Genomic DNA, 72,089 nt, shown 5'->3' with positions numbered 1-72,089 from the left:
AGTGAGGGTGGAGTCAAAGACAGGGGGTCTCACTAACATTTTGTCTAGCTCCGTGCAGGAATGCCAGGTGGTTGAAGACATGGAAAGGCCACTGGCAAGATGGCAAGCATCTGCACAGGCACCAACCTTGGAGCCAGGTAAAGGCAAGATGGAGGGCAACAGCCCGCAATTGGTATCCACAGGTGTGGATGCTGGTTGCTATGTGGAGGGGCTGGGAGAGCATTTGTCTAGAGGTAAGTATGTGGCAGACATTGGTGTGGGGACGAACAAGGCACCAGTGGTGATGCCTGAGGCAGCAGATACAGGGGCGGTAGGGAGGGAGGACAGTGGATTTGACACCACAGGGAAAGATGGGAGAGGCAGGGAGCAGGCAGCGAACAGGGACAGCAGCAAGAAGGAAGGGCCTGAAAGCAAAGCACTGAATATAAAAAGTCTAACATACATGGGGATGACTAAACCTTTGTGGGTACATGTGATGCTGGCTACTAAAAAAGGGATATGCAAAGGAGAACATGTGGAGATGCTTAAACTTCTACATAGGGAAGTGAGAGCGAAGGAAGGTTAAAAGGAGGAGGAGTATGAGCTAGCAAAGAGGCTTAAGGTTTCCCTGACTATAAAAAACTGGATGGCGGCGTTTTTAATATACGGCACTGTCTATTGAGAGAAATTTCCAGAAAGCAGTGTGGCACTGTTCAAAAACATAGATGTTATTCATTGTTTCGGACTCCTGGTGGTTTCCAGGGACAGCCTTCATGACCTTGGCAATCCAATGTGAGTGGGCAAGGGTCTATCCAGCCTCAGCAGCAGGGGGTAGAAGGGCACTGGGACCTGCAGGAAAAGGCTCCTACACCAGTTAAATTCCATAGCCTGGAGTATTGACTGGGCTTCTATGACCTCCGGTGGAAGCCGGGTTACTGAGAGATTGTTTCTGATGGGGAGTTTTGACTGGGTTACAAGGGTCCCAGGTTTTGCAGGTGGGCTGATAACCTGCTCTGCAAAATAACACAAAGGGGTTGTACCAGAGAAACTTCAAAAAGAAATGGCAGAAGGGAGAATAGCAGGTCTTTTCGAGGATTAGCCAAGGGAGAACTTGATTGTGTCACTTGTCAATGTGGTGCTGAAAAGGGACATTGCTGCCTCATCCAGCACTTGTTGTGGCTAAAGAGTGGGTCTGTGAATGACTTTATTCCTGAAGAGTTGGTCTCACTATCATACTCGTCAGTGGATGTGTATATGTCTTTGGTGGAGGATGTGGGAAAAAGGGCAATAGTGAAAAAAAATGATGTAAAGTCAACGTTCAGGCTGCTTCCGGTACACTCGACGACTTTCAGCTGCTGGGCGTGTACTTTGAGGGAAAATGGTACGTGGACAAGGCGTTACCAATCGGATGTTCTGTAAGATGTGCCCTTATCGAATGCTTTAGTTTCTTTCTACAGTGACTCTTCAGCTGGCACATGGGTCACTGGCTGGTGATGCATTACCTGGATGATTTCTTTTTTGCTTGTACATCTGGTTCAGCAGACTGCCAGCTTGCACTGGCTATGTTCCAGGAGCTCATGGTTGACTTGGGGGTCCCCCTTGCACCTGGAAAAAATGGAAGGACCCAGTACAGTTTTTTCCTTTTTAGGAATTGAACAGGACACAAATCACAAGGAGTCGGGGCTCCCAAAGGACAAAAACATGACAATGCTAGCACTAGTGGAAAACATGCTAAGGAGACAGAAGGTGAAAGTAAAGGAGGTCCAAATACTGCTGGGGCATCTCACTTTTGCTTGTAGAGGTGTCATGGTGGTTAGGACATTCTGCAGGCGGTTGGGCTGTGGTCTTGTGGGGGAGGGGTAGACTTTGCCACACCATGAGGTGAGGCTGTTGGTGGGAGTCAAGGAGGATCTCAGGACGTGGTCTTTCTTCTTGAGTTCATTCAACAGCATTCCCATAGCTGGACTGGTTGACTTGGAGTGGGATGTGCAAATATTTTCTGACGCTGCAGGTGGACTGGGTTTTGGTCTATTCTGGTGAGGTCAGTGCTGCGCAGAGGAGTGGCCTGTACATTGGAAGGCAGGAGGGAGAAGCATTGCCTTTTTGGAATTTATTCCTCTTGTAGTGGCCATGACGCTATGGGGGGAGGAATTGGCAGACTGGAAGATTTTGCTTTGAGTGGATAACATGGCTGTGGTGCAGGTGGTGAACAGGCAGTCAGCCAGGGACAAAGTTAGTGAGAGTCTTTGTGTTGGGTTGCCTGCGCCACGACATCGCTTTTAGAGCACAGCATGTTCGGGGGCTGAAAATGACAGTGTGGATGCTTTGTCTTGTTTTCAGTGGGAACGATTCTGTGGGCTGACTGAGGACGCAGACAGCTACAAGTCACACATTCCAGCGGAGCTATGTTCAGTAGGCAACAAAGTGTGGTACAATTGGTGGTAGAGTCCCTGGTGGAGACAACAAGAAGAGCATACAGGTAGGCATGGGCAGAGTTCATTGCATGTGGGGCTCAATACAGGTGAGAGGTTGGAAGCAGGTCTAAGGATGTCATTCATTTCATGTTAGATTTCATGGATAGGGGCATGTCTTGGGTGACAATTGCCAGAAAACTAGCGGGTATCTCCTTTATTGGGAAATTGATGTGGGGGTATGCCCCGGCGGCAGGGGAACTGGGACAAAGAATGTTGGAAGGCTGAGCGAGAGAGCCAGGCCATTCTCGGAGAATATGGAGACCCCTGTCTTTGGACATGTTCAGGAGGTTCCTGAGGTTGTTGCCCCAGTTATGCAGAAGTAAAGAAGAGGTTTGCATATTTTCAGCACTCATGTTGTGGATGCTTTTTGGGGCGTTCAGAGTATCTGAGCTGTTGGGTAACAAATACAGATGGGAGTCTTGTGGGAGGAGGTGTCATTGTGTGAGGGCAGAGTAATAGTGCGGCTGCAAAGCTAAAAAACTGACCAAAGGATGAAAGGGAAGACTGTGGTTCTGAAAAGGTTGCCAGAGACAGAGATTTGTCCGGTGGCTTGGGGAAACAAATGGGCTACAATGTGCGGCGAGTGGGTAGGGGTGGTTTTCAGGTGGAAGTCTGAGGACAAGGTAATTGCTTTTCAATTGCTCTTCATCTTATGGAAGTTTCTTGCACTTCTGGGGCTCCCTCCTTCAGCTTTTGGAACCCATTCCATTAGGATTAGCACGGCAACTGAAGCTGGCATCTGCTGGTGGAAGTGGGAGGACATTATGATATTGGGTCGATGGTCTTCAGATTGTTTGAGAAGATATGTGCACACTGGCAGGGAGAGAAGCAGCGTTCCTTCCTCTTCTGTATGAGTGTTCCCCCTTTTTTTGTTGCAGGTTCTGTCACGAGGCCATAGGTGGAGGAGATATCCATTTAGGTAGTTGGACACTCCTTAGTCAAGTGGGTAGAACAGCAGATGGCACAGAGAGGAGTGGGGTTCAACCTGGGATTTCAAAGGCATGGGATATCAGTGACTTGGAGGGGGTAAGGAGGCATGCCGTGGTGGAATTGATTGGAGGTTTGAATGGCATGTTTGTGAGGGAACGATGCCCTGATGTTTTGATAATACATTTGGGAGAAAATTATATGGTGCAAGAGAAGGGTGTGGTTTTGATGAGGGCCATGAAACAAGATTAAACACAATTGAAGGTGCGTTGGTCATGTTGCTTCGTAATCTGGACTTAGTTCATGCCGTGCCGACAGTGGGGGGGGCGGGAGTTGTGAAGCCAGCAGCCTTGGATAGGGCTTACAGAAAACTGAATAGGGAGATGAGCCGGTTTTGTAGAAACATAGGTTTTGGCAGGATTTAGCATTCAGATATCCAGCATGATACCACTGAATGTTTTCGCAGCAACGGGGTACATCTTTCCAGGTTGAAGATAGAGATGTATTTGCTGGAATTGAAAGAAGTAGTAGCACGAATGTTGAATTTGCAAAGTTGAAGGGGGAGGGGGCAGAAAAAAGCCAGGGTCCGCCTTTTTCTGGGTGGCGGTGTCATGAAAGCTTTTTCAGAAGGTTGTAGAATGTGAAGTTGATTTTACAGGGGCAAAACACAAGGAATGGGAGGGTAGGCATGGGCAGGAAGTTTAAGGTTAAGAGTTAGTTGATTACAGAATAGTTGTTTAGAGTTAAGATTTTACAGTTACAGGAGGAGGATTATGTGAAAAGTTGCACTTGGTGATTTAATGAGGTGAGAATTATCGGGGAGGGTCTTGTGTGGGAGGAATAGTTGAGGTGGGGGGTAGGCTTTGGTCGGCAATTTAACTGTTAGTTTGGAGTTAGTTTTGTAAGGCCCATTGGCCTAGGTTTGCGTTTGTTAACGTACAGCTGTTTCAATAAAAGCGGCCTTTTCCACACTTAACTGAGGGTCAGTTTTTTTGTCCGCACCTTATTTCCCAATCCTTCTAGAGTTGAAGTGAAAGTGCAGGGAATTATTTACCCTGAGATAATTTTACAGCACAGTACTTGTTCTGAACCCCATTCTAAGAGCCCAGGTTGGTAGAATAGTAATATCTATTCTTATTAAAGCAACAAGTTAATGCAGTTTGTGGAGTGTGATATATTATTGGCAAATATTTGTGCAGGTAAAAATAACCTGTTATAAAAAAATATGGACGATAGCTCAGTGATTCGAATGCTTTCCATTCATAAAATACATAAAATGGAGTGTTCTTGGGTCATGAGTTCCTCTGTAGGCAGACTCAGCTCATGTAAGTTATTTCTGGGCATCTAAGGCTGTAATGGGACAGTAAAGCAGGCGTCTTGACATGTGATACTGCAGTTTTACAGTGCTACGTGTGTGTGTGTATGTATATCTTGGTTCTCCCTGGTTATTTGAGCAGGTGCCCAGGCATTCTATGATGCACCTAGGTATCTGAATTCAGTACTGTAATTCTGCAACAGTAGCGTCATTAGGCTATGATGGGTTTGGCCGTTTGTGGTAGCTAGTTCCGGGATTCCCTAGGCAATTAGAAGTTATTGGGCTCCATTGTGGAGTCTTTTCCATCTGGTGTTCTGGTGCTGCTTTACTATCGGACTCAAAATCAAGAGCATCCTTCAGCACCTGATCTGCAAGATACCTATCTACTATCTAGTGTAACGGAAATACTTAGCAGTTATTACATAAATCTATTAATTGATAAATTGTTGGTTTATTTATTTAACTATAATTTGTGGCTTTGGAATGTTTATTTTTCAAAGTTTAATTAGTAATTTAGGGTTTAGTAGAGAAAATGAATTAAATAATGTATTTTTGTAATGCTAATCAATTTATTAATGTAATTTAAATATTTATTTGGATATTCATTATGTAAATGTAATAACTGAATAATTTCATTTGAATTATTTGAGAGTTAATTGTGATTTTTAATGTCATTTTTTTAAGTTTAATTAGTAATTTATAACTTAGTTGTGGGCTATGTTATGTTACCAGACTTGTAAAGCGTGGCAAGTACCTTGAAATGTGTCATGGCGCTAAATAAACACAGAAAAAAAAAGCATCGGACTCAAAGTACAGAGACAAAGTTGTCAACCAACCAGGGGTCAGCTGGGCAGGGCTAGATATTAAAAAAACAGTTCTTCAATGCCTTTCTGAACCTCAGTAAGGAACGGGCGAGTTGTAAGGTAACTGGTGGCTTATTGTAAAGATTTGCCGCCCTCACTGAAAAGGCTTTGCCGCCTGAGTGAGCACGTTTAAATCTGGTTGCAACCAGCAGGGGTCCTCCAGCAGAACACAGACAGCGTGATGTGTATAATCGCGAAATTTATGGATCAATTACTGTGATGAACTACTTTAAATACAAGGCAAAACTTAAAGATCACCCTCTTTTTCACTGGTAGCGAATGCAGGGATTTTCTAGCCACTGTGGTTGAAGAGAAACAAGAAAACCCCAAGGCCAATGTGGAACCTGCATTTTCTATTCTTTGGGGTTTCTTAAGAATACAACTACCCAGCTCAAGGAATAAGGAATTGAAGTAGTCCAGGTGACTTAATATGGTTGCTTGGATCACTACGCAGTGAGTTGATTTGGAAAGAAAGGGTGGGATCTTCCAGAACATTTTAAGGAGAAATAAACACATTGATGCAACATATTTTATTTGGCTCACCAGGGAAAGTTCAAATTCCAAATAAATCCCTAGATGTTTGACTTTTAGCAGGAGTTTCAACAGCAGCCCATCTATTGGGCCACAAATCAAATGGCATTGGAGCAGTGCTATTCTCGCAGCATCTTTATACGTTACAGAAGTATCATGACAGTGTAATTTACATCATATACTCTGTGTTCCTTAACCTTATTAATGTAAAGTGAAGCATCAAACTGTATTATTGAGGGTGCATTTACTGGAGAAACTAGAGTTTTCACATGTATGTGTGTGTTCTTATGTTTAGCTATAAAATGCTAATTGTAGTTCTCATCCATATTTACACTTGTATTTCGAAGTGTTGTCTTTATTGAAAGGCCCATTGCATATGCGGTTCTAAATTCATTGCTTATGTTTTGCATTTATTCTATTATGCTTACAATTATAATTGAGTGTTTAAAGGTGCATATTAACCGTGGTTTGCAAAGTTAGCATGAGTAGGCCTTCATTTTAACGTGTGAAGTATATTTTACGTGCTTTGCATGTTTTTCTTTGCAGGTGCACATCCTTGATTTCTTAACTAGTGAAAGGAGTATTGTGTATTAGAGATAGAAAGTTCCAGAAAAAGAAGATCTTAGAATGGACTGGATGATTTAACAAGCTGAGAAAGCTCCATATCATTTTCCTATCTGAAGAGGAGAACCTCAAGACTAGCCTGGTCCTTAGTTTTCCTTGGGATGGGAAATCATTCCATACTGCTAGTGCACTCCATGAGAAAGAGAAATAATTGTGTTTCTGATGACGTATTCAGGAGATACAGATGCTCCTAGAATATTCCACTTTAAATTAATGTTAACTTGTTAGACTTGTGGCAGATTCTTTTAGACTTTCAGAGGTACAGACAGCTTAGAACTCTTTGCTCTTACAGTGCATAGTTTCATACTAAAATTGCAGTAATCTTTTCCTGAAGACTTCTGCTGGAGTCTTTGCAATGCTGACACCTACCTTGCTCTACCCCTAAAGTCTTAAGACATTATACTATTCAGCTTAGACCTAAGTAGATGTCTTTATTTCTGTTCTTGCTGGAGAGAAGTCCACATTTCTTAGAGAAATATCAATTTCTATTTCTCAGTTTCAGTATTGCTTTGATTGTAATTTCTATGGGAAATTTCACGGAAGCACCGCCAACAGGCTGGCGGTGCTTCCCTGCCCATTCTGTCTGGGCTGAATCTCCATGGCCCGCCACCCTGTTTCTGGCGGTTTTTACCGCCAGGAACAGGATGGCGGGAACGGGTGTCGTGGGGCCCCTGCACTGCCCATGCCACTGGCATGGGCAGTGCAGGGGCCCCCTAAGAGGGCCCCAGCATGATTTTCACTGTCTGCATAGCAGACAGTGAAAATCGCGACGGGTGCAATAGCACCCGTCGCACCCCTGCAACACCGCCGGCTCCATTCGGAGCCGGCTTCTATGTTGCAGGGCCTTTCCCACTGGGCCGGCGGGTGCTCCTTTGGCGGGCGCCCGCCGGCCCAGCGGGAAAGCCAGAATGGCCTCCGCGGTCTTTTGACCGCAGAGCGGCCAAATGGCGGTGACCACATGGCGGGCGGCTACCGTCGCCCGCCGCGGTCAGAATGATCGCCTATATGTCATATGCTAAAGAGACTGAATTTATTCCTTTGTTTCAGATTGTTGGTTCTGATTCTGTAACTTTATTATTGATTTTGATATGCACATATATTGGAGTGATTACTAAGTTGAAATAAATTGGCTCCACGGTTAAAAATGTAGGGGCTTATTTAAAAAAAGACACACCGGCGGTGCAAGGGGCTTGTAAATAAGCCCCGTAAAGCTGTTGCTAATTCCTTTGCCTTCCAGGACTCTAAAAGATTCATGGTATGGAGACCATCAATCACTTCCCTATGCGCCCTCTCAGCAGTGACTCCAGTACATAGGACTGTTTCATCTACCGTACCTCAGTCTTGTCTGAGTGAATTTGAGCAAATTGGACTTCAGCCAGTCAGACACCACTGCCATACAACAATGAAATGGTTCATTAGGATTAGGATTTGACCCATTCGGTGAGCTGATAAGCTGAGTGCCATCTGCATAATTCATACACTAGAGACTAAAGGATTTTATGAGTCTCAACAGTGGATGAATGTTGTTAATGTAGAAAGTGGGGCTAAGTGCTGAACCCTGAGGAATTCCTTGGCTCAAGGTAAAAAATTTAGACATATATGGTGGTAAGAAAACTGTCTGGGGCCTCTCGGTCAGGTAGGATCTGCACCACTCCAGTGCTTTTCCTCCAGTGTCAATTTCCTGTATCCTAGTCAGAAGAATAAAAAAAAATACTGTATTGAATGCTGCAGACAGGTCTAATATCACCAAGGTCGAACATTCTGTCTCATTTGTGAGCATTTGAAGGTCATCTATCATAGCTAATGGGCCGTCTCGGTGCTGTGCTATGTCATGGGTGAAACTCTTATTGAACCAAATCAAATATTTGTTCACTTGCAGGGATGGTTGAAGTAAGTGTTGCTTCACTATTTTCCCAGCAAACCGCAAAAGAGAGATCACTCGATAATTTTGTAAGAACAGCAGGATCCACATGTACCTTTTTTAATGGGAGCACTACCATATTGTTTTCCATTCACCTGGAACACGTCCACTCGGCAGTGAGTCATCGCAGATTTCCAGAAATAAGAGACCATGGGCTTCAGCCACTGCTTTCTATTGAAAGGGGGCAGAGGTTCCAGTGAAGACCCTCATTTTAGGACAGCCATGATTGAAGTGTAGATATCAGGTATTAAAGGCTCCCATTTGTCCAGCCGGGTATTCCTATCATTTCCAGATGTCCTCTGCCTACCATTCTGCTCACCCCATTAGGGCATAGACCTGCTTCTCCAATCCTTGGGTCACAATCAGCCCCACAAGGTGATAAGGATTTTAGAATATTAGACACCTGTCCCTTGAAAAAATTAAACAGTCTATATGCCACCTCCTGGAAGTTAGCAATTAGGTTTCATGCATACTTAGGGTTGGAAATGTTATGAAAAATCGCTGTCAATTTCTTTGCTGAGGTCTCATCCTTTAGGGCTTTATTAGTAAGGAAGGCTGATTTGACAGAGAACACCTGCCTCTTGTAAACCTTCAAGGCACTTTTTAGTGGGTTTCTCACTCTGTAAATGTAGTCTACATGCCAAATTCTTGTTAGCTTTTGCAACTCAGCTTTGCCTCACTCAAAGTGGAAGAGTTCCTCCGTGCAGTAGGTCTAGATCTTTTATTTTTCATGATCCTATGATGCAGCTTTTTGTCCATCCAGTCTGTCAAGCACATATAGCCTTCCATCCCTTCCATCCAGATTCTGATGGCTTGGAATCCCTCCAGTGCTGCACTAGATCTGTGACTGATAGCTTAGTCCATGGCTGTTTCTTCTACAACTTAACTTTAGGTATTTCTACAACTGTCTGTGTTAGATGACACTTGCACAGGAAAGGTTTTAACAGATGCTCAGACCAAATAAGAGGCATAGCTTCCGTACATTCTAGAAGTCACCTGATCCAGGTCTAGCATGTGGCCTTTATTTTGGGTGGGGCCATTCACTTTCAGGACTAACCCCAGCGTCGTCATACCTGAAATGTATTTGTCTGCCAGTGGGCTAATGGGTGGCTCAGCCCATGTGTTAAAATCTCATAGTACTAAAAAGTTAGAAAACTTTAATGAAAATGGGAGCACAAGATCCAGGAAAGGTTCAACAAATGCCTCTCCAAATCCATATGGACGATAACATAATAGGTCACTGAATAATGTGGCAGTTCGTGAAGACATCTTGAAGCCCATGATTTCTGGCATTTCCTTCACAAAATTCTCTTGCAGAATGATTACCAAAATGCGACATGCAATGCACAATTTTGAAGCCATTGGGTTTGCAGGATAACAGAGTGAGAAATTAGTTAAATAAAATTTTGATGAATTAATTTTATGCTAAACTAATAATAAAATGAGAATGAATTACACTAAATAATTATTATTTTGAACCATTTATGGAGTATAACACACTAACTTCGGCAAAGCAATTATATTTAACATTTAGATTTGGGATCCTCCGAATTAATGTTTTTTTGCATAAAATGGCAAAATTAGTATACAGAAACCTATCTTTGTCCAGTCTGCCAAACAGGATAGGGGAAACAATAGCACACTTACTGTTTTTTTGGGACACGTCTTGACCTCGAGCCATAGTATCTTATGGGGCTGGATCACCTCAGAGAACTTCAAGTATTGGATAAAAGGTTCTATATATGGAGCAAATGCTCCATATATATGGGACGGGAGAGAGGGTACCCCTGCCTGATCCCCCGAGAGATGGCTATGAATTCAGAAGAGGAATCGGAGCAACAAAACCTTAATTTCAGTTCAACGTAGAGATATTGAATTCTCGTGATAAAGCCTGGGCCAAGTCCAGCGGTCTCCATAACTCCCCAGAGGAAGGGGCATGAGACCTAGTCAAAGGCCTTCTCAGCATCCCAGAAGATCATGCCAACTGGCCTCCCACCAGAGGAGGCCGTCTCCAGGGCCATGATTGCCGTATTGACATGGGACGTTGTATTGCGCCCCAGAATAAAGCCATGGTTGTTAGGGTCTACCAGGCGTGAAATACCTGCAGATAGTCAATTAGCAAGAATGTGTGTGTAAATCTTTCAGTCTGCATTGATTAAGGAAATAGGGTGATACAACCCACAGAGAATGGGATCTTTCCCTTTTTTTAGGAAAAATAACAATATTAGTCTCTCCCTTAGATTTTGCTACCCGACTGGTTACATCAAAATAATTAAAGAGATGACTTAGGATAGGAGCCAAGATATGCTTAAAGGTGGCATAGAATTCTAAGGGGATCTGATCAGGGCTGGAGACCTTACCTTGAGCTTAAAAACAATAAGGGGCATATTTAAGAGCCCCTAGCGCCACCCGATCGTCACTTTTTGTGATGCTCCAGTGGCGCTATGCCCTGAGCTGTATTTACAAGGAGGAGTTGAGCCACTTTTTGTGGCTTAATGCCACCTTGCAAATACGGCCCCTTCACACACAGCACTTTGCTTGGAAGGGGCATGCAATGGGTGTTGCTGTGGGAATACCCCAGCAACACCCATTGCATTTTGACGTTGCCTCAGATTTACAAGTTTTTGTAAACCTGAGGCAGCGCCAAAATCTACCACCACCCCAGGGGTGGCATTAGTGTGGCATAACGAGGAGGAATGGTTTAATTTCTCCTTGTTTTTACACTTTCTATGTGTGCTTTCCCTTCCTGCACAAAAAAAATGTCCCTCTCAATGCAGTCTTCCTTGCACTATGGTGCAAGGGTGGTTGCATTGGCTCACGGCAGCAAATTTAGCACCGGTGCAGGGGGAAACACAGGTGTGCTCCGTATTCTAGTAAATACAAAGCATCCCTGCATTTTAAATACCGCTGCCAAATTTGGCGCAACGCCGCACACTGTCATTTTCTATTAAATCTGGCCCTCAATGTTTCCATTTTAGAAAGAATAATGGGTGCTTAAACCTCAAATCTTCGGTCATACTCCGTTTGTGCTGAAAATATTTTCCCTAAAATGAAGAATTCCATCAGTGGTTGAAATACAATCGTCAAGATCGAGAGCTTTATAAAACAGTCAAAAGGCACCTCTAATAGCAGCTGGGTCAGCCACAAACATGTCTTTCCCATCCCTAATCTTATGAATAGCATTAGAATTATCCATTATTCTAAAAGAGAGGATCCACCCCATGTCTCCGCTGTTTTCGAAGCTGAACATCTGCTGAACATGGCTGTTTTTAACTGCTAGATCCCAGATGTGCTGCTTAAGCGATGCCCGAAGAGCGATGGACTGCCTTTGACCGGGGCCCATTCCCTGAGACAATACTTCATCCCAAGTTGCACTCTAACACACCAAGAGTGAGGCGTGCCTCCATCTCAGCTGCCAAAGCTGCCTTGCATGTGAAGAAAGGGGTCTACCGTATTAACCCTACTATACCTGAGTAAACTAAGACATGGTACGATAGTAGGAAAACATTTAATCATTACTGTAATAATGAAACTGTGAATAAATTAGTGCGGAAACAATTCATTTGTACATTTTTTTCTTCATATTATTTTAATTAAGCAATAAAATAGCCTAAATTAAACATATCACAATACTTTAAACACAAATTACATACCATACAAAGACGTAATATATACATAAATCAACACAAATAGATAATATCAATACACTTCAACAAAAGATGTACTCCAGACATCCTTTCATTTTCCGGAAATGTGGTGATTAGCAATGTTTTAAATATCAATCCACATGGGAGATGGTTGCATCATGTTCACATCTCTGAAAAACGACTTCTGTTGTTTGTATTTAAAGAAAGATGTGTCTCATAAGCATTGCTTAACAAGGTCGACGTGTTTCGGCCCTTTCTAATTGTGGGTCTCTTCAGGACTATAGGAGATCCAAGTACCTATTAAAAGACAAAAGACTAATTACACCAAAAAAAACGAAACCATAATTCCTTATGTTAGAAAAAAACTTGTTTTGTGTCTCTACACACCGATCATAATAATTTCAAAGTGAAGCACATGCAGAAAAGAGAAGAAATCACTAAATCCAAATAACCCCTTTGTGCATAAACCAATAAACATTAATTGCATTTAAAGTGGAGATAACATTGCAATCTACTTACGTGTTGCCATCGCCAGGTCAAAGACCAAAAATCCCAGATATGAATCAAAAACACTTAGGGGGTCATTCTGACCCCGGCGGTCTAAGACCGCCGGGGCCAGGGTCGGCGGGAGCACCGCCGACAGGCCGGCGGTGCCCCGCAGGGCATTCTGACCGCGGCGGTTCGGCCGCGGTCAGAAGAGGCAAACCGGCGGTCTCCCGCCGGTTTACCGCTGCCCTTAGAATCCCCCATGGCGGCGCAGCTTGCTGCGCCGCCATGGGGGATTCTGACACCCCCTACCGCCATCCTATTCCTGGCGGTTCGCCCGCCAGGAACAGGATGGCGGTAGGGGGTGCCGCGGGGCCCCTGGGGGCCCCTGCCGTGCCCATGCCACTGGCATGGGCACGGCAGGGGCCCCCGTAAGAGGGCCCCACAAAGTATTTCAGTGTCTGCCTAGCAGACACTGAAATACGCGACGGGTGCAACTGCACCCGTCGCACCTTCCCACTCCGCCGGCTCAATTCTGAGCCGGCATCCTAGTGGGAAGGTTGATTTGCCCTGGGCTGGCGGGTGGCCTTTTGGCGGCCGCCCGCCAGCCCAGGGCAAATCTCAGAATCACCGCCGCGGTCTTTCGACCGCGGTGCGGTGTTCTGACGGCGGAACCTTGGCGGACGGCCTCCGCCGTCCGCCAAGGTTAGAATCAGCCCCTTACTGCCTACTTTAGACAAAAATTGTAAAAAATGCCAAATATATTGATGAAATTCAATTGGGAACACCTAGAGGGAGAAGAGAAAGTGAATGGCTATCGTATTACTCTAATCCTAGACATACATGAACATTCCCTAGTGGTATCTACCTTCTCCCAATAGAGCTTTAACAACATACTTGATAAGACCCAAATGTATCCAAAACGAATAGTAACGTGTTGTGGCTTGGGTACAGCTTTTAAGCTATTTTTGTATAATTATCACTGTTCGGAAATCGAGTGCTTTGGCAGAGGTGGGAGAATAATGTATGATTGTACCACTCCCCGGTGTATCAAACCTCCGATGTGCCCGCACATATCGAATCCCGCATCACTTTACGCTTTTCAATGAGGAAGGGGGCGAAATTCATCAGCTGTGTCCTCCATCACAAAATATACCCGTACTGGGAAGCCTTCCATGGCAGCCATCTTAGAACGGGGTTATATCTCTCTTGAATTCCCTATGGTAGCCCTATTTTGAGTGTTGTAACAACCAAGGCGGCCATCGTAAAACGGTCTCTGTCTGAGTGTATCTACATATGGAGGTGACTTCCGTGCCTGCCATCTTAGAACAGAGTTATGCCTATCTTACATTCTCCGGGGCGGGCATCCTTAAGTGTATAACATCAATGGTAGCCATCTTAGGATGGACCAATACTCAATATCCTAATCCTGTATTGAGCACCAGAACGGAATTCGTTCCACTTCATCATGGAGTTATTATCAATAAATAAGCATCTATAAGGCAGGTACATACGGTGCTTCAATTACAAATCTCACTAAAGACAAAGAACCACGGTCAAAGAACCATTGAATGATTAATGCCACAGTGTGTTCAGTGTAAGCTATTACATAACCAAATTAGAATAAAATCCTGAGTCTGCCTGCCATAATAAACAATCAATGCATCACCAGATCAAATTGGAGAGTTGGCAACCTTTCACTTTAAAGTTAGAAACATTATATTAAGTTCAGCTATACCACCTTTAATAAACAATAAGTGCATCACCAAATCAAATTGGAAAGTTGGCACCTCCCCCCATTGAAGTTAGATTTTTTTTTAAATCATTTATCATGGTATATTGCAGCACACAAAAATTAAATTAAAGCCCACATTTCATCCAAGTCATTGATGCCATGTCGAGCTGTTCCATATTTCTCGATAAACCTTGCTTCCATTTTGTCCAAAATAGTTGATACTGAATGTCCACTTGAATATACACGGGCTACATAAAGTACTGTCCACCAAAGATCATCTGGCTTGTGGTTCAATTCACAATAGTGCTCCACTAAAGGTGCTCCTCTTGTTTCGCATCTGATTCTTGATCTGTGTTGGAGAATTCTTGCTTTAACTGGCTGTGTCGTTTGTCCTACATACATTAACTCACAAGGACATTTTATGCAATAAATCACATTTTTACTATTAGGATTAGAAAAGCATGACTGGATATGTGTTCTTCCATTTACTAACACTTCTTTAGTCTCACTAATAAACTGACAAGCCACTCAATTTTTACATTTGTAATGGCCACTCAAAGAGGGGAGCTGAAGCATCGTTCTAGGATCGTTCTTCTTTTTTATCTGAAATCCAGCTTTAACCCAGTACTCTCGTAGGCTTTTTTCTCAATGAAAAAACTAACATTATTCGCTTAGGGATTGTATGTGATTACACAAGTCACAGGCGAGTCTTTCGTCTGTTGTCTAAGAACCAATAAAGTCTCTCTGGGTGTGAACCATGCTCTTTTAGATGCTGCTTTTACCAATTTTTTCGGATAACCCCATATTTACTAGTTTTTTCACCATTTCGTTAACATTTTCAAAGTAGTCATCTCTCTGGGTACAATTCCTCCTGATATGAAGTAATTGACCATCCAGTAGATTTTCTTTCAAAGTTCTAGGGTGCCCACTAGAAAAATGCAACAAAGTATTGCAGTCCGTTAGTTTCTTGTGTAAACTAACTTCTAGGGAACCCTCATTGGACACAATCCAGAGGTCCAGAAAGTTGATTTTAGTGACATCACTATGCATCGTAAATTTGAAATCTGCAGTGCGTTGATTCAACCATTCTTGGAAGGCTGCCAGAGTGGTCATATTGCCTTCCCAAATCATCAAAATATCAGCAATGTACCTAAACCATGGTGCGATATTATTTCTGAAGGGTTTTGAGGTGTCATACACCCATTTCCTTTTTAAAAAATCCATAACCAAATTGGCTATCTGAGGTGCCCCTTTAATTTGAAAATATATATTATCTTTATACATAAAGCAATTATTTTTCAAACAAAGGGTGGGTAGGGCAATTTCAAATTCTATAGGGGTGGTCACTGGGGCTGGTCTGGTGTACAAGACCATTCTAATAACTTCAATAGCCTCATCTTGTGGGATATCTGTGTAAAGTGCTTTAAAGTCACCAGATACTGATTATCCACATTGAATGGTAAACCTTCAATTTTATTGATAATGTCTATGGAATCATGCACATATGCTTGTGTTTGGACAACACATGTTTTAATGAAGGTATCAAGATATTGGGCTAGTGGTTCTAAAATAGAGCACATGCAGAGATAATAGGTCTCCCAGGAGGATTTTCCAAGTCCTTGTGGATTTTTGGAAGTATATATAAATATAAGAGGCATTCTGCCTTTGCTTGTATTAATAAATTCAAATTATTTTTTACATATCCATCCATTATCAAGGGCCTCATTAGTAATGGCACATTATTTTTATTGAAGATCTCGAAAGGGGTTATCATTAATCAATCGATAGTGATTACAGTTAGATAACTGTATCATAATTTCTTGATCATATTTATCCTTATCCTAAACCACTACCCCCCCTCCTTTATCTGCAGGCTTTATGATAATAGATTGGTTGTTAGCTAAATTCTGGATGCCTTCCAATTCAGCTTTTGTACAATTCTGTCTGAAAAATAGTTTTTGCTGTTAAGATTATCAATTTTTCTCAAAACTATATCTCGCATGTCGGCTATTTCTTGGGGTAAATAATTCCTCTCTGGGCAAAAGGTAGATGTAGGCCTAAGACCACTATGATTTGTCTCTATTTCATCAAGAGAATCAGAAAAAAGGCTTTAAGTCTGACTTTCAATAGTAGTAAGGGAATAGGTGGACAAAAGGAATGGGATAATTAGATTCAGGCATAGTTTTATTCAGCGCCTGTAACTCCTTCTCCTGGTGCGAAATATACCCTGCTCTTGAAATTGCCTTCTCGGGCCACCACCTCCTGTCCCTCGTCCATTGCCTCTGCCACAAAATGGTTGAACCCCGGTATATTGTAAATTGGGGAGGGGCTGTCCTTGAGCCTCTTGTTCAGCATCTGATTATGTATCAGAACATGTAATAAATATTTTCCGGGATCTTGTCTGATATTGAAGGTTTAAAGTACTAGGGTTGTTATTTTTGTAAAAGTCTTAATTTAAATGAGGATATATGTTCTCTATGTTGAAATTTCTGATGTCTCTCACTACTTTAGTGGTCTTCTGATTAACCGTGTGGCTTTTGAACTCTTTCAACTCTGCTTCGCTGACACGTAGTGCTGTTTCAACCGACAGTGCCAAACAATCCCTCGAACATTTGGTACCCACCCCACTAAATTAGGTAGATTTTGTCAAAAATAAAAATGACTGGTACATTTTTAACCTGTAGGCCTAATGGAATCGTATTGTTCTTAAGGTGTTCCAATAACACCTGGGAATGTAGCTGGGTCCTTATATTTTTATTTTTAAGTTGTTTTAATCTCTCAATCTTATCTAATTTTAATGGTTCTCAAAGACACTGTTCTCCGCTGAGCAGTGACGGATGTTCTAATAGTTTAGCGATTTGAGCCTCTGTGTAACTGACCATATGGGGTTCGGATATGCTGCTACTAGACATACTAATGATAGTAAACGCGATACTTATCGCTGAACTTATTTATGCTTTATTAAATATCCACTTATTCATGTGAAATCAAAAGACCAAGAGTGCGGCGTGCCTCCATCTCATCCTCCATAGCCGCCTTGAATGTCAAGCACCAATCTGGAGTGTTTGTCCCTGACAAGAAGCCTTATATGCATCCCAAACTATGGAGAGTGATGCTGAGCCAATGTTAAGCTTCAGGAAGTCACCTAGGTGGGAGACCATAGTCAGCTTCTGAAAGAAGTTTGCGTTCGAATGTCCAACGGCAGGGCCCTGATACCTGAATCGGCCCAGTAGACTGTATGAACAAAGATAGAGAATTATGATCCAATATGACCCTAGGATTAAGAGACAGCTTAGAAGATGAAACCAATGTATTAATAACAACTAATAAATTCAGGTGCGGCAAAGAATAATGTGGGGCTGAATAAAACTTAAAACCCGGCTCTTTAGCTTGCTCAACACACATGAGGAGATAAGTTGGTATACTGCCCCCTAACTTGATGCTTTCCCCTGGGAACACTGCTAGGCTCAACCATTTCCGAAGCCAAAGTCTGAGACAAAGAATACCTTTTGGGGTATAGCGTCACATTGAAGTCACAGCAGACAATAAAAGGGGGTGTGCGAAGATGGAGCTCTGACAACAGAAAATCAAACTTCTGCGGATCATTTGTGTTTGGACCATCGACTACACTAATGGTATGGAAAACGCTATCACATTAGCCCCTCCGTATCCACCTTCTGGCATTACACTCCCACTTACAGTTGTGAGCCGATAATGCAACACCCCTCTGTGCAGAAGTAAAACATGAAACTGACAATACCCTTTAGCTGAGATCATTTAACAGAGAGTCTTCAGCCTGGGCTAAGTGCCTCTCCTGAATAGCAAACGATTTGTGGTTTGAGGGTATTCAACTCTTCCCGTACCAGCTTCCGCTTGCACAGCAGCTTCACCCCATTGATGTTCCACAACAGAGTATGCAGTTGCTAGCCAGGACATCTACTGTCACAAACTACCAACATTAGGTATCTGACACCACAGGCTACCCCTCAAGACTAAAGTTTGCAGCAGACGCATCTTTTAAAAAAAACTGTAAAGTAAGGATACAAAAAAATACCATTGTTCCCCACACGCCAGATTTCTCAGCCAAAAATTAACAAAGCTTTTCCCCCCTACATCAAGTGTCTTCATTAAACAACCCATACCAGCACCACTGAACCCTCCCAACCCCGCCCTACCTACAACCCTGGCTCCCTTATTGCAAACCAACCCAAACCCCCAAGCAATGCCCTAGAGTAAACAGGGCCCCTAACCCCCCAAAAAGGGTTGCCATCTCCCCAGGCTCCAACCAGCTTTGGCCCCTAGTCTGATCTCTCTGGCAAATACTAATATATGATCACTGAGCAAAAAAACTGAAAGAAGAAAAAATCAAGAGAGAAAAGAAAAATAAAAGATAAAATATAAAAATGAAGAAGTAAGAGAATAGAGAAACCCCTGTGAGACTCAAACACTAGAAGAAAACAACCTAAGCACAAAATTGGATAGGGACGGGGGAAAGGAAGAATACTTCTTTGCCCACTTACACCTCCCTCACCCCCCCTCCAAACAACAAAAAAAGGGAAATAAAACATGAATATGGACAACCACGAAACAGACTCAAACAGCTGGCTGCCACTTTGCTAACAATTCCTGGACCTTTGAACCTTCATAACAGTAAAAAGTCTGACCCGCTATACAGATTCGCAAAAGTGCAGGCTCCATGAAAGATGCTCTTGGAGCTGCCAGTGCCACACTGCCATTTGGTGGCAAAAATTAGAGCAGGGTAAAAAGTCTACCCCACAGGCTTTGGCAGGACCCTTAGGAGTAGCAGTGCAGTAGAACTCTTGTCAAAAGGTGAAGTTCCCAGTGCAGCTAAGGATGGGCTGAGGAACACTGGTGGGCTTGTTCGGAGGTTTAAATGAAAAGCGGTGTGCTCTCTGGATCACGGAGTTGAGAGCTGAGTTCCCTTAAAGACCACAAACCCCCTGGGGTCGTCACCCTCCATACCTCTGGGACCCCCAGGACACTCAACTTATTTCTGAATTACCTGTTTTCCAGATCTGCCAGCCTAGATGAATGAGGAGTCAGCTGGGTATCATGTTGGATGATCACTGAACTATTTTACTCCACCTACGTATGGAGAGCCTTCTGCGATTCCTCCACTGCCCCTAGCTGAGATTGTACTATAGCCATATTTTTTGATATTGTACGTAAAACAGATTGCGTTTTCCTGTGGGTGGTCTTTAATGCAGACAAATCTCTCTGAAAATCTTCCCTGTGCTGCAGAAAAAGTTTGTGAATTGTGCCCAGAGTGTGGACGTCATGGGCGACATGATGTGAAACCACTGGTGGAAATCCTAGGGTAGAGGTGCCCAAACCTACAGTGTTTTTGCTGTGGAGAGGCCGGTCATCAGTTGGTAGAGTGATAGAACACAGTTAGACAAGAGGAGGGTGATTGGTCGGTGTCTGTTCTGTCCCATTAGAGTCCCAAGATAGACCTTCTATTTTGTCCTGTGAGGGAATAGGGTTGATTTTTCTCGAGGAGTAGCAGCTAGAGCTGAGTCCTCAGCTTGAGCTATGGGCAACCCTACGGGCCCCTTCGCCCTATTTATGCTTCTTAAAGGGGGCAATGCAGAAGTAGCAACGTCCGAGTTTAATTCGGACTGGTTTGGAAGCATGATACACCTAATGGCAGTCTCTAATATTCTTTACACCCTTGACTGATTTATTCATTAGATTCCCGTCCTCCTTCTCATCACTATAGGGCCAGTCTGAGTTGGAAAAGAAAGCCTCCTGGGTATCACCCAGCAAACCAACCAGACCCCCCCCCTCAGCTACACATGTCAGTTGAGAGTGAAAAGGAGGCTGTATTGGCTGTATCCCATAATCCTGACCTGATTCAGCCGATGGTTGGCTGGTAGACCCGACCAAATTGTCCTGCCTAGTCCAATCCTGATGGCCCGGGTGGGGGTTCTCCATCGGGGCAGTAGACTCCTTGGTGCCAAAGGTCAATACCGTTAGAGGAAGAGGAGTGGAGGCTAGAATTAATGGCCCAGAACATCTGTCCTTATCCTTGCTTTTAAGGCTAGAAGCATCACATGGAACCACCGAAGCAACAGGAGGGAGTGAAGAGACAAAAGAGTCTAGAGTTTGCAGAGAACCTGACAGCATGCCCTACCCACCCTTCTCCAGAGGGACCAGAAGCAGAGACTGAGATTGTTGACTCAGCTGTCTTCTCCGAAATTTCCGATGCCCGGGCAGGCAGAGAAGAGCTACACCTCACTTGCTCAAGGTTATGATCGTCTGCTGCCAATGGCTGCCCTGAAGGTTTAGTCACCCTAAGTCCACTGCGGCTAGCATGGGACACAGAGGGTCTGCTGGGGAAAGGTGACTTTCTCTCTATCTTTGGTGAAGAGCGGGTGCTCATAGAGTCTAATTTTCCTCCCTTCTTTGATCCCCCTGTGATTGACCTGTTGGCTAGGGGGAAATCACAACTGTGCACAGTATCCTGTAAGTTAACCAAAACACCTCAATCAGTCCTGCGGGCACGACCCTCATCCCCTGATGCGAAGAGATCCTGTTGAAGGCAATAAAGTGGATTGTGATAACATATTCAACAGAGTAAGCAGAGTACTCAACCATGGACCAGGCCTGCCACCACCTGATCTGAGTCAACACTGCAACAATGCAGCAACAGCAGAGAAACAAATTTCGACAGTTTTGCCAGCTTACATTTTTCATGCAGGTCCCATTATGCTGATTGCTGCTTCTCAGTCGGTGGACACGTTGAGGTGTGTGTGTGCAGCCTTTGGCCGTTGTTCACTGAAGAAATGCAGGAAGAAGTACGGGTCTCGGGGCCCACCCTCGCTGCAAAACTCTCCCACTGCACCAAAACATTCTAGCCACCCAGGACCTGCCACCACTGCTGCACCAGAGACCACACGTGCTGCTGACTGTGCAGAGGCCTGGGAAGCATTGATAGAAGTGGCTGGATGTCCGCATCAGCAACCCAGAGCCAGCTTTCACAGAGATGCCACTGACTGCAGTGTCCTGTTTCCCGTCTGCAGCACTGCCAGACCCCAGCATGGGGGATGGTGCTCCTGCAGTCCACAGAACATCAGGAGGGTCTTAGGTGGCCACAAAGGGTTGAAAAGCAGCTTCAAGCAAAGGCCAGAACAATAGGGAGGAGAGAGGTCAGTCCATACAGGCAGTCCCCGGAGGAGCCAGAGGAGCTAGACCTCCAGTCGAGTGCGTTCAGCCCCTAGCTGCCATGCTTCTGACTCCCATTTGAGAGAAGTGAAGTAATTGGTATTTAACATTTTTAAAAGTTTTTTAAAATGGTTTTATAATTGAAATATTTATTACAATTGATCATTTAAATATGTATTACTTTTTGATAGGTTTGAAAAATTGTTCTAAAAAAGTGATTAAGTATCTAAATGGTGTATGTAAACCCTTCGAAGTCAACACTTTCCTTACAGTTGCTTAAATTAGAAGATAATAGTAAACGTAATCCCTTTGAAGTTCAACATCTTCCCTAGTGTTGCTTAGAATGGAGTGAGAATAGTAAATGTAACCCCTCTTAAGTCCAAAACACTCATATTATTGCTTAGAGTGGAATGGTAATAGTAATTTTAACCCATCTGAAGCCTAACACTTTCCCAACAGCTGTTTACACTGGATTGGGAACACTAAATGTAAACCCTCCAAAGTTCAATACCTTCCCTACAGTTGTTTAGATTGAAGTGGAAAGAGTAAAATTACCACCCAAAAATCCCTACTGTTGCTGAGATCTGAGTGGGACTAGTGGATTTAACCCCATTGAAGTCCAGCTCTTTTCCTGTTGTTGATTAGATTGTAGTGAGAATGGAAAATGTAATTTGTGGAAGGTGAAACTTGTTTCCGATTTTTTCAAAAATTTAATTCAAAATATTTATTGTGCTTTGCTCAAAATAGTTTTTTTGTTTAAATATGTTTTTAATGTTTATAGTATTATTAAAATGTGTTTTTATTTAAAATTATATTTTGATAATAGTTTAATTTAGTTAAATTATTGTTATTTTTTGTCAATATGTGTTTTTACTTTTTATTTTTTAGTTATTGGTAATATTAATGTATTTTTGTTTAAATGTTTTATACATATACATATATAGTATACATATATATATATATATATATATATATATATATATATATATATATATACATATATATATATATACATATATAGTATGTAGATATATTTACATTATTATTATATATATATGTAAATATAGGTCTATATCTTTAGATATTCTGTTTAAAGTTTTCAATATAAATATTTTATATGTGAATTTTATTATTTTTTCATGTGCTATATATTATAGGAGATATAGTTTTTTGTTACTTTTTACTTTTACTGTATTGTTAATTTTTTACATTCATTATGTTAAAATATTTCTAATTATTCGTTTTTTAAAACAAATATATTTAAATAGCTTTATCGATAAAAGCTTTTATTGTAAGTTATAAAATGATTTACTAGTATATTATTTTACATTTATTACACATAATTCAATAAGAATTAGCAAAACGATATTTTCCCTTTTTTAGTTAATTCTTTTACACAATATATTTGACACTAATTTTTTGTCATTTACATTGTAAGTATATAAACAGGATATTTTGGTAAACAATATTTTTGACATGATATTTTTGGTCCCAATATTCTGTCAAACAGCCACCTGCAGAGCCACACCATGTCTTTTACCAGTCATCAAAAATTGGGCAGTAGCATATGCTCACCACAGCCTGTCAGAGCACATTTCCATCACAGCACCATGTTATATTATGATTGGTACCCCAACATATCATTGGCACAGCCAAGTTAATATTAGAGTGTTATTTTAGAGTTTTATATGCTACGCTATATTGTCTGTTATTTTTTTGATCATGCTCTTACTGGAAGTCTTTAACGATCAGTGATTTTGTTTTCTGTAATGATACCAGGCTCTAAAGTCAAACATCACTTTTTGTGATATCATTAGAGTCAAAGGTCAAGTGATCTTGATGTTTTGCCAGAACTTATGAATGTTTTCTGGAGTTTAGTTCTATGATCAGGGACTTCTAGATCCTAGAGCCTGATCTGCTCTTACAGCGATAGGAAAAGTTTTTCTAAGGGGCAAATCCGTGGACACTACTCTGTTAAGATCTTAAACATATTCTTTCCTCTTAAGTAAAGCCTGTGCAGAGGGATTTATAATGAAGCAGGTTTCCCATATGAACATTTAGGGCCTTATTACGACCTTGAGGGAGGAGTTTCCTCCATCACGAATGTGGCGGATATCCCATCTGCCGTATTACGATCTCGATTGAATATAATGGGATCATAATACGACGGACAGGATATCCGTCACATTTGTGATGGAGGAAACCCCTCCGTCAACATCATAATAAGGCCCTTAGTCCTTCCTGAAGATGCACAATATGAAGGGCAGAGATTCAGGCCTTTGGATCATAGTCCAGTGGTGAACAGATATGTGCTCTTGCCTCTGTTGTTCAGTTAACTCTAGAAACAAAGTAAACAATATAAAGTAAAAGTTAATTTGCTCCTGATTTTGAAGCCTGATTTAAGAATTCTCCACTGGCTACAATTGTAAGTGGGCTATATCTAACCTGTCTCCCTAAAGTAACATTCAGGGGAAACCTTGGTCACTGGATCTGAATGTGTGATATTCTAGGTTATCTGCGAAACAACTTTACCATGGTAATCTATTTAAATTTCACTCCCATCAAGCACAAACTAGCCAGGACATTCTAAAGTGAACACTATTAAAAAATAAGGTTGCACATACTCATTGTTATGTATAGCAATATTACAAAGTGGTACCTTGGAAAGGAGTACAATAGGTATGAGAGGCCTTTATGAATGGATATGTGGGGTGCTTCCAAAGTAAACGCTATTATAATCCAAAGTGTTAACAAAGTCACCATCAAAAGGAGGCTTTGAGTCCCCAGACATGAGACTGTATTATCAAGCTTTTAATGTATCTCAAGCTAGAAATTAATTCAGTAATGGTGGCATGGAAATATAGAAGTAGCTATTGATAAAGAAAACTAGAGATTAGGGAAACTAGCAATTAAGGAAACAAGACAATGTACTCAGACTAATTGAGTGCATACAGTGGAGCCAATTCACAAAGGCATTCATGAGTGTGTGAAGCAGTACTTGTCTAGCCCTACTTTACATACTTTTAAATGCCAGATTATTTTTAGCACTGCTAATTTCTCATCATGGGTTAATGATTAGAGAAGTGCAACACATTGTCTCTGTATGCCTAAGAAATCTTGTTGTATGTTACCATCTCAGTAGCGATACTGCAGTCCAAAGTCCTTGAGCATGTTGGAGATTTACAGTCTCTCTAAATCTTAGGACCTTTCAGCTAAAATGATATTATTGGCACAGTACCTGTTCATATTTCAGACTCTATTGGTTCTGAACATGGGGTTGTATTGACGATGGTTCAAGCCTGCTGTTCATTCCTTTTATATTGGCTCAGGATGTTTAAAGCATTATTTACCACATCCTGTCCAGGACACAAGAGGAATGGGGAATTCATTTAACTGACTGAAAACTGTCTTATGTGGTGTCTCTGTTGCATGATTTGTTTTGCCGGTTCTCTGGTCTACCTGGACTCCAAAACTAAAAATGAAAAGTACCTTAGCTACTCCCACAGTACTGCAGCTTTTGCCATTAGAACACACATTACATCCTTTAACAACAAAGCTGATTTCTGTCAGATAAAAACCAAGACACTACCACCTAATTCCATTTGTATTCAGATTACTCCTCAGAAACTCCCCTGGTTACCTTGTTGTCATTCTGACTCGATAGTTTCTGCTAAAATTCTTCAATCTGCTTACCTCAACTCTCTAGAGAGACCGAAACCTCCTTGTTCAGCAATCATACTCCAATCTCTTTATCTTCTATATTCGCTCCACTAGAACTCCCTGCCTCTTAACAACCAATGGTGAACTTCAAGGAATGAATTTAAAATTACCCCGAAGAGTCACCTCGTGCATTCTGAAAAAATGAATAACCTACTCCACAACTGTGTTCAATTTGCTAATGTCATTTAAATGAATAAATATTTCATAAGTATATAAAATGTGGCATAAAAACTATTATGGTCATCTTCTCTCATTTTTTTGTACTTGTTTACTCTTGGACATCCAACAGCTCCTTCACACATCTCTATTTCCTGCTCTGGTTTATGTTTGTCATCCAATCCGACCCTTATGCCATGCCCCATTATTGCTTTCATGTACATCATTACCGATCAAAACACTTCATGATGCTTCATAAATAGATAAATACAATAAATAGTTTGAACCTAGGCTACGCTGCATTTGTCACCGTTATAGTCTAGAGCAGGCAAGGGACTCTATGTTGGGCATGAATATGATAATCTTGGAAAAATCAAAATCCTATTTTACATAATCTAGAGGCAGGGTTGAGGGTAATGAGGTGCAAATGGATTACCATCAGGCCGATGTAGACTTTCAAAGTTCTTGATCAAATCACCTCACAAATGAAACCAAAAAAGGAAAAAAACAGGTAAACAGTGAATTGTTAGGAAGGTGTGTAAAATGGTGCTGGTAATGTTAACCCCAGGAACAACAGATTGTTGCAAATAATGACACCAGTTGGGCTAAATAAATGTATAGGAAAAACTGTTACCTGATGCATATAGTCAAAAGCTAGAGATGCAAACACACTGGGGAGAGTATGTGAGAAGACATATAAAAAGGTCCAAAAATGAGACTAAGAAAGAAAATGTAGATTTTCCTAGTAAGTTATGACGGAAAGTCTTAATTTTATTAAAGACACGGAGGCGAATATAATGCATTCTTTTCTTACTTTATTTTCAATAGCAGCAGTCAAGAACAACAGCTCCCAAAAGGACTAGCAACAGGCTAGCCAATGGGAGCAAAACAGAAACCAACACTAAACCAATCAGCAAGACCCATTAACCATAGAGACTACCCTTGACTGCAAGCAGCCCTCTTTTCTTGAACGAGCAAGTCAAATAGAGTCATAAAACAAAGGGTAAATAAGTCCAACAATTGCTAGAGCGAGGGAAGCAGAGCAAAGGTCCTGAACACCGGCAATAAACCAAGAGGACGTTGATGAAGGAAGTTGATCCTGAGGAGATTGGAAGGCAGAATCCAGGGGTTTCCCTTTGAAAAAGGAAGAGATGGAGCCAACGGCGTTATCCCGAAGCTGGAGGCAATGCAGGAGTCGCTGGGTGGGAGAAATAAAAATACATTTTAATAGAAATACTGCGGTGGGATAATATTCGCCTCTGTGTCTTTAATAAAATTAAGACTTTCCGTCATAAATTACTAGGAAAATCTACATTTTATGTCAAGACCGGAGGCTCTATTATGCAAGTTTAAAGCTTGTCAAAACCAATGAAGAAGCAGTTCTAACAGGTTTACAATAGAAGGTTTTGAAAACATTGTGATTAGACCAATCTGCTGACCTGAGAATGTCCTCCAAACTAGACCCCAGAGAGAAAGCCTTGGAGGCCATAGCTCCCCTAGAAGAATGGGCTCCAAAAACGGAAATATCAATACCTGCTAGGGACATAATCCATTTAACCCATCGGGCCAAAGTTGCAGAAGCCACCGGATTGTGGGGTTTGCGAAAGGAAATCAAAAGTTGATTGGAAGAGGACTTTCTCAGGTTACAGGTTCTTTTTTCATACTCTTTTAAACAGAGACCCACACACAGCTTTGGTTTGTCAGGAAAGAAAGGATAGAAGAAAGAATGTAGACTGGTTTTGGTGCGTTTGGAAATATGGAATAGAACACCCGAGGGTAAGAACTGCCGGGCGGACACGTCTAGGGATTTAACATCCGATACTCGTTTGATTGAAATTAAACATAACAACATAGTTTGTTTGGCAGAAAGCATTTTAACAGAAAGACTTGAATTGTCTGGCCAAGACCGAAGAAAATTCAAGACTAGGGAAACGTCCTCGACATGGGAATATTTGGCGGTTGGAGGTCTCGACAGTTTCACACCTTTTAAAAGTCAACAAATCAAGGGATGAACTCCGATTGGTTTGCCGTCAATATTTGAATGGTTCATAGATATAGCAGATCTGTAAAGGTTTATTGTCCGATAAGATTTACCCGTACCCGCCTGGGCAGCTAGAAAATTGATAATTAAATTTAAATCTGTTGAAAAGGGATTGCCACATTTTCCCACACACCAGCCTGACCAAAGAGACCAAGCTGATCTGTAGGCTCGCCTTGTGCCAGGTGCCCATGCATTATTAATGAACTCCGAAGCTTCTGACGAAATAGGGAACGACTGTTGGGAAGGCCTGAGATGTTCCAAGCTGAAAGGGTTAGAGAGTTGTTGAGAATTAGATTGTGGGGACAACCGAAAGGGTCTAGGAGAAGGGACGGAAACACCGGAAGCAAAACCGGAAAGTCTACTGCTAACTCGAGTAGAGGAGGAAACCAAACCTGGGATTGCCAGAAGGGAACTATCAGGACAAGAGACGCTTTTTGACGTCTGACCTGGTTCAAGACTCTGTTGATTAGAATGAAAGGAGGAAAGGCATAATTGAATGCCAGGGACCAATCTTGGAGAAAAGCGTCCGTAGCGATGGCCAGAGGATCCGGGCGCCAACTGAAGAAATGTGGAGGCTGAGTATTGAGTCTGGACGCAAAGAGATCCACATGAAAAGGACCCCATTTCCTTACAATTTGAAGGAAAACTGAGTGGTGCAGTTTCCAATCGCTGGAGTCCGTGAGATGGCGAGAATGCCAATCTGCAGTGGAATTCAAGGATCCTGGGAGATACACGGCTAGAAGGGAAAATTTGTGGGTAAGACAGAATTCCCAGAGGCTCTTGGCCAGAAGAGCGAGAGGCCTGGCCCTGGTGCCTCCTAGGTGGTTGATGTATCGCACCGCGAATATGTTGTCCATACGTAGTACAATGGAGCATCGTACCCTGTTTTTTGTAAAACTTTTGATCGCAAAGGAGCCTGCAAGAAGCTCTAAACAGTTTATGTGCAATTTGGACTCCTCTGCGGACCATATACCGCCAGTCGATATCGAACCACAGCGGGCGCCCCAGCCCGTAAGACTTGCATCTGATTCTAACACAAGATCGGGCACAGAGGGGAAGATGGAGCTGCCGTTCGAGGCCTCTGAATGGGATATCCACCATTGTATTTCCAGTTGAGATTCTTGATCCAAAGACACAAGGTCGGAAAAGGCCAACCCTTGTCGAAGATGAAGAATTTTGAGATGCTGTAATGCGCGGTAATGTAGAGGCCCTGGGAAAATGGCCTGGATCGAAGAGGAGAGAAGACCTACGACCCTTGCGAGAGACCTGAGGGAAATAGCGTCTTTTTGAAGCGTTAGGTCCAATTCTCTTTTGATTGCGGCAACCTTGGAAACGGAAGGAGAAGAGTGGCCGAGACAGAATCTATCTGGAAGCCTAAAAATTCTATTTGTTGGGAAGAAACCACCATGGATTTTTCGTGATTTATAAGGAAACCTAGTTCCGAAAAGAGTGTGGTTGTTGAATGAAGGTGAGACAGAAGGGAAGATCTGCTTTGGTGCATGATAAGGATGTCGTCGAGATAAATAATAAGCCTGATGCCCAGAGATCGAAGATAGGCCACAACGGGTTTCAGCAGTTTCGTGAAGCACCAGGGTGCCGAAGATAGGCCGAAAGGAAGGGAGGAAAAGTGATAAGTTTTTGAATTCCAATGGAATTGTAAGAATTTTTTGTGAGAAGGATGAATAGGAATGGTGCATCCTACAAATCTAATCTGACCAACCAATCGAATTGAAGCAAAATATCCCTGAGATGGATGATGGTTTCCATTTTGAAGTGTCGATAGACGACAAATTGATTGAATGATTTTAGGTTGATTACTGGTCTTAGTTTCTTGTTCTTTTTGTGAACGAGGAAGAGAGAGCTGATGAAGCCGGAAGGGTCCGGGGTGCAAGGATGAATGGCATTTTTGTCTAAAAGGGATTGAATTTCTGAAGAAATGAGAGAGAACATTTCGAGAGAAAATCTTGGAAAGGAGGCAGATGGGACTGGAAAGGAGGAGAGAGGAGTTCGATACAGTATCCCTGAACAGTGCTTAGAACCCATGGGTCTGAGGAAATCGACTTCCATTTTTGAAGGAAAAAACGTAGCCGACCTCCTACTGGAAGGTCAGAAAGTTGGCTTACCTTGGTTATTGGATGACCTGGAGTAGCGTTGTCCACGATTGCGGAAGCCCCTTGATCTTTGGGGATAGAATTGGGGTTTAAATTCCTGGATGTGGGTACCGAAAGAGTTGGAATAGCCTCTTGAGCCTTGATTTCGATATGTGCGGCCGGTAAAGCAGCTCCTACCTCTACCGGCCCGGGCAAAAACCCGTTGGTTAAAGACCTTCTTTAATGACTGTTGGGCCTTATCGAATGAAGAGAAAGTAGAAACGAAATGGCTAAGGTCTTTGATGAAAGAATCACCGAAAAGTTTGCCATCGGCCTGGATGCCGGGATCCAAAGTAGCCAAGTTAGCCAGCTTAGGTTCCATCCATCTCTCATGAATGATTGCCAAATTCGCATTTCCCAAGAAGCAGAAGGCTCTTTGTGTCCAAAGGGAAAGATCCGAGGGATCGATTGGAGAATCTTCCAATCTGGCTGATTCGGCTAAGTCAAAAATTCTTGCGAGGGGACCAACTACGTCCCGGAGTTTATCCTATCACGTCGTCCAGGCCTTGTCCACCCCCTTATGGGGATCCTTACCGAATTTGGTAAAGAACGTTATGAGTGACTGGTCGATAGCCGGAGTTACTGTTGTGTTGGAATCCAACAAAGGTCTAGGACACTCTGATTTTAGTTTCGATCGTGTCTGTTTGTCCAAAGGGAGACACAAGCGAGAAGATATATATTTGCCCACGTGATCCAAAGGGAGCCACTCAGTGGAGTTAGGATGTTGTATCAGAGACGGATCGAACAGGGGGACACCCTCTGAATCGACAACACTGGAAGAAGGATCACTGGAAGAAAGTTTAACACGTTTTGGGGGAGCAGAGGATGGGGAAAACACATCATCAGGATTATCAGATTGTGATAAATCGTCCATGTCCCCATCATCTGTGTCCAATATTTTTGAATTAACAATCTTTTTTGGCGCGGAGATATGTTTCGTTTTTGATTTACATTTTAATTGAGACACCGTTTTTTTAGAGATATTCCCCTCCTTCGTAGGAGGCCTAGGAGGAATCAAGTCCTCAGTCTGATGTGAGGCAAGCTCACTTTCCATTTGCGCGCCTTTACTGGATTTAGTTATAGTTATTTTTCGTTTTCTGCCTTCCCCCGCAGAATGGGCTATAGAATTGGACACCATGGACATTACAGAAGTTTCAATGTTTTTTGACATTTTGTCCATAGATGCTTTTAAAGCATGTTTCACAGTAGATTGGATAAACATATTTAAATCCTGTTTAAAGGATTCCTCATCCTCACTGAAATCAGGCATCAAAGGCGAACTGTCAGGATCCATAATAATAACAATAATAATAATCCCCAAAACAAGAAAGAGAAGGAAATTGGAGTGGTGAAAAATTGCTGGGCAGGCAGGGGTTAACTGAGAGCAGCACGCTCTCTGAAATACAATATAACTCCTCCCTGAGGGCGGGGACGCAGAGGAAAGCCGGGCCGACAAGGCTCGCTCCTCAGAGGCTCGCTTCCGGCAGAAGGAAGCAGCGTGCCAAGAGGGACGGAGTCGGAAGGCTCTCCGACTGAAAGCGGTGTCCCAGTGAGCCGCTTCGACGAAAGAAAAGCAGCGTGAAGTGCAGCAAAGGCCAGGGGAGTTCTCCCGTAGGTCAGATGCGCGAAGGTATGAAGCGCGCTGACAGAAAAAAGGCGAAGGCAGAGAAATGGAACGCGCAACGGTTAGTGCGCGTGCTGGCCCCTAACGTAGAAACGAAAGTGGGAGGGGGAGGGGCAAAAAAAAAGAACACGAAAAGCATCTGGGGAACAGCCGATATATATAAAATGAGAAATAAATAAGCACTAATACGTAGTATAATAACACAATAAGCACGGAGAAACCAAGAAAGAGTACTTAACTTGACTGCGAGCAGCAAGAAAAGAGGGCTGCTTGCAGTCAACGGTAGTCTCTATGGTTAATGGGTCTTGCTGATTGGTTTAGTGTTGGTTTCTGTTTTGCTCCCATTGGCTAGCCTGTTGCTAGTCCTTTTGGGAGCTGTAGTTCTTGACTGCTGCTATTGAAAATAAAGTAAGAAAAGAATGCATAATAGAGCCTCCGGTCTTGACATAAAATAGATCTTTTCCTCAGACTTCTTGTATCTTTCAGTTTGTTGAAAATAAATAAGGAGCAGAAATGTCCAGAAGGTCTGTAAATCCAAATTGGTGACTGAGGGGAATACAGTGCGGGGAGTGAGTTCCATATGGCAAGTACTCACAACAAAGGATAATACAAAGGAAAGGTCAGAGCACAAACCTTGTCTTTACCAAGGCAGCAGCGAATTGGGCATTTATACAGAAATGTAAATGCAAGCTGGCTCAGGAAGTTAGAAGGGTGATGTGGATTGGAGAACAGGATCAGATATATCTGTTCAGTAAACATTGAGGAGCACTAATGCATCATAGGTATAATTCACATATTGCCAGCCCTAAAATGACTGTTTGGCCATGAGTTTCAAACGGTAGCTTAGACATATAGGGGGTCATTCCTACCCTGGCGGTCCGAGACCGCCAGGGTAGGGGACGGAGGAAGCACCGCCAACAGGCGGTAAAGCCGCGGTCAGAAAAGGGAAGCCGGCGGTTTCCCGCCGGCTTCCCGCTGCCCCTGTGAATCCTCCACGGCGGCGCTGCAAGCAGCGCCGCCATGGGGATTCCGACCCCCTTCCCGCCAGCCTGGTTCTGGCGGTTTTCACCGCCAGAACCTGGCTGGCAGAAACGGGTGTCGTGGGGCCCCTGGGGGCCCCTGCAGTGCCCATGCCACTGGCATGGGCACTGCAGGGGCCCCCTAACAGGGCCCCACATTGATTTTCAGTGCCTGCTTGGCAGACACTGAAAATCGCGACGGGTGCAACTGCACCCGTCGCACACCAGCAACTCCGCCGGCTCCATTCGGAGCCGGCTTCCTCGTTGCTGGTGCTTTCCCGCTGGGCGGGTGGGCGGCCTTTTGGCGGTCGCCCGCCAGCCCAGTGGGAAAGACAGAATGACCGCCGCAGTCTTTTGACCGCGGTACGGTCTTCTGGCGGTTCCCGCCAGGCAGGCGGCGACCGCCGCCCGCCAAAGTAGGAATGACCGCCATAGTCTTAGCTGCATTTTTGTGCATGTGCAAGGATGTTACAGCTTTTCACTGTGAGGTTTCCATATGTCTGCGTGCACCCTCATGGAGTGCTGCAAGTGGATTCCTTCAGCAGGCACCAATGTGAACAGAAGTTTGGGTGCATTGACAACTACCAAGCCGTGTAAGTCAAGCAATGAGCATCCACACACAGACATAAAGATAATAGTGATTGATAAGCATTGGAATGTAACTATTTCATCTATGATAAGTAGGGCTATGTCTTTCTTTTAGTTTTGTTTTTTGTTACTGTGGGTCCTAATAAAAATGTAATAAATAAAATGGGTAATAGAGACTAAAGCAGGCAGCCCAGGTAAATTTGCCTCAAACGATAACACAAATCCCTGCTCAATATAAGAGACATCTGGCAGGCACGATGAGGATGAATCCTGACAGTTTCCACACTGCCACACCTTAGTCATAGTAACTACAAATTCAAAAGTGTGCGTACAGAGAAGTGGTCAATATTCCCATCAAAACTTGCCACTGGAGTTAGAGATCTTCTTTCTTCAATTTATGATCTACTTGTGATCTGATGCAACTTTTCACAGTCACAAGATACCATGCCTTGAAGGAAGGAGGTATTTTTGAGGAAGGTCACAGTGGTGAAAACTGATGGCAAATCATGGGCCATAGCTAGTTCCCCCAGGAACTATGGTGCCAATTCACAAAGGTCGTTATGAGTAAGTGAAGTTGACCTCTCTGTTTTTAATAAAACAAGACCTACATTAGGGTACTACACTCTAAATACATTGATCAGCTGAAACAACAGGAAAAACTTGTTTCTCATCTCTCGCAATATGGATTGGAGTAAAGTGTCCGTGTGAGTTATGCTGCTCCATACAACCTATGCCTCCTGTGATAGTGTAGGAGCCCCCCAAGGTATAGCTTGTCCTGTTTCTTAGGTGACTGAACTTTGCAGTAGGTCCAATGGGGTAGATATTTCTTCTACCGTAATAGTGTCCGTGTTTGCTAGAGGGGTAGACATACTCTGTTGAGTTAGGGGGTTGATATACTTCTGTACCTTAAAAAAGGACCTAAGCGAGGGAGTGACTTTCATTCTCTTAGTAGTGAGTTTCACTACATCTCATGTTTCAATAATATTTTTAGTTAATAGGGCTTTATTATTTTGAGCAGGTGCCCCCCCCTCGTAAAATGTTGGTGGTGCTGGTAATAAATTGGGGGGATCACCTTTAATAGCTCGCTTGTTCTTTGACCCAGTATCTGCTGGTGGGTTGGATGTAGCTGGTGGGGAGCCCAAATAGTCCAAACTGGGCCTGGAAAGGAGTAATTTCTGCCCCTGCTGCCGTGTCCTGGCCCCTGTCCTCGATGGATGCCTGATCATACAGAATTGTTCCACCAGGGCAGCCTGGTGAATAAACAAACAATCCTGACTGATACTGGTGAGGTCACTGAATAAAGGGGGCTCTGAGGACAGCCTTCCACCCAGCTCCTGTTCCAGCCGGGAAAATGCCAGAGGAGAGTCTGTGCTGACTCTGCTCCAGCCACCCTGGTAGTACAGCATAGCCGCCGCGGGAACATGGCAGTCAGCTAGTTGCACTGACCGTGAGTCCCCGACCTCCGACCACCCACTCTCGGACGGCTCTCCTAGCTCCTCTGACGGTTCTGCATGGCTCCGCATTGCACCTGAGAGCTCCTGTGCCGGTTTGGCACCCCATGGCAGGGGGATCCCTCTGGCAAGGCTTAGACAGTGCTGCACTTTTCTCCGTCGTCCTCTTCAAGCTGGCTCCAGGCAGCCTGGCTGATACGCCGAAATAGAGTGGGGGAACTGTATGTTAATACCTAATGAGGATGGGTGTATTGTCATGCAAAAGTTATTAAGTGCTGTACTAAATAAACTTGCATAGTGAAAGGGGTGGCAATTATTGTGAAAAATAGGATTCAAGGTCATTTGACAGATGTAAGTGCTGACCCTAGGGGGAGATGGGTATTTGCGAATATCAAGCTAGAAGGGTTCGAGAGCACTCTGGCCTCCTATTATGGACCTAATGTGGATGACCCTGGTCCACTCATGGATTTATATGAGCAGTTGTCGGGAAGAGCTAAGAACCAGATAATAGTGGGAGGGGATTTTAATGTTCTGCTCAATCCTACTTTAGATAGATCCACCCCCAGACCAACTGTTAGCACAATTAGATGGGAAACTGTCTGCACAACATAATAAAGAATGTTGGCTTGATTGCCACCTGGCGAACTAGAATGGGGCAGATTAAGGAGTTCACCTTTTGGAACAAAAAATATGATCATGCCTCTAGAATCGAGTTTTTTTGACAGATGCAAGATTTCCAAATAAGCTAGTGGGTGCTTCTCACCAGCCATGTCATCTCTCTGACCGCTCGGCTGTACAGATAGACATAGTTCTCACTGGCCTTCATGCACATTCTAGATGGACACTTCATAGATCTCTTCTGGTGGGGAGGAGATCGTACAAATGTTGAAAAGGGATTCCAAGGACGTTTTTGAGATTAATTTGGGTTCAGAATCGATATCCACAGTTTGGGAAGCATATAAGGCTTTTATTCGTGGGTAATTGATTAACTATGCAGCTTACAAGACTAAGAGAACCAAAGCCACAATAGAAGTCTTGGAGGGTAAACTCTGCAAATTACAGGCCAGGATGGACACCTCTAAGGATGCAACAACGCAAGTTGACTTACAGAACCGAATTCAGGAAGCTAAACACTCACTCGAGGCTTTCCTGGAATCAATTGTGAGGAGCAAATGGGAAGCCAGTAAACTTGTGCACTTTGAGTATGGTGAAGGATGTGGGAGGCTATTAGCTTGGAAAACCAGGTCTGACAATATTAGAAATACTATTAAAGGCACAGTGATGGATGAGTCGGGCAGAGTGTCTTCAGAAGATCATGATATTGTAAGAGCGTTTGTTAAATTGTTCTCTGAATTATATAAGGAATATACTGTGGCTCCGACAGAGGTGATTGAATACTGGTTGAGGGGAGATACCCTCCCTAGGCTAGAAGTAGATAAGAATCAGGCCCTTAATCAATGTTTCCAATGAGGCAAGGTAGATAATGTTATTTGTGGGTTGAAAAATGTGAGGGCTCCGGGTCCAGATGTAATCCCACCCGAAGTATACAAACTTCTAAAAAGAGGACTTGTGCCAGTTTTAACTCAGCTGATGAATTTGATATTTATAGAGTCTACCCCACTTCCGTCCTCATGGAATGAAGTCATTATAATTTTAATATAAAAGCTGCAGAAAGATGCTAGTAGATGTGAATCATATAGGCCCATCTCATTGCTTAATAACGATTACAAAATCTTTACACAAGTACTTGCCAGGAGACTGGACAGTGTGATTGGTAATCTGGTACATAGCAACCAGAAAGGTTTTATGAGAAATCGGTACTTAGGTGATCTGGTCCACAATTTAGTTTCTGCAATTCACATTGCTACTGCCATTAATACTCCTCCCACCATTTTAATAATCAACGCTGCAAAAGTGTTTGATAGGGTGAGCTGGCTCTTCCTGCAGGTAGTGATGGAACATAATAACTTAGGAGACAATTTCCTTAAGGCAAAACTATTTATAAAGCACCTACAGCCAGGGTTCTGGTTAATGGCTTCTTATCTCCACAGTTTAACATTGAACGAGGAACACGACAGGGATGTCCTCTCTCTCCTCTTCTTTTCAATTTATATATTGAACCTTAGGCAAGGAGAATCAGACTAGATCAGAGAATAACACATTTTCAGTATCAAGGATGGGTTCTGAAGGAAGCCCTATATGTAGGTGACCTCCTTGTTTACACGCAGGATCCTCAAAGTTCCTCCCCGGCACTTTTTGAAACCATAGCAGGGTTTGGGGAAATCACAGACTATTGAGTCAATACCGATAAATCTGAGGTAATGACTTGAAATGGTTCACAGGACGGTATATTAGAGAAAGATGAAATTTGTTACCTTGGGGTAAAAGTGGTAAAAAACCTGGCAGAAATGGCCCACGTGAATTTTTTAAATCTTTTCAGGGAAACAAGGAGGCTTCTCATCTGGTGGGTGCATCTACAACTCTCTATTTTAGGTAGAACAAACTTGATAAAAATAATGATACTCCCAAAATTCACTTTCATATTTAACCCTCTCACCTTATTTTTTAAAGCTGACTGGTTACAGAAATTGCAGGGGGAAGTAGTCAGTTTCTTCTGGTCATATAAAAATCCAAGAATAGCCTGGAAGAAACTGAGGAAGAAGAAGCTAGACAGAGGAATCGCACTTCCAGATTTTCAGCTTTGCAGTGAGAACGAGATTGGGAAACCCAAACTATAGTGAGTTGGCTCCAATATGGGATTTGCCCGGTACACCGATATGTTTACAAGATGCCCTAGCTATCCCATTGATACAGGGAGGAATTGCATGATGGGGACAAATAGTTAGCAGAGGCTCTGGGATTCCCTATCCGATGCAACAAATACTAAGCTATCCAGATTTAAATATATGCAGATTAAATCCTGGGTACAAGGAGAGCCTGAGGCCGGGCTTGTTACAGATTGGGAAAGTGAAATTATATCTACCCAGAGGTTAATGAAACAAAATACAGACCGAGGATGCCTCTCTTCCGTTACCCACAGAGGGGTGGAAATCTGATTTCCCAGCACTTCACCTCCCTCATCTTTGGCAGGCATCTATGAATACACTTTGGTCTGTGGTGAAACCCGCTTCCTTGAGGAGGAATCACTTGTTCACTTTGTACAGGGCCTATTGGACTCCCGGAAGGCTAGCTAGAATGGGCCTTCAAAGGAAGAGCAACTGCCCGAAGTGCGGCCTAGAGGGTGTAGATGACATACACTTTTGGTGACGGTGTCCAGGAATCCAACATTTTTGGGAAAAAGTGGGCAAGATGATTTTATCCATCATAAACGACCAAGTAGAAATCAGTTTACCAATGATTGTATTCGGGTTAAATGAGGATTCCGGGAGAAACACACATGATAAGCTGGCAAAACATTTGGCACATCTTTTCTTTTACTTAGTGTTGATAGCACAGTGGGAAATATGTATTGAGTGGATTTCGAGTCCCCCCCACCCATACTGATTGGCTATTGTTGGTGAAGAGAGTCTCTAACCTTGATTGCAGTAACGGCCAGGTCAAATGTCAGAGAATGTGGAAATCTTTTCTGACTTTCTATAGAGTTCATTTTCCCATTCGTAGCCCTGGTAGATATATTTGGAACAACGTTTTTGCATCTGATTATGGTAAGAGTCCAATGATTAATTATTTAGATGCAATAGAGAGGAGGAGGGGATGTGGATCGGCTCTTACTTTCTCCCCCTGTATCTCCTCTCCTCATGTTGGTGGAGGCCGCGCCTTTGGTGTTGACTCCTGGGTTAGGGACCTGACCAGAGTTGGGTCACGGTATGGCTCCTCCTTCCTGTCGTTATAAATGAGGACTCAAAAAAAAAAACATACAGTTTAAAATATTTTTGACATGATTACATAACAGTCAGTTCAGGTGATATTACAAAAGAGTATCTTTGTGACTACAGTGGTCCATCACACAGAATAGTCATCTCAACAATATTGGAGCATTAACATAGCTGTTCTATTGGATTCGTGAAACAAGTGTGGAGTGATTTGACATGCATGTGATATGGCGGCATCAGATTCATACATTTGCACTGCTTGTGAACATTTAAACATTATAGAACAACATTTTGGTATGTTTGTGTAAACAAGGAGTGGGAACTTTAGTTAGCAGAGAAGGGGATATATCTTAAAGTTGCTAGCAGGTGGTAGTCAAGAACACTGTTACATTTGCACAGGAAGTAACAACGACTGTACCAATGCAATGTAAATGAGATTAGCAGGTAAGGAATCAGTGAAGTTTTGATTGGATGATGACGAGGTGGCAGGGGAGAATGTTGGGCTTTTTTGGTATACTCTCCGTCGGCTCAGCTACAATAGTGTTTCATTTATACTTGGTGCGCTGCTCACTGGTCAATCTGGCACGTTTTCGGGTGTGGTAGTTACCGGTGTGTGGAGGCCAGCCAGTGTAGTGTCCCAATTAGTGGCTATTGGATATTTGGTGAGGCCAAGAGTGTCCTCCCCGTGAAGTGCAACACTTTCTGCCTGTGCCCACATTGTCATAGATCTTAACCAGGCAGGTAATGAGTCTCTTGGCTAAGATAAAGCCCAGGTCTAAAAATCAAGTTGTGACTGTGAAAGAGCCCCAATATGTATGTTTCCCAAGTAGGTGGCACGGTACAGTCAACACAATGTGAAAGGCGGTGCACGACCGCACTCCAGTAATGTTGTAGACATGAGCAGGACTACAGCATGTGCAGCAGTTCTGCATCTTTGAAGTGGCAGAGCGGACATTCTGCATCTGTGTGGTGAAAGTATCTGTTGATTTTAGCAGGTGTAAGATATACTCTCTGGGTAATATAATTATGAATGAGTCGGAATCTGGCATTATGTGGCACCTGGACCGGGCTTTCCAGCAGCTCAGACCATTCCCTGTCTGTATATAGAGTGCCACCGGTGGCCTCCCAGCGGTCCCGAAGTGACATGAGTGATGGGGAGGTGTGATGTCTTAGTGATTCTGCCAGCCATGGCACCAAGTGCCTGCTTGTGCCAGACACATGTAAATATTGCAGGGTAAGATGCGTAGGGGGTTCCTGAGGAATGTCTCCCCATAATTGGCCTAAGACACCCATCAATGAATGATGAAGAAGGAAACCGCCAGGGGGTAATCCAGTTTCCTGCATAAAGGGATTATGTGTGAGGAGGTCATGATTGTCCTATAAATCGCCTAAAGTGTGGAGTCCTGCAGCATGCCATGGTGCCAGCTCTGCCAGCAACGTGGTACAAGGGCCACGTGAAGTTCCCAGGAGTGCATTGGCTGGTGTGTAGGGTATAGTGCCATTAGTGAGGCAGAGGCTTCTGCGATCACAGCAATGTGCTATGTGTAGAAATTGAATCCGGGGCATTTAACACAAGAGTGGAACAATAATCGGAGAATATCCGGGAGACTCAAGGGTGGAGTTGATGTAATCATTTCAGTCAGATTACGAGAAGTGATCCGGCGAGCCACCCATTGCACATGGGCCGCGTGGCAATAGTTTTCAAAGTTAGGGAGTGCCAGACCACCCTGATCTGTAGCTTGGTATAATTTAGTGTGTGCAACTCTAGGTCGGGAGTTGCTCCAAATAAACTCACCAAGGGTACGTTCGAGTGAGCAAAAAAATGGAGGCCGGGACATATAGTGTGAGGTTCACAAAATAATATAGCAAGCAAGGTAGGACAACTATTTTTGGGAGTGACACACGACCCATCAGCAAGACGCCTTCATTTGCACATTAAAACGTGCATTGTCAATTAGTAACTAAGATTTGCTGTTTGTCCTTCAAAGTCTGGCCCTCGCCAAGACCTATGATTTTTAAAAACACACTTTTGAAAAGCATAAATATAAAAACATACATACAGGGGCGTTCAGTCAGCTGTCATCATGCATTGGTCTGTTGTAATGTCATTCACATGTTCTTTCTGCCAACCACAGCAGACAGCGTGGGGCAGGGAGTCAGCCCGTTCTAGTGATTAGCTCCCCTCATTGTGTGTGACAGAATTTTGACTGTGCACAACGTGCAACGCAACAAAAAAATACCTTCACTCACAGGACTGGTGGGTTAAAACATTTTCTGAGCATTTGCTTAAAAAAAAAAAAAAAAAAATAGGTTCCTCGGTACAGCAGCTGCCCAGGTACTTCTACGTGGCCATTGGTGTTCCATGCATTGCACCGCCTTCTGTACGTGGACTGCAAGCGGCACCTATCCTTAAAGAAGCTTTAAAACTATTTAAAGATGCAGTTTGAAGGATCCCATGTGCATGCTTTGGTGGGATCATTTCTTAAATGGTTTTCATTGTACATTAGTAAAAACCATTTAAAAAAAAACATACAGAGATGGCCCAGGTATGCGTATTCAAGCACAGGCATTGGTTACCATTTTAAATATTTTTTGGTACTAAAGTTATTGTGAGGAAACAAGCATTGCCAAACCTCTAGCTGTGCAGCAACGTCAGACCTACGGGTTGCCAATGCTTGTTTTAAAAATGTAATGACTTTATATATCAAAAGTTAAGCATAGCACAAAACCATTAACGTGTTTGTAAAGAAACGTAGGACATTTTATTTACTCATTGACAGGATATTGAAAGCGGCTTTTGCGAGGCATAAACGCATTGCTATAGCTGCCTACAGAGAGTTGATCACTGTCCTTGTTCCCTTCAAAACAGGAAACCTTGCAATCAAGCAATCGAGATTGAGATTAAGTGAATTTTTATGCATCTTATCTCCTCTTTCCACAGTCAAATGTCTGAGTGTGCCGAGCTATGTTGCTGACTGTGAGCAATTTATTATTTTTTTACAGCAGAAAATATGCCTCCTTCTGGAATCTCACTTTGCCCATCACTCTATAAAATATGTGATTGTTTAGTAAACTTTTTTGTTCTGCTTGCGCTAATATTCTAACATTTTTTGGATAAATATGCTTCTGCAGGCAGAACTAAAAACACATTTGGAGAGAGCACATGTTAAACACCTGCAAAGGTCCAATAGTGTGGGTGTTTTATACTTTCTCAATGGCCAATTTCTCTGGTGATGCCAATGTTTCTGTCCCTAGCACTACAATTAAACTTCTAAACATGTGCCCCTTTGGTAGGTTTTCAGTGGTATTACGCTCCATATGCCAGCAGAATGTAAAAAGATTTTAATTTCATGAATTAGTATTTGTAATGTATACTCCCAAGTACAGTGCAGGAAATGAGGGGGATTTCAGGCAGATCCTCGATCCAGTAGATATTACTGAACCGAATCCGGGCTGGACCCATTGAAATATGCTGAATTTGTTCCAATGTAGATTGTCAACCCCAGGACACGTTCAGCAGCACCTGCACATTATCTGCTCTCCTGTATCTGTCTTCGAACGCACATGTCCATCTTCTGTGTCACCGTTATAGTACAAGGTACTTATCTCCTCTAAAATGCTATTGATATAAGTGTAGAATATCGTACATGATGCCTATATTGTGAAGTGATCCTTGCTGAAAGTGCTGCACAGTTGGTTGTAGTTGATGCCATTGAAAATAAAAAACAATATTAAACAAGTGGAATTACAACCAACCATAGTATTTGGAAGTGGATTGGCGACCATATTTTATGAATGGATAGGAAGTTTTGAGGATGTATGAATACCACAGGATGTTGGGAGGATGCGTATGGTTTTTATTCTATTTTAAAATGTAACTGTGATATCAACTATGAATTAATATTTGTTTATAACTAGATTGTTTTGAGTTTTACACATGTAAAATGAGATTGTACGTCTAATATGTCTTGTATCTCAGTGTTCACATTGTATCTTTCATAGATATCATTGGGAAAGAGTTATATAAGACATATATAAGTCCTGAAGAAGGTGGTGTGTATGTGTTGGTGCTACCGAAACACACATAGAGAGAAGAAATAACAAGGAGTAAAACAAGCATTTGCAATGCAACGGGTCTTGCGTTTGCTCGAGTTAGGGCTATTAGCATTGTAAATTCTTAACTGGACTTTTCTTGCCACGTAAATTGAAAATGAAATGTAAAACAGTTGACATAAGCAAGCCGATTCAAGGCATCATGGCCGCCATGAGCGTGAGCGCAAAGGAGAGACACAAAAAGTATCGGCAGATGTGCAATCATCCATGTAACGGGGTCGATGGCCCAGACAGTAGCAAAACTGCCCCATGGAGGGACAAACATAAAGTATTTACCAATGATAACAAGGGATTTTTGAAAGGCAAGCCCATAAATGAGTGATAGTGATGACCGTGGTTAAAAGCCCACAGATAGAGTACAACAGGCCAGAGCACTTGCGCGCTCTACGTAAAAATAGGAGGCATATTTAAGAGCCCCTAGATCTACTTTACGCTGCCATAGCATCATTTGTGTAAAGGCTAAGGCAGCGCAAAAGTGGCTTTTCCCACACACTATATTTACAAAGTGGCGCAATGCATGCATTGAGCCACTTTCTAAACCCTTGCTCCACATTATGCCTGCTCCAGGTATAATGTATACAAGGGGGGCGTTCCCTCGTTAGGGGGGGCGAAAAAATTGCACAAAGAAATCTAAAGGATTTCTTTGCACCATTTTTTGCACCATTTTAATGCCTGCTCAGAGCAGGTGTTAAAAGGAGGCTCCCATTGTTTTCAATTGCTTTGCAGGATTAGAGTCAAGAGTTTTTTTATGCTAATCCTGCAAAGTGCCAAACTGGTGTCAAAAATGTTGATGCTGGCTCCCTAAATACTGCCATGATGCGGTGGTGCGTAGATCGAATGTGAAAGGTTGACATTCACATTCGATCTACGAGACGGGGGTTCGGAAGGTGGCGGTTAGGAAGGAAAGGATCAGAATGAACGGAGCGGTTCCGACATTGCTCCTGTAAAGTCCCCGCATATTTTTGAATAAAATATGACCTGTTACTGCCGGTCTCCGTCTTTACAGTGGCGACGAGGCGGGCAGGAGCGATGTCGGAGGTGAGGATCGTGCTTTTATTTTCGGCGAATTTCTGGCTGCTGGTGTTTCCATAACTTGAGGGGCGGCGCATTAAGTACTTCTTGATGTCCTGTATTGGCAAGATTCCTGTTTCGGAAAAATATCTGCAACTACGCCAGGAATTATGGGTTGGAGTGTGCCCAAATTACTCTAGAGAGTGAACAACACAGTTGAAGCAGCCATTTTGAAGTGGTTTGGAGATCTTTTCAATCTTTATTAAGGAACACGGTGATAGGCACACCTGTGTGCCTACAAATAGAAAATTGGCAGCCATCTTTAAGGAGTAGACTTCGTACCTGCAAATATTGTCTACAATTACAAGGAACTAGGCACGTTTAGTGTGCTATAAATACAATTACAAGGAATTTGGTACGTTTAATTTGGAATACGGTGATAGGCACACCTTGTGCTTATAATTACAAAAAGAACCTTTATCTATACATTTGACTTGTTGGATGTGCCGGAATTTATTGTGACTGGACTCTGTTTTAAAAAAAAAAAAAAAATACAACTGCATTCAGTAATTATTGATATAGGACATTATTAATTACAGAATGTCTAGTATTCAACCTCCACCATTTTTTTTTAATGAACCAGGAGATCCGCCCATTCAGTGGGAATTGTGGTTGGATTTATTTGAGGCATATGTTGATGTGTTGGAAGAGGGCGAATGTTCACCTGATAGGCACCTGTCATTGCTTAAACATCGTTTGGGCGCTGTAGGGTTAAGGGAATTAAAAAATTTACCACCTGTAGATAATGTGCATGGGGTAGATGTGTATAAATGTGCTTTACAACAGTTACAGGATAGGTATGGCCGGAAAATAAATGTAGTTATGGAAAGATATACATTTTATTCCAGGGAACAGAAGGTTGATGAGTCTATTGACCAGTATATGGCAGTGTTAAGAGGCTTAGCGGTTACGTGTGCTTTTGACAATATGACATATGACCAAGTTTTAAGGGACCAATTATTAATGAAGACTAAATCTAAAAAAATACAGGAGAAACTTTGGTCTTCTGGGGAAATATCTTTAAAAACGGCTGTGGAAGTGGCGAGGAGCATTGAGATTACCGAAGATTGCATACAAACTATGAGGAGGGAAGTTAAAGATTGTGACAACGTTTGTACCGTAAGCAAAGACAGGGATTGCAAGGATAAAAAGAAAAAAATGGTTTCCTGGTCTGGTAGTGGGGATAACAAGTCTGGCATGAATAACAATACTAGAGTGTGCTTTAGATGCGGCGCCAGTTCGCATTTTGCAAATTTTAATGGTTGTCCGGCGATTGGGAAAAATTGCAGTGCATGTAAAAAAAAGGGACATTTTGCACGCGTCTGCAGAAGTTTCGAGAAAAAAGTGAGTTGTGTTGTGGAGAATGTGGATGATGATGAGGTTGAGGGAGGAATTCAGAATTTGGTACTAAGTATTCAAGAGCGTAACATTAAGGGAAAAGAGCTTCAATTTCCGAAGTGTTATATAAATATTGACGGTGCACGACTGGAAGTTATGGTGGACTCGTGTGCGTGGTACACTATAATAGGCAAGTCTCTATTTAATCAGTTGTGGCCTGGAAGGAGTTTACAAAAAACAAAAAACAGTCCTTGCAGTTATTCTGGTCATAAAATTGCTATTGTAGGAAAAATACAGGCAGAAATCGAATATGCTGGAAAGAAGTGTTCAGGTGAAGTTCTTGTGGCAGAAGGAGGGGCAACTATTCTGGGTTGGCCACATATATGTCAATTGGGGTTGAGGGTGGACCCTAATGCTACTCCGCCAGTGTACATTGTGAGTATGGATACGTCACAGGATGATTTGTATCATGATATAAAGGGACTATTTCCCACCGTGTTTAGTGGTTGTTTGGGAAGTATGAAAAATTTTAGACATACAATTGTATTAAAGGAGAATGCTGTTCCCATAAGGCAGAAGTTGAGGAATGTTCCCTTGAATTATAGAGAAAAATTGAAGGAGATGTTAAAGGATTTGTGTGATAATGATATTATTGAACCCATTGAGTGCTCCGATTGGGTTTCTCCGATTGTAATTTCGGTAAAATCCAGTGGGGACCTCAGGTTGTGTGTTGACCTGCGGGCACTCAATGATGCAATTTGGATAGATACATTTCCTTTACCAAATTTGCAGGAATTGATGTCGTCTATTGGAGATGCTACTGTATTTTCAACCATCGACTTGGCAAGTGCGTATCACCAGATACATTTAAGTCCTGAGTCTAAACATTGTACAGCTTTTATGACACCGGAGGGGATGTTCCAGTACAAAAGGATGCCGTTTGGATTGGCTAGTGTGTCTGCAGTTTTTCAGAGGGAATTGTCCAAAATACTTTCGAATGTTAAGGGGGCAAAGGTATTCCAGGATGACATTTTAGTATATGGTCACGACAGAAGTGAGCATGACCGGAACTTAAAAATAGTATTGCAAGCACTGAGTGACTATGGATTAACTGCTAAGGATCAAAAGTGCAAATTTGGAGAGAGCCACGTGGAATATTTAGGTCATATTATTTCTAAGGATGGTATTCGACCTAAGGTTAGTCACATCAAAGCTATTAGTGAGGCTCCAGAACCAAGGTGCAAGGAACAATTGTTATCATTTTTAGGCCTAGCAGAGTTTTATTTTCGCTTTGTGGAAAACTTTGCATCCAAGGTGGAGAACCTCCGTGCCTTGCTGAGGAAAAATGCGACGTTCTGCTGGACAGAGATACATTCCAAGGAGTTTTCGACTATAAAGAAAGAAATTGTCAATGCCTCTTGTCTCAAATCGTTTGATGAAACTGCTGAATGTATTATAGCAGTAGATGCTTCCGCATATGGTATTGGTGCGGTTTTGTCTCAGAAGAAGAAAGGAGACACATGGGTGGTTGCATATGCTTCTCGTACTCTGTCTCAAGCAGAGAGGAACTATTCTGTAATTGAGAAGGAGTTATTGGCCGCTACGTGGGCTGTGCAACGATTTAGGATGTATATATGGGGGTGCAAATTTAAAATTTGTACGGATCACAAACCTCTGATTAATATTTTGAGCACGGGAGGGGGAAGGAACCTTACTCCTAGGTTGGCTTCGAAATTACAAATGTATCACTTTGAGATTTTGCATCTTCCAGGGAAAAGTAATTGTGTAGCAGATGGGTTGTCTCGGTTACCACTATCGCATAGTAGTGCCGAGGAAATTGATGATGGAGAGTGTGATGTTGCGTTCACTTATAGGGATGCTATGTTTCTGCAAAATGGGAATGTGCATGACAATTTATCTGAATGCATGTGGATGAGAGAAATGCAGAAGGATGAGGTTTTGTTGAAAGTGAAGGAGTTTATTTTGAAAGGATGGCCATCAGAACGTAGTTTACGAGGTGAGAGCAGTACATTTTGGAAGATTAAAGAGGAATTGTCTGTGTCGAATGATATTATATTAAGAGGTGATAAAATTGTGCCTCCCTATGGTATGCGTGATACCATTGTTAAGTTGGGACATGAAGGTCATGGTGGCATGGCAAGTACCAGGAGGAAGATCAAAGAAGTTTTTTGGTGGCCGGGGTTAGATGGTATGGTAGATCGTTGGGTAAGAGAGTGTGGTAAGTGTGTACTGAGTGATAAGTCTGTGAAACCATTAGTGGTACCATTACAGTTGGTTGAGTTGCCTGATGGCCCGTGGCGCAAAGTTGCAATTGATTTTATGGGTCCGTTTGTTAACTTACCTGCTAAGGAAGGGTATGCGATTGTCCTAGTTGATTATTTTTCCAAATGGCCAGAGGTTCGTATGGTTGGCAATATAACTACTGATACTGTGATCCAATTCTTAAAAGATGTATTTGCGAGGGAAGGAATTCCTGAAACTATTGTTTCGGACAATGGTGTACAACTTACTTCTGTTAAGATGAGTTCCTTTTTGAAGAGCTGTGGGGTAAATCATGTGAGGGTGTCATTATACCATCCTAAAGGCAATGGTCAGGTTGAAAGGTTCAACAAGGTTATTAAGAACACTATACAGTTAGCTTTAGAATCTAATTTGTCTTGGAAGGAGGCCATCCAAAATATGTTGTTATCATACAGAATTACGCCACATTCAGTCACTGGAAAAACACCTTTTGAGTTACTGAGGGGTCGGAAACCATCTTCTAAACTAATCCCTTGGTGGTTGATGAACAGAAGGCAAGGAAGTTTTGGTGGGGTAGACTTTAGCTCTGTGAGAAATCGGGTGCAAGAGTATCAAAACAAAGTTTTAAGCAAAATCAATAGTGGAAAAAATATGCCAAACTTGGCAGTTGGACAGTACGTACGTGTGAAGAATTTTGGGCTAATAAATAAAGGGAATGCGAGATGGTCACGCCCTATGAAAGTGGTGAAGGTATTGAATGGTGCAGTTCAGCTTGAGGATGGAAGAGTACGTAATTTGCGGCATGTGAGTTTGTTTAAAGCAAGTAACATTCCCCAGGAATTTGGGTGTGAAGATTTTGATGAAGAGAGTGGATATTTGTGGGGATACGAGGATGCGCGGCCAGACAGAGGTGAAGGAGGCGGTGAATTCCGTGGTCTTGAATCTAGGAATCGGAAGGATGACGTGATACCTATTCGTAAAAGTTTGAGAGAAAGGAAATTACCAAGGCATTTCAATGAATTTGTGAAGGGAAGTTAACTAAATGGGAATGCTTCCAATTCAATGTAAAAAATTAATTTCCTTTAGAGGTACATGTATTATGTATTTTCTCTTATATGTATTTTCCAAATTTTAAGTATGTTATTTGTTTTGTTGTTGTTGATAAGAGGGGAAGATGTGTGGTGCGTAGATCGAATGTGAAAGGTTGACATTCACATTCGATCTACGAGACGGGGGTTCGGAAGGTGGCGGTTAGGAAGGAAAGGATCAGAATGAACGGAGCGGTTCCGACATTGCTCCTGTAAAGTCCCCGCATATTTTAGAATAAAATATTACCTGTTACTGCCGGTCTCCGTCTTTACAGATGCGCTGTATGTTAAATACAGTGCACACATGGTGGAGTTAGGGGGGCACTAAGGGGCGCAGGAAAAGTGGTGCTGCATATGATGCAGCGCCACTTTTCTTAAATTTCGCCCTATGTTTTTTGTTGTTGCAGCATCCTCTGAGAGGCGTAGTGATTTCACGTAACTCCAGGTTTACAAAGTTTTGTAAATCTGGGATTGTGTGGAATCGATGGGTGGATGCATGGGAACACCCATGCTCCTCCCATGGAATGCCTTGCAGAACAAAATGTAATGCAATGCAGTGCAAACCACTGAGTTGCATTACATTTCTTTACAAAGCCATGCAAGGTGGTGCAAATCACCCCTTGTGTGGCTTTGGAAACATCTACTAGCATTTTGTGTCGCAGCTGCGCCACAAAAGTGGCGCACCCACGGTGAAAATTTTTAGTAAATCTCACCCTAAATGCTCGGTATAACAGCAGATAAGGGGAAGTAGTGTACCAATTATTAAAATGTGTAGCTGATTGTTCTCATTAAAGATGTAGGACATCATACAATTAGTATATAAACAGGTGAAATGGTGTGGGGTCTTTTCACTCAGATTCACTGGAGAAGAGGTGATGAGCTGCAGGGATGAGACTTAAGGGGATGAAGGGTATTGTTAAGGCAGAGAATCAAGGTACTCACAGTTAGTTAAGGGTATCAAGGAGTTCAGAATACTATTAGACAGCCAGGAGAGGATGCCTAAGGCCATGAGCAGGGGGCATAGCTTTGCTGGGGGGGTGTTTGGGGTGTGTCACTCCCTGCATAAATTAATTCTTGGCTTGGCAGTTGGGTCTGGCTGACATGAGTCGGGTATGCTATGTTTGTTTTTCTCGTTGTATACCAAGAATTGGAGGCAAAACAGTCAGCTTTGATGTAAAAGAGGAGAGATATACAGATATATATCTGGTGGCTTAATTTAACAATGTGAAACCAGATAAACTGGAATCAATACAGCTCTCCCTGCTTGTCCAAATTATGTCAACCTAGACAAACATTTGATTTCACAGAGCCCCCTTTTTCTTTATCATAGTATTTAAGAGCACTTTAAAATAATTGAGTTTGGGATGTGTGCTTACAAGTAGCTCTTATGTTTTATTTAATAGAATAAAATGCTGTTCCAGTTATAGTAAGGATCTAAACCATGTTTAGGGTTCACATGACTACTGACTTGCCTTTAAGCTTTTAATTATGATCTTAGAAACATTAATGGCTAGCACACAAACCGCAATGCCATTAACTATAAAATTTAATAAATGTCTGTCTATACAGTGACATAATATGATGTACTAAGGTGAAACACTTCGGCATGTTAATGTAATACACTTTTTGAGTTTCAAAGATACTGTATCATATTTTATATCATATTTGTTGCACTATATATTCCCAACCTGTGGTTTGGGGACCCTTGGGGGTCTGCAAAACCTACTCAGGGGTCCGCATCTGCTTAGAAAATGAAATAATATTTATAGACTAGGTCAGTGGTTCCCAACCTTTTGATTTCTGAGGACCCCCACTTTAACATTAATGGAACCCAGGGACCCCCACTGAATCATCATGGGAATCCGGGGACCCCCGCCTGAGTCATTACTGGAAGCTGGGGACCTAATTTGTCAATATTTGTTAATATTTTTTAATTTTCTCGCTGACCCCCTGAGAAGGCTTCTCGGACCCCCAGGGGTCCCCGGACCACAGGTTGGGAACCACTGAACTAGGTCCCCAGCTTTCAGTAATGACTCAGTTGGGGGTCCCTGGATTCATACCAAATGTGTTCATGGTCTGCCTCATGCAGAGATTCCTAAAGCTAAGACAGCCCATTAGCTGGACTCTGGCTCGTCTCGGCTCGCCCTATTACTTTGCTGTTGTACCCACCTCTATGAGAAACTTTGGCTTAGTACATGGGGCCATGAGATACAATAAAATGATTTCTAAAAGGTGATTCCCGGACACATGGACACATAAATCCCTGCCTACATGCACAAATTTTGCAACTCTACCATGAAGGCTTCTCGTAGCAGAGATGAAGGAGAATGTGTACTGTGAAAATATATTTGAAAAAAAGGATCCCAGGGCAGATACCTCAGGCCATTGTGTTGTTCGTGACCACAGTCATGAGCTCCCAGGGAAAACTACCAGGACCAGGTAGGATGGGTAGGGTGATAGCATCATGGTGTGGTGTTTGGGGGAAATATCCCCTGAATGAATTATAGGCGTGCTTGCCAGTTGTGTCTGTGGGCCCTAAGCCAGGTTGCTCTATCTGTGTCAGTTTTTCTCACTGTTCTCATTTCCCTAAGAGTTTTATTCATTTTTTGGACCAGAAATTTAAATATATAAAGTGACAGGTTTACTAAACAAATTAGTAAATCTGCGCCCCTAGGCATACTCCTTGAATGGGTGCAAATGTACTACTTTTCAGAATTCACAAACATTGGCAGTGGTAGGCTTTGAACACTGTGCCTGTCTGTGGTTGCCAGGCCTATTATGGGCAATCAATCACCCAAGAGGTGATCGGATGTAGTCTAGCCGGTAACAATTGCTTGAGGTAGCATTCCAATCCTTCATTTTTCACCCATTAGTACATTGAGAAGGTAAGTTGTGAGAGAGAGAAACAGAGAGGGAGAGAGAGTAGAGGGGTATAAGGAGGTACAGTGGTGAGGGTGATGTGAGGTAGAGACAAAAATGAGATAGATGAGGGGGTGTGGTGTGCTAGAGGGCTGTGTGGAAAGGGACTGTGATTAGAAAGAGTTTAGGGACATGGAGAGACAAACATAAAGGTGAGATAAAGATAGAGACAAGTTTGTGTGAGAAATACAAGGAGGTCAAATGGAGAAAGGGCAATGAAGAACAGAGAGAGGTCCTGAGGTAGAGAAAGTTAGGGAAGACAGAGGGAATTGAGAGTGATATATATAAATATCATGGAGGCATAGAGAGTGGCACAGAGTTTGCCAAGGTGGTCGTGATTGAGAGGTGTATATGAAAAGAATTAGCTCAACCTAGAGTGGGGAAACAGCAAACTGGATCTTCATTGGTCAAACAAAAATGGAATTTTCTATCAGACTCATGGAAGCATTACATTACATATTTTATCTTGTCTATTTGTGAACACCTTGATGGAAAACTAAAAGTAGAAAATGTCTAATTATAATTACTCATCCTTAAGAAGATAGTTAACACCAAGACATGCCACCAAACATATCCACGAACATTAAAGACTAACTTTTTATTGATAAATGAGAAGAGTTTACAAAGCCCATAAACCAGATGGTATTCGGCTTTAATCGTCTTTCATTTATTTGCTCATATCCATGTATTGTCACAGTTATCTATTGGGTAATATATATATATATATATATATATATATATATATATATATATATGTAAAACCTATTGGCGGTCACCACTAGGTAGTTATAGTTAGGACCTAGTTTCTATAGAAAAAGCAATTTTTTACTTCCCTATATCTTTGGTGTCGGTTGACGAATCTTCACAAAATTTACCGAAAAAATGTGACAATCATGTCAGCTGCTTTCTGGAGAGTTCGGGGGGATCAGTCAAGCAGGGGCTGAGAAAAAGGGGGGGTCAAAAAAGCTGGATATGGAAGCTCCATAGGGATTTTGAACAGGAATAGCACCCGAACCACTGGACGGAATTACACCAAATTTGGCAGAAAGTCAGCACTTGGTCCAGAAAGCATCTCTTTTTGTTATTTCGTGTAAATCTGTTCAGTAGTTCTTAAAAGATTTAAGATAAAAACACATTAGTATATATAGGGGAGTGAAGGTGAGATGTGGTTGGCTGCCAACACTTCAACAAGGAAGTGTTTGACAGCCATGTTGGGCTTCGGCTTCAGCCGAGTCCCTGAAAAAATGATTAGCAAAAAAAAGGGGTCAGGGTAGGGACAACCTGGCCCCTTAGCTTTGGTGCTAGGGTCTGAGAGGGACCCCCAGGAGCAAAAAAAGCATCTTTTTTAAAATGTTCATCAGGAGACACGTAGGATCCGCCAAATAAAACAAATTAAGAGAAACAAGCGTGGCCTCCCATGCTTGTTTAGATGCAGCACCAGGGGCCAGGTCTCAAGGGCGTGTCAAAATTTAAAAGCAGTGGGTCGTCAGGCCCCACCCACAGCCCCGGGGCCCGCCACCTCCCCAGGGCTTCAATATAATATTATGTAGGGGGCCACGGGGACCAGCACCTCCTCAGCAGTGGAGGGGTTCTGCACGCCCCCCCTCGAGGAGCCATAGATGCCCCAGGGCCGGCTCCTGCTGTGTTCCGGGGAGCCTGCCTCTGGGACATAGCTGCTTGCTGTGACTTGCTGAGAGCTTTCATAGCTCCCGCCAAGTCAGAGCAAACACTCCAATTGCAGAAAGCAGAGTTTTCATCATTTCAGCAAATGAAAACATTGCTCCCGCAAGTAGGGAGCTGCTATTTTAAGCAGCTCCCTGTTTGTGGGAGCAATGCCGGCTCCTGTAGTATGCAGGAAACCTGCTAGGACTGCGGGGCCTTGAGGCTCCCTCCCGGGGTCTTGTCACTCTCTCTCTCTCTCTTCCATCGCATAATGGGGTGGAAGAGAGAAAGAGACTGTTACTACAATGGTCACTCCATGTAATGACTAGAAAGCATCAAACTAGCAAGATGTTTGGCGCAATTTTTTTAATTGAAGTTTTAATAGGCAGCAGACAAGAGACTCTTCTGGCCTAATAGTAAAGCTCTTTCACTGTCAATAGATTGAAGGTTCCAATCCTAGTATTTCATGAAAGTGTGTCTGTTTAGTTTCCGGTGTTTTGACTGCTAAACATTCCTAGTGATGGAACATTTAAGTATTTTTCCCCTTAATATTTGTGAATTGAATGTCATAGCTAAGTCTGGACACTGCACAATAAGGAGACACTTCTGGCCTAGTGGTTAGGGTCACAAACATGCACACTGAAGGATAAGGGTTCCTGTCTAGGTGAGACTATGGTCATTTTCTGCTTTAGTTCCTTTTCAACAATAAAAATTCAAGTTACATACTGAAAGGTGATCTCACTCTTTTTAATTGACAAAAACATTTTTCTTTTAAATTTGTACAGAAATATCTCAGACTAAGGGGCATATTTAAGCAAAGTGGTGCTGCACAAAGTGAAGGGCCACTTTTCTTGCACCCCTTAGCACCCTACTAATCCACCATATGTGCGCCGTATTTAAAATATAGCGCACTATGGTGGTAGTTAGGGGACTAGCGCCAGAATTTTTTACGCTAGCCTGGTGCTTTGCAGGATTAGCGTAAAAATGTTTGATCCTAATCCTGCAAAGCACCCAAAGGCCTATTGTAACCAATGGAAGCCTCCTTATAACGCCTGCTTTTCGGGCACAGGCATAATGTAGCACAAAGGGTTACAAAGTGACGCGATGCATGCATTGCACCACTTTGTAAATATGCCGCTGTGTTTTTGGCCTTCTAACACCATATTAGCATCCAAAAAATTATACTCCTAAGTATATCATTCATCAAAGCCTAAATCACTCTCTCTCTCTCTTTCTCAATCTCTCTCTTTCTTTCTCTCTCTCAGTGTTGGGTTGTAGGGGGGGGTTGGCCACAGGGACTGGCCGAAGGGCGTTCGTGGTGGTGGTTGGGTTAACGTACAGTAATGAAAATTACTTTAAGTTAATAAAACCATAGAAATTCACTGAAAAAAAGAAAGGTTACAGGGATGTTATAGTTAGGAAATAGAATTAAAAAACATAGAAATTCACTTAAAGAAAAAAGGTTACAGGGACGATATAGTTAGGATCACATTTTAAACATACAAAACCATAGAAATGCACCTGTTATAGTTAGAGTTATCTCAAGTAACTATAACTCATGCCCTAAGGTAACTCTAACCCACGCCCTCACCATGCACCGCTAATTATCCCACAAATTACGGCACTAATGACATCTTTGATGACATCATTGATAATAGCAATGTAATATTTGCAGTAAAATTGTTGATGAAAAACTTTGCATGCAGGGGCGCGAGTTACTTTAGGCTGCTGCATCTGTTACAGATCTTTCTAGGCCCACAGGTCACAAACTGCACCCAGAATCTTGCGTACGATGATGCGCAGAGACCCTAAGCAGTGAAAAGTTCCATTCGAAAGTGCCAGGGAGACGGAGCATTCGAAGGCCCAGGAAGATATGGCGGGAGGGGCAGTTAGACCTGCAGACCAGGAGCGCTCATTTGCTACAGCAGCCATCATGATGGAACTCTGTCTGGGGTTTTGTTTCAGATATGCCTGCTTTGATACCCTCACGAGTATGCTTGATCGCATGTGGGAGTGCCTGGACAGCCAAAATGTCAGGTTGGATGGAGTCAAAGAGCGTATCTCGACACTAGAAGATGGATCGGTGACAGTTGCTAAGCATCTAGAGAAACTAGAATGGCTCCTTAAATCTGTGGCCATTAAGGATGAAGACCTGGAGGTCAGATTCCGCCGCAAAAACCTGCACATTCTGGGAGTTGCAGAAACCACAGATACTGGGTGTATGGATCTCTCTGTCAGGCACCTTCTGTCTGAACTCTTGGGCCTCCAACACTTCACACCCACCTTTCCCACAGCCTCACCTGGTGTCCCGCCATGCCCTAATATCGCCTGACTCCTGATTTTTCAGTTCACTGCACTCCACTTGGTGTACACAATGGGACAGGTACAATATCAAGGCTCCAAACTCTCCTTCTTCCCTAGCTTCACTGTGGCTATGCAAGATGCTTCTCGCAAGTACGCTGAGGCCAAAATTCTGCTGATTAAACTGGGACTGAGTAGGGCATGCTTTACCCGGCCCGGCTGTAGGTGGACATCAATGGCATGGCCTGTTTCTTTGACATTCCTCCTGCAGAAGTCCTGCTTCTGTAAGCAAAATGATAAGGAGAACTCTCCCCTTGCTGAGACACGCCTGACCGCTGTCCACCCGGACCTTCAAGCCTCGGTCAGAGAGGACCTATTCCACCAGATTGATTAGTGCCAGAGAATGTATTAGACTGCCTTCTTTTTTATCTTTTATGGCAGCTCCACATGTGACATTGTACTGCTTTATTTGGAGTGTCAGTTGTTGGGGGTTTTATTTATGTTTGTTTGTCTGCCTTGTAGGAAGGCCCCATCTTCTTGGATCCGTAGTGCTGCATTTTCCTGCATGACTCTACATGACGGTGCTGCATGATAGCCGGGGCCCTGCAGTAGAGCTCCCGTTCCTCTCTTGGAACATCAGAGGCATTAATAACCTAAGCAAGGGCAAGCAGGTACTTCAGGATCTCACCCCCACCCCCCATGGCACGAAAATTGCATTCTTGCAGGAGACCTACCTCCCCTCAGGGAATTCCACACCTCTGCCTCCTTCTGGGCACCCCTTCAATATTTCTGAAATTATAGCATCTATTCGTGGGTGTGTGTAACTTAATGCACAAATCTATCATGTTCTACCCCCCTATATGATAGATGGTAGGTATGTTGTGTTGCGGGAACATTGGCAAGCTCAAGTATACTACTTCTCAACATCTGCGCTCTGAACACAGACTCCCCAGAGTTCTTCCAAGACCTATTGTCCCTATTGGGATGCATAGATACAGACCACATTATACTGGGAAGCGTCCTCATACTAGGTCCCCTCTTTGACTCCACAGACACAGCACCGAGTGGCAAGTCGCATTCCCTGCAGACCCTTTGTGAACTTTGTGACACCTATCTTCTTAAAGATGCCTGGAGCTTAGCACATGCTACCTCGCCAGGTTACAAATTCTATTCTGCCCCCCATAATACCTGGACCCGCATAGACTACTGGTCACTCTCAGCCACTCCACTGTCACCCCATGGTTAGATAGCGTGGCCCATTTCCAACGCACTCTCTATGACCACTCCCCCATTCAGATGGTACTGGGTATGTCGTACGGGGAGGGGGCGTGGAGCGCCACTGGCGCCTTCCGCATAATGCTCTACTTGACAAGGTGTTGTTGTTTGAGCTCCGCACGTCTTTTATGGACTACATTGAACTGAACAAGGGTTCCGTCCTCGCACAGTCTATCCTCTGTGAAGCCTTACCGGTCTACATTAGAGCAAAAATCATATCTAAACACTTGGGGGTGCTGCAACACATACGCAATGCTCTGGCTCGCATAGAGATTGAGCTGCAAGATATTGACAACATAGATACACAACAACGGCATGAACCACAATTGCTGCACCATACATCGTTACTGGGAGAATTTCGGGAGCTGGCTGAGAGGGAGGTTGCATTTCTAGGAAAACATTCTAGAACCCACCAGTACAGGAAGGGTGAGCTTCTGGGTTGAGATCATACAACCAATCGATTTACTTTGATGAGTCCAAGGCCCCTTGCCTGGATGATCTCATGGGGTTTTCTATATAACCTATAAACACCTACTCACACCACACTTACATGAAATGTATGCTGAATCACTGGACACCGGAGGTCCTTCCTCTGATGCTGCAAAAAGCCATAATCATATTATCAGCGAAACCTGGTAAGGAGCTGCTGTGCTGCACCTCATAACGGCTCTCATCATTGCTAAATTTTGATAACAAAATATTGACTAAAGTCTTGGCGACTGGTTTATCACTTTTGTTGGATCAGATAATTTCACCCTTGTAGTCGAGGTTTGTCCCCTGGTGCTCCACCTCTCTGAATCGGTGTGCGGTATTTTCAGTGTTGAACAGAATCTCCCCAACGGTGCCTGCAGCAATGGCCCTACTGGATGCAGAGAAAGCATTTGAATCTTTAGAATGGCCATTCTTACCGGGGGTGCTACAAAAATTAAGAATGCTGTGCAGGTTCATTGCGCTCACCATTCTATTACATTTGCACCTTGTGGCACACATATGGTCCAGCGGCTCTCTCACAGCTACTTTTGACATCACTAGAGGAACTAGACAGTGCGTCCCCATTCCCACTTCTTTTCATTATACCCATTGACCCCCTAGTTCGGCATCGCCAGCAGAAGTACCTCCACCGCAGATTGCAATTCGAACCAGGCCTACTGCTCATGTCCCTATATGCTGAAGACATTCTATTATTCGTCCATCATCCAGCAGATAACTTGTCCCTTATAATCTGAGTGGTTGTTTTCTTTGGGAGGTTCTCCAACCTCACCATAAACTCGAAAAAAATGAGATCTTCCAGCTTACTGACAATGCCTTACCGATAATACTCTCAGTTTTTAGTAAACGCTTCGGACCCCCAGGACACTTATAAAGACCATCAAGGGGGCACAGAGAGGCAGGGGCTAGCACAGATGGTAGCTCATCTTGCAGCCGACTGACAACTTGATCTCAAGATCCAAATCCGAGCTTTTTAACTGCAGTTTAGTATTTGCTATTGGAGCTGGATTTACCACTGATGCTGGCACCAGACTTGCCATCCAATAAATCTTCTTTAAAGGATTTAGGAGCATATTTAGGAACCCCTAGCACCTCCTTATGCCACATTAGCATAATTTTTTCACGCTAATGTGGCCCAACAAGGCCAAAGTCGCTGCGCCAAATTTACAAAGTGGCGCAATGCCTGCACTGTGCCACTATGTAACCCCTTGCTCCACATTTTCCCTCGCCAGGCATAATGTGTGCAAGGGGGGCATTTCCCTGTAAAGGGGGGGGCAAAAAAATAGCGCAAAGAAATCTAAAAGATTTACTTGCGTCATTTTTCTCTGCATTTTTAATGCCTGCTCAGAACAGGTATTAAAAGGGGGAACACCATTATTTATAACGGGCGCCTATGTACTGTTCAGGGTTAGTGCCAAAATGTTGGTGCTAACCCTGAACAGTACATCAATAGTGTCAAAAATGTTGATGCATTTGCCCCCTACCCTGCATGGGGCATCATATTTTAAATACTGTGCAAACATGGAGGCGGCAGGGGCGCTAACGGGCGCAAGAAAAGTGGCACTGCACTGTGCAGCGCCACTTTTCCTAAATCTGCCCCTTAAATTGTACTCATTTCAATTACAGGGCCATCAAATAGTTCTGTTTTGTTATTTGTCTTCACCAGCTCCCCGGGTCGGGAGTGGGTAATTTGCAGGTATGCTGGCTTCCTTGTTTGTGGTAGCCGTTTCTCAGGCTCCCTCTCCTGAATTGAACCCTGATTCCATGTTACTTGTGGCCACCAAGGTAGGCACAGATATTACAATCAAAAGGTGATAGGACAGGCATCTAAATGTATCGTGCCATCAAAGAGACGTATCATCAGCCCGAGACTATCTAGAGTTACCAAAGGGGCTGGTGAGCCAGTGTTGGAGGCGGCACGCTCTGGTTTGCTGAGGCGAGGCACTAGCCAGGTAGAACCTACCATTTCTGTCAGGGGTTGGAGATCACACTCACTGTATAACCTGCACTCACCCTTGGACAGCTTGGCACGGAGCAGTCAGGCTTATCACAGGGGCAAAGAGTAAGGCATTGGCACAACACACTGACACAATTACACTGAGCATCACAAAGGAGACTTCATACGTTGGGTATGTAAAGAAGATTTGCATTCAACACACATCTAAACTAACACAACATATACTTCAAGTACGTCTGGGCATAAACCACATTCGGAAATAACACTAGCAGTACTAGGTCCAACCGTGTTAAGTTGACATCAGCAATATGTACATTTGGGAAAAATCGTATTTCCCCTTCCAACACCCTCATGCAGTGCAAAACGATGTCAGCACGAGACACACCCTAGCGATCATTCCCACTCAATACCATACAGTTATAGGGTGCAACCTGGTTCACAACAAAAGCAGTAATGTGTACACCCAAGTAATTACAGTATTTTCAAATAGCCTTGTGGGCTTTGGCCATGTGGATAAAAACCAATGTCAACCATAATAATCTTTTAGAAAGGAAACATTATGTACAGCAACACCGCTATGCGGTGCAGTTAATCACAAGCAGTCACTCCGACACACTCACTCCGCACTGCTACATGGTGCCATGGAATAATGGAGTGCACTGATATCCGGCTAGTCAGTTGTTACTGTACTAGCAGCCCATGTGGGCCCAAACCCTCCTCCAATCTTCAACCATCCCCTACTACTCCACCCCCACGGGCTGGAGGCATGATGACTTGAGTCGACGCAGACACTTTGGATCACACACGAAGAGTTACCAATTCCGTACCTCTCTGAAATGAGGCACAATGTCTGGTGCCAGATGACGAGTCACACCAGACAATTCCCATCACAAAAAGAGTTACCAATTCCGTACCTCCTGGAATGAGGCACTAAGTCTGGTGCACGATGATTTGAGCTGCACCAGACAATTCCAATCATACACAAAGGTGCAAGTTCAGCGGTGCCGCACGAGGTAAAATGCGGCACTGCTATGGGTACGCCCCCACCTCTGAGGGTCACGACCTGTGATTTGGACACCGCACACAAGGAGCATGAGAGAAATGCAGCACGATCGACGTAGTGCGCCGCAACTGGTGAATCTGCATCCCACCAACAAGAGGATTCGTGCATGTCATGGCTCCACGATGAAAGGTCATACTCCTTGACTGCAAGCAGTATTCTGAGTGCTCCACACCAGGCAATCGGGTCTCCAGGCACAATACTTGGTTCCACGCTCACACCGCTGCTACCAGATGGAAACCAGCAGACGATGTGGGCATTTAAGAGGGCACAGCTATCCAGATGTCATGGGTAGAAGGTATAGGTCTCTGACCAGAGGTTTTTGATGTCCCTTAGACCTCCACCAAAGAACACAGGGCAAGCCAACAAGCCCTTGGAGAGCACACTCCAGGATGCCACAGAGCAGCAGGCAATCCGACCCAGGCCAGCCACAATTCATGAAAGGTGTGCAGTTCCTTCCAATGGCAGTAATTACTCCTAGTCCACAACAGACTCCTCTGGCAGTGTTCACTATGCAGTCCAGTATCTCCAGTCCTGCGTCCCCACAAGCGTATCTCTTGTTTGCTGCAGAGTGGCACCAGTAGTTATACTGTAGTGTGCTTTTGAAGTTAGGGGAATCAAGATCTGGCCCCAAATGTAAAAAACTCTCACTCCAATCTATCCAGCCAGACCCTTAATGGCAGGGGTCTTCCTCCAGTGAGGACTAAAGTCAAATTTAAAAGGCACACACCACGTTTTAGAGCATAGAAGTGCCCACTTTCTAGAAGTGGCATTTCTAAGTTATTAGTAACAAAATCTCCATCATGGGAAGAGGTTTGTCAGGACGAATCCAGCGATAGGACGCATTATGAGGCTGCTACCCACACTGTTGCACCTAGGACCAATTGAAAACTTCCCCCCATGTTAACCTATGGACAGAGCAGCTGTCATATCTAGTGAAAACACACATTGGCATTCTTTACTCCCTTGGCATAAGTGCCCTTGCACACATACAATCCTGCATTAGCAGGCTAAACACATGTTTAAGAACACCATAGGTGCAAGTCACACACACAGGTCTGCAAAGACAGACTGGACACATGTTTAAAACACAAGTGGGCACACATGCATACACTGGCCAGTGCCACTTCCTAACATATGTAGGAAGATGCTTGTGCACTTTCACACTGTACTGACAGTGGGAAAGTGCCCAGGGCCCTAAGGCCACTAAGGGAGAAGCAGCAAAACCTACTAGAAAAAAACAAAAAAGTTTGGGGAAACACTACCTCAGCATGTCAGGTCTAACCCAGGAGGTCAGAGCTCATCAGCATATATTAGCTCTAGAATTGCCACAGTTATCCGAGTGACAGAAGGAGTGATCGAATTAGCCATAACTCATTTATTGAGCCATTCGCAGTTTCACTATACCAGCAGTAAGTACTTGCATTTGCCTAGCTTTGAGACAACTACATGCTACTGATAATATCAAACAGGTAGCGCAACCTGCTGGATAGGTTTGGGGGAGATGTATACCTATCCTGGACCAAGTTTCGCACCACTTAGTAGCCTGCTGTATGGGGGAATCCCCTGCCTGGGGGGCTTGCAGGGAACAGGAAGGTCACATGGGCACCAGTGTGCCTGGCTGTCTCCGCAATGATGGAAGGGAGAAGCAGTCCAAAGTGCAGCCTGAGTGAGACGCAGGAGTGATGGGGACACCCCACTGAACATTCGTTCTGAGCTGCAGTGGTAATGGCTGGGTGGAGAAAGGCAATGGCAAAGCGCACAAGGCCCAGACCACCAGGTGGAATCTGAGTCCTGGTGCAACCCGACCCCTTCCATGCTGGTTGAGCCACTGGGGGGTGAAAGCTACCATGCTGCTCGACGTTCGCTCCGTTGGGTAGGGCTTCCGCAAAAGACAGGCCCTCAAGTCAGACAGTCCATGGTGGGGTTGAAGATCTTTCCTTGAAACAACAGCCAAAGGTGGCCAAGCAAGCCATCCCTAAATGGACCCAACATCTCGAATCAATTGAAGTATGGTGCTGGCTGGATCCTTTCTGGACAGGACGCCCTGTGCAGGATGTCGGCTTCACGTCCATGTCTGTTCTCCATGGGGACAGGCTTGGAGGAAAGGCCCTTCAGACAGGGCCGACAGGCAGCTGAGGACCCAGGCCCGGAGGTCCAGAGTACCTGTCACTAATAATCTTTCTTGTAATCCGTGCACACTGAATGGCAGAGGGGACCATTAGCGCAAACGCACCGACCTCCTGGATCCCTGACTGGTCCTGAAGTCGCAAATGGGCCCTTATAGAAACTTCCAGATCTGTCTGGTCATCTGTATGAGCCATAGGAATGCACAGTGCAAAGCCAGATGACAGACGGTTCAGATCAACCAGATGGTCAGGTGCCAAAGACAGCCATCTGCTTGCAGCGTCCCTTAACGAAAGACTTCTACTGAGCTCTGACGCGGTGCACGGTCAGAGCTTCTCTCCCCCCATCCAGGACATTGTGTGACATGGAAGGCCAGAGAAGGGAGCCCAGGGACCCAATGGGCTTGCAGGCCCAGCCTGGTGGTTCTCTGACCCTGCAGAACCCCATCCTGTACGCTTTGTGGCTCGGAAGTCCTGACCGGAGGGGCATGATCATGGTGTTTCCAAAAAACCAGCCTGTCGCCAAATAGTCCCTGAGCAGGCTGCCCTGTCTGGGACTGTGGAGCCCTGCCCACATGATTTGCGGCAGAGAGGGCCAGTGAATGGAGCCCAGGCCCTGTCTGACCAAGGGCACTACCACAGGTTCTGTCCATGCTAGAGGACGGGGAAAAGGGCTTCCTGAGCCTGCTGCTTCCCTGTTGCCAAGCCCCACTCTCATGGGGGGTTGTGTGGCAGAGAACACTAAGCCTTGTGCTGGGCCAGCCAATGGAACCTCCTGGGTGATGGAGGACATTGGCAGTCGCAGCCTTCGAAACCATGCCCATGGAATCTGCTGAGGGCTTCTCAGAGCTCTCCTTGGCTTGTGTTCCAGATCAGCACCCTGGGCGGGCTGAGCCTTGATGCAGGGCTGGTCTCCACTCTAGGTCCAAACCCAGTGGAGGAGAAAGAGAGTGCTCCCCAGCCTTCAGCCACCCTGCTGTGGGTAGTGACTGTCACCACCATACCGTGGGCTGAGGGTGCTTCCTTGGGTAGGTGCTTTCCACCTTCCTGAAGCATGGGACTGGAGAGCCAAGAAGGGTTAAGCCCAGCCCACCCCAAAACCTCTCCCCTTGGTCCTGCCTGGCAAGCTGATTTTCTTTGGCTATTAAGCCCCCACAAAGTGGGTGCTTACAGAACCTGAGGGTGACAAAAGTCAGAGTTAGCCACCAGACCAGCCCGCCAGCCATCTGGTCAGCTAGCCTGCCAGCATCTGGTTGGTCAGCTCGCTGGCCATCTGGTCGGCCAGCCTAATGACAAGATGGCCAAGGCTGACCCAGCGACCAGATGGCCAGGGCCAACCAGAACAACCAGACCTCAGGCACATGGCAGTCTGACAATAATAAGAGTGGCTGTGAATTCTGAGGAAAGCACTTGTGAGTCTACTTACGTTCTGATGACTACTGTGCTGGGGTGATTCCACTCTGGCCATCTGGTTGCCCCGCTGACCTGCAAGGGATCATGCCCCCGTTCCTTCATCCAGCGGAGCAGGGCGGGAGGGGGGGGGCCAGTGCTGGGTGGCACATTGAGGAAGCAGCCTCCCTCTGGCCTGTTTCCCCTCTGTCACTCCTCGGCAGCAAAGGGCCTCCTGGGAGTGGGGTGGGGGTAAGTGCCCAGGGATGGAGAAAAAAGCTTGGCTCATAGAATGAATTTCAATAGATCACAGCGAGGTGGCTGCTCTGCTACTTATGAAACCCTGACTCAGAATCAGGTCTACGAATTTTTTAGCACCAGGTGCCCCATGAACATGCGGTACACTAAGGGCGATGTAGGTGGCACCCTTCTGTCCATGCTTTGTCCCCAAGTAGGTGACCCTACGCACAGTTCCAGAGGCCGGCTATTCCAGGCCAACTGAGGCTCAACGGCACTGCGGTATCATTACGGTTTAGGGGGATTGTGACTTAGAGGTTTTCAGTTATAATCCTGCAGTTGGTAGCTCTGCCTCATTGGCTCCTCAGCCAAGCAAATACACCAAATGTCTGAACCTGTGTTTCCGCTTGTATTGAGCAGGATTACTATAAAAACAACACACCAGTAGGGTAAAACTAATTTGTCTCACAGCAATCTAAATCCATCTCATGTTCACTATTAGTGGGTGACCAACCCAACGCTTGGGGAATTTTGCTTAGCAATGATAGGAAAAGCCAACATCAAAGAAACAAAAAGCAGTGTTGCTATGAACACTTGGTTTCCACAAGCCAGTTATCCTGTCATAACTTTTCTGACACCTCCTGGTTGAACCCAAAAGGTCACAAGGATAGTGAGTTTCTGCTTGCACAGTCTGCATTCATACTAAAAGTTGAGATCAAGCAATTGTTTGCCCTTCTGTTCTACAGGAGGTTTCTGTCCTTCCTCAGTTTGCCTTAAGACACCTCTGGTATCATTTGCCACCCCAATCAAACTTCCCACCTGCCACTCTCCTGGGAGTGGGCCACACCTGGCAGACGATGGGCACTTGGAGCTAGAAGCGAGAGCCCCATGTGACTCATACCGTCCCTCACCGGGGAAGTGAAAAAACAATAAAAGTAGTGGCATTTTCCCGGAAGCCTGAGAAACTCCAACTTATCCTACACCTTTCATGTCTCTTCACAGTGCCAGACTAGTGTCAAGCTCAACAGGGACTTATTTTCCCACTGATCCTGCCAATCCTGTTCCCTTGGCTGTGGTTTCACTGGATAGTAGGTAGGGACAGTAGGAATCTCGTTCATCTATTCATGCACGTCACTAATTAGACAACAACACATTTGGCTGCCTTAATAGAGTCATAGTGACTCCTGCCATTTAGCTGCGCCTCATTGAATTTCTTCACTTTGACACTCTGAGCATTGGACACAAATCACACTGCATCAACACGCACCTCAGGCCTTTGGGATTCTTTGTTTTCATTAAACAGTTGGATTCTCCTGGTCTGCACAAGTTATAAATCATCCCCTAGGTGCTGTTAGACAGGGAGGCCTGCCCGAGGACTATGGTTCATCAGGGTTAGAAATGGGGTCGCTGGTTGGCAGTCAGTTTGCACTCAGTCCAAGCATGGACCCTCACTCTAGTCAGGGCAATGGAGATACACAATTAGATAAACCCTGCTCACGCCCTCGGTAGCTTGGCACAAGCAGTCAGGCTTATCTCAAGGGCAATGTGTAAAGTATTTTTACCAAAACACACAGTAATACAGTAAAAACACTACAAAATGGACACCACACCAGTTTAGAAAAATAGGCAATTATTTAAATCAAACAAGATCAAAACAACAAAAATCCAACATACACAAGTAAAGTTAGGAATTTTCAAAATAATAGCATCTTACTCCATAGAAAGCAATGGAAACTTTGTTGTTACACAAAGTACCTGGTTTGCGCCAAAAATAAAGCCGCACGGGCAAGCGTGCATCTTAAAAGTCAACGGTGCGTTGTTTTCTCACTTGCAAGTAAAGCCGTGAGTCGTTTTCCGGACGGGGCACCTTGGGTCCATGCAGGTTTACATTGATTTTGCTACCCAGTGATGATGCTTGTGAAATTCAGCCGCAAGGTGATGGAAAAACTGTGCTACTTGGGGTTTGCATCGTTTTCAGCAGCTGCAAGCAGGTGATGCATAATTTTTCCAGCCGCCATGCAGGTGATGTGTCGAAATCAGCCACGATGCGGGTGACATGTCATTTTTACAGCCACGTTGCAGGTGGTCCGTTGAAATTTTCCCTGCATGTCTTCCTTTGCGTGGATTTCAGTCCTTGTTCCACCAGCTTCACCTTTCAAGGGCCCGGGGACTGGATAGGCTACCACTTGGCAGGGCAGGAGTATCAGCAGAGAGTCCAAGTGCTGGCAGAGGAAGTCTTTGATGACCCTGAGACTTCAAAACAGGAGGCAAGCTCAGTCCAAGCCCTTGGAGACACTTCGCAAGCAGGAATATACCACAAAGTCTAGTCTTTGTCCTCTTTCACGCAGAAACAGCAACTACAGGCAAACACAGAAAAGCACAGTCACAGGCAAAGGGGCAGTACTCCTCCTCCAGCTCTTCAGCTCTTCTCCTTAGCAAAGGTTCCTCTTGGTTCCAAAAGTAATCTGAAAGTCTGGGGTTTGGGGTACACTACGTATACTCCTTTCTCCCTTTAAAGTAGGTAAACTTCAAAGGAAAGTCTCTGTTGTTCACAAGATCCTGCCTTGCCCAGGCCTGGCTCCAGACTCATAGCAGGGGGTTGGAGACTGCACTGTGTGAGGGCAGGCACAGCCCATTTAGGTGTAAGTGACTACTCCTCCCTCCACTCCAGCCCAGATGGTCCATCGGGATATGCAGGCCACACCCCAGCTCCCTTTGTGTCACTGCCTAGGGAGAGTCACCAACAGCCCAACTGTCAGTCTGATCCAGGCAGAGAATACGCAAGCATGCAGAGTCACAAAATAGTTTAAACAAGAAAGTGTCCACTTTCTAAAAGTGGCATTTTAAACTGACAATTTACAATTCAACATTACCAAAAGATGTATTTTTATATTGTGAGTTCAGAGACCCCAAACTCCAAATCTCTACCTGCTCCCAAAGGGAAACTGCACTTAAAAGTTATTTAAAGGCAGTCCCCATGTTAACCTATGAGAGAGATAGGCTTTGCAACAGTGAAACCCGAATTTGGAGGTATTTGACTGTTAGGACATGTAAAACACATCAATAAATGCCCCACCTTTAATATTCACTGCACCTTGCCCATGGGGCTACCTAGGGCCTACCTTAGTGGTGCCTTACATGTACCAAAAGGGAAGGTTTGGGCCTGGCAAGTGGGTACACTTGTAAGGTCGAATTTGCAGAATAATACTGCACTAACAGACACTGCACTGGCAGGTCTGAGCCATGTTTACAGGGCTGCTCATGTGGGTGGCACAATCAGTGCTGCAGGCCCACTACCAGCATTTGATTTACAGGCCCTGGGCAACTCTAGTGTATTTTACCAGTGACTTACTAATAAATCAAATATGCTAATCAGGGATAAACCAATCACCAATACAATTCACACAGAGGGCATTTGCACTTTAGCACAGGTTAGCAGTGGTAAAGTCCTCAGAGCCCTAAAGCCAACAAAACTGGTCAGAACAATTAGGAGGAAGGAGGCAAAAAGTTTGGGGATGACCCTGCAAAAAGGGCCAGGTCCAACAATTAGGCATCCTTTGGCCTATTTTGGGGACGGGCTCCTTTGTTGGAAACACCTGATTGTGCTCCCCATTAAGGGCTTCCCAACTACAAAGCATATGGAAAAGGATTCTGCTGGGCCTGCAAGCCCACTGAACCAGTAGACCCAGGTCTGCAAGCCCACCAGGGATCTGGACTCCCTTCTCTGGCCTTCTGTGTCGCACTGCACAGGACGAGTAGGAGAGAAGCTCTGACCATGCACTGCATCAAAGTTCAGGATAGCCATCAGTGGAAACCTCATACCAGGATGCCTACCCTGGTCTGTGGGGTGGTAAAGCACCCAGGGCGGGAATCCATGGGCCGAGAGAGACTTTCCCTGCTCTGCCAGGTTCAGGAGCTCATACTGGGCCCGAGACAGGGATCTGGTGGGCCCTGGGTCTGGAGTCTCCTTCTTGGGCTCTGTTCTACAGCCTGCCATGTGGCAAAGTGCCTAGGACGGCATCCTGGGTGCCCAGGAAGCCCTCCCATGGTGGTCCAAGTGGAGAAGCTCCGACCAGACCCCAGAACAGAGCCCCAGTCCCAGGGCTCCCTTCTCTGGCTCGCCACCTGGCAAAGCACCCAGGATGGGGTCCCAGGAGGGTCTTCCCCATTTCGCCAGCATGTAAAATGCACTGCCAGGCCAAGGGTCAGAGCTCTGCCAGGTCCCCCTTGCCTGAGGCCCAGCTGGGGCTCTGAGAACCTGGCCTCAGAGTCCCTGTTCCCTCAAAGGGTGAGCGGAAGCCTTTTCACTAAGGGATGCCGCAACCAGATGGCTGTCCTTCGAGCCCAGCCATCTGGTCAATCTGAGCTCTCTGGCATCTGGACATGCGCTGTGCAGTCCAATGGCATGTACAGATGGTTGCACTGCCCTAGAAGTCCCTATAAGGGCGCATTTGTTTTTTCATGCCCCGTCAGGGCTCCAAGAGGTTGGATGCATTTGTGCCAATGGTCCCCTCTGTCATTCACTGTGAACAGATTACAAGAATGGGGGTAGCCTTCACCCCACCAGGAACCGTCAAACTTGAGGGCCTGCCCTACTCAAAGATCTACCCAGCACAATGAAGGCCAAGCACCCTTGCACCCCCAGGGGCCCTACAATAGTGGAATGGGTTGAGTTGTGCCAGGACTCAGATGCTGTCTGGTGGTCTGTGCCCCACGTACCACACCATTGCCCTCCTCCACCCAGCATATCTCCACAGCCGCTCAGAATTAATATTCAGATGGGAGTCCCCAGCACCCCTCCGTCTTGCTCAGGTTGCGCCTCGGCGTGCCTCTCCCTTCCATCATCATGGAGAAAGCCAAGCCTACTGGTGCCCATTCAACTGGCCTTTCCCCCTGCAAGCCCCCGAACCAGTGGCTTCCCCCATACAGCAGGGTCCCAAGGGGTGCAAAGGTCAGTCCGAGATGGTGTGCATCTCCTCTCAACCCTACCAGCAGGGGCAGCTACCTGGTTGATCCTGCCTGTAACATACGCTTGACTCAAAGATCAAACTATACAAGTGTAAGTACGCAAGGCTGCTATAGTGAAACTGCAAATGGCCCATTAAATCAGTGGAAAGTGGTATACGATATAACCAGGGCCTGTAAATTAAATGATACTAGTGGGCCTGCACCACTGATTGTGCCACCCACTTCAGTAGCCGTTAAACATGAAAGGGATCTTTCTGCACTTCAGAGATTTCCTTTGAAGTCATCCCCTACATCAAAGGCACTTTTGGGCATAGGGTTCGGACCCCACCATATCAGTATATGGCTAGACATGAGAAGAACTCTGCTGCAGTAAAGAATGCTGGGCTATAAGGATTGCCTTGATTGACTGTTCCTAGGAACTGCTTCTTTGCTTTTCTGAGCTGCCCAGCTGCCTGCTGATCTCTGCCTTGCTGAGGACAGGGACTGGACCCATCTCATTTGAACCCAAAGTGACACCATGGCTTGCTGTCTTGCCTCCAGGTTTCTGAAGTCTGAGGGCGTTCAAAGACTTCCTCTTCTTGCAAACTGCCTTCGGACTCTGCCACTCAAGTGTCCGATAGCTGGGTGCTGACAAAGATCAGAATGCATCTGATCACCGGCTCGGCCTGTGAGCCTCACAGCCCAGTTTTAGTCAGGAGACAAGTGAAGGGGGCTGTACAACAATCTAAGCACATTCCATTTCTGAACTGTAACTATTGCCTTTGAAGGCCGGATCCCCGAACTGATTACAATTGCAGGCTCAGAACTCACAGCAGGCACTGAGAGAAGCCCTTGCAGTACAGACCCCTCGGCGTTGCCCTGGTAACTGAGGTTGCTTCAGTGATGCCGCATCAGTTCCACCCTCCCACCTCGGCTGAACCAACACTACGCAACAACAGCTTTAAGGCAAAAGGAACCTAATCAATGGGTATTGTGGCCCTGTGTTCCTCATTGTCCATGGATCAGCAACTCCTCCCAAGGATAGCCCAGCACGGCCCGTTGCAGCACCTCCTTCAAACCCAGAAACCCACTGACAGGAGTCACAAGGCCTCCAGCCCTGAAAGTTTGGAAGCAGGTGAGGTGAACCGAGGGAGATTCAGCAGGGCTCTGCAGCTGCCATGCGCGCTCGCCGGCTGCTGGGTGTTTCAATGAGAACAAATCGGTCTTGAGGGACCAACATCAACTAACTTGGTAAATCACACAGGGAGCACTGCTATAATGCTCTGACCACCAGCAAACCCGTGGGCTTGACTCAAAGCACTACTATATGGGTTATAAAAGAAGTGAACGTGCTCCCTTGAGCACAGTGATTACCAGACGTATTTAAGGAGATAACAAATTTATGTGATTTTTGTTGTCTTGGTCTTATTTTACTCAGATAAATATTCTCTATTTTTCTAAACTGGTGTGGAGTCTTTCTGTGCTGTTTTCACTGTGTTGCTGTAGTTTGTGTTGCACAAATACTTTACATGCTGCCTCTCCAGTTTAGCCTGACTGCTCTGTGCCAAGCTACCAGAGGGTGAGCACAGTTTAATTTAGGGTGTGTATCTGACTTACCCTGACTGGAATGGTGCACACTTCTGCCAAACACAGATGCCATTTGTAATAATCAGTTATGGCTCCTTTGATCGCTCCATCTGTTAATCTGATAATTGTGATAATTCTAGAGCAAATAAATCCCAATGAACGCTGACCTCCCTAGTTCCATGCATTTAAAAGACCAAGACAAATCCAGGCTCTCCCAGGCACTTTGGCTTTGGTGGCTCTAGATAATCTCGGGCCAATCACACGTCCCTGTAATGGCGAAGATTCATTCAGACCCCTGCCCCATCAACTTTTTATTAGACTTTCTGTCCCTACCATGGTGACCACAATTAATGGAAAATCAGGGTTCGATTCTGGGGAGGGAGCCTGAGAAACAGCTACCACATCCAAGGAAGGCATCATGCATGCAAATTAGCCACTCCCAACATGTAGTGACGAGAAATAACAATACCGAACTCTTTAGTGGCCATGTAACTGGAATGAGTACACTTTAAACCCTTTAAAAAGAATCCATCAGATGGCAAGTCTGGTGCCAGCATCAGCAGAACTTCCAGCTCAAATTGTGTATATTAAAGTTGCTGCAGTTCAAAAGCTTGTATTTGGATCTTAGGGCCCAGCTGGTGGTCCACTGTGAGATGATATACCACCTTTGCTAGCCCCTGACTCTCTGCACCCCCTTGATGCTCTCTACTGAGTATCCTGGGAGTCCGAAACACTTTTTTCTTTTTTAAATTAGAGTGCTCAAAGCAGGCCAATCGCCTGAATATTTCAGCTAGGAATAATAGAATAGTACTCCAGTTTTAATTGGTTGTTTTCTGGAGCTGGGGCCATGACTAAGAGGGACGGCAGGGGGCATTCGTATTGTACCACTGGAGGTGAAATTCATCGACCAGCGCAAGATGGCCCAAAGCAAAAGTATTTGTCGAGAATGTTTTCATTAATCAAGAAGGAAAGACAGATGCTTAATGATGATCAGACACCATTGTAGTTCTGACCATAAATGATGCTAACTGGCAATCCGGCAGTGTTATTCCTATGACCCACAGAGAAGATTCCAGGAAACCAAAGTCTTTGTGTTGAGGGGGTAATATGGTTGCAAACTGAAACTGGGATTGTCAGAAGAGCACTACCATGAGTGGAGCCTGTGGCTTAATTGATTCAACAAGGGAAACCTCATCCAGTCGGGACAGAAAGAATTGACAGATTGATAGCTCTTTTTTTATACTTGTGGGTGGGCGCGGAGAAGTCTCCACTGTGATTACACCTAAGGTCTAGCTGCTTTTAAAATTGGCAGGTGGACCAAAATCTTGACAGTATGTATACTCTATTGCAATGGAGAATACATAACGTCAAGATATAAATCCCCTAAGTAAACATTATCTATTCTCATTTTCCTAACAGAGCCATTATAATATAGAGGAAACTGTGTTTGAGAGCTGTTGAAAGCCCATAATTTCCTGTGAATGACAGAGCTATTACCATTTCCTTACAGAATTCCTGAAAATACAGTGGCAAGTGTATGCAAAGACATTAAACGCCCATGATACCAGATGCAAAAAAACCCTATCTCTATTTCCTAACTGGATAAATCCTAATACACTCCCAAATATATTCAATGGCATTGTAACCCCATAATCCCCCATGCAGAACACGGCAATGTCCATCGACCTTCAACATTTACTAAATAACAGTGCGAGGTATATGTACCAGCTATTTAACCCCCATTATCCCCATGTAAGAATAATGTGTGCCTGTTTCCTCAGCCTACATCACCGCACTACAGTGAAAGGAACATGTTATAGCCATTTAACACCAATCATCTCCCATGTAGAAATCATTATGGTCATTATCCCAAGAAAGCTACATAAAATACTGTGCCCAGGATATGTAATAGCCTTTAACCGACCCATACAGTCCCAAATTTATTCAATGGCGATGTAATCCCCATAATCCCCCATGCAGAACACAGCAATGTCATTTA

This window comes from Pleurodeles waltl, chromosome 5 (genome assembly GCF_031143425.1).
Source record: "Pleurodeles waltl isolate 20211129_DDA chromosome 5, aPleWal1.hap1.20221129, whole genome shotgun sequence".
Classification (NCBI taxonomy): Eukaryota; Metazoa; Chordata; class Amphibia; order Caudata; family Salamandridae; genus Pleurodeles; species Pleurodeles waltl.
This window is presented reverse-complemented; position numbering follows the sequence as displayed.